At 43.3% G+C, this 60,948-nt stretch overlaps 1 protein-coding gene across 1 annotated transcript; it reads right to left on the minus strand.

Annotated features, from left to right (window-relative positions):
• Positions 1-9,253: 9,253 nt before the first annotated feature.
• acbd3 (acyl-Coenzyme A binding domain containing 3) lies at positions 9,254-58,937 on the minus strand. Its single transcript, XM_041188108.1, has 8 exons — positions 58,587-58,937; positions 41,815-41,956; positions 30,767-30,907; positions 25,751-25,909; positions 24,401-24,575; positions 21,714-21,873; positions 17,210-17,494; positions 9,254-12,274 (listed from the first exon to the last, which is right to left on the minus strand). The coding sequence occupies exons 1-8, from the start codon at positions 58,900-58,902 to the stop codon at positions 12,063-12,065; spliced, it is 1,590 nt and encodes a 529-aa protein (XP_041044042.1). The 5' UTR covers positions 58,903-58,937; the 3' UTR covers positions 9,254-12,062.
• Between the last annotated feature and the right edge of the window lie 2,011 nt (positions 58,938-60,948).

The following is a 60,948-nucleotide window of genomic DNA, read 5'->3' on the forward strand; positions in this document are numbered from 1 at the left end:
AGAGAGTGGTGAATCTATGGAATTCATTGCCACAGAAGGCTGTGGAGGCCAGGTCATTGAGTGTATTTAAGATGGAGATAGATAGGTTCTTGATTGGTAAGGGGATCAAAGGTTACGGGGAGAAGGCGGGAGAATGGGGTTGAGAAACTTATCAGCCATGATTGAATGGCAGAGCAGACTCGATGGGCCGAATGGCCTAATTTCTGCTCCTATGTCTGATGGTCTTATGGTCTAAGAGCAGGGAGGTTATGTTGGAGCTGTATAAAATGCTAGTTAGGCCACAGCTGGAGTACTGTGTGCAGTTCTGGTCGCCACACTATAGGAAGGATGTGATTGTACTGGAGAGGGTGCAGAGAAGATTCACCAGGATGTTGCCTGGGCTGGAGCGTTTCAGCTATGAAGAGAGACTGGATAGGCTAGGGTTGTTTACCATAGAGCAGAGAAAGTTGAGGGGGGACCTTATAGAGGTATACAAAATTATGAGGGGCATAGATAGGATAGATAAGGAGAAATTTTTCCTCTTAGCAGAGGTAGAAATAACCAGGGGGCATTGATTTAAGGTGAGGGGCAGGAGGTTTGGAGGGGATTTGAGGAAACATTTTTTCACCCAGAGGGTGTTTGGAATCTGGAACACGCTGCCTGAGGGGGTGGTAGAGGCGGAAACCCTCACAACATTTAAGAAATATTTAGATGAGCACTTGAAATGCTAGAGCATACAGGGCTATGGGCCAACTGCTGGAAAATGGGATTAGAATAGATAGGCACTTGATGCCAGCACGGACACGATGGGCCGAAGGGCCTGTTTCTGTGCTGTATAACTCCATGAGAAACTGAACTGGACTAGCTGCATAATATACTGTGGCTACAAGATCAAGTCAGAGTATGGGCATTCTGCAGAGTGTAAACTTAGCTCCTGACTTCCCATAACCTGTCCACCATCTACAATGCACAAAATATTCTCCTCTTGCCTGGATGAGTGCAGCTCCAACAACACCCAAGAAGCTTGACACCATCCAGAACAAAGCAGCCCGCTTCATTGGCACCCCATCCACAAACATTCACTCCCTCCACCACTGATGCACAGTAGCAGCAGTGTGTGTACCATCTACCAGATGCACTGCAGGAACTCACCAAGGATCCTTCAACAACATCTTCCAAACTCATGACCTCTACTACCTAGAAGGACAAGAGCAGCAGATAGATGGGAACACCACCCCTGCAAGTTCCCCTCCAAGTCACTCACTATCCTAACTTGGAAATATATCACCGTTTCTTCACTGTTGCTGGGTCCAAATCCTGAACTCCCCTCCCTAACAGCACTATAGGTGTACCCACACCACATGGACTGCAGCGGTTCAGGAAGACAGCTCACCACCAGCTTCTCAAGGGCAACTAGGGATGGACAATAAATGCTGGCCTAGTCAGCGAAGCTCACATCCCATAAATGAATTTTAAAAATCACTCCCAGGTATCCATTATTCTATATATAAACCATCTGAACCCCTCGATTAGATTCCAGTCTGTAATCACTCCCAGGTATCCATTATTATATATATAAACCATCTGAACCCCTCGATTAGATTCCAGTCTGTAATCACTCCCAGTTATCCATTATTGTATATATAAACCATCTGAACCCCTCGATTAGATTCCAGTCTGTAATCACTCCGAGGTATCCATTATTATATATATAAACCATCTGAACCCCTCGATTAGATTCCAGTCTGTAATCACTCCCAGTTATCCATTATTGTATATATAAACCATCTGAACCCCTCGATTAGATTCCAGTCTGTAATCACTCCCAGGTATCCAGTATTCTATATATAAACCATCTGAACCCCGCGATTAGACTCCAGTCTGTAATCACTCCCAGGTATCCATTATTCTATATATAAACCATCTGAACCCCTTATTAAAACCTTCTTAAAACACTAACCAATCTTTGGGTCACCTGACCTAATATCTTGTGATGTGACTGTTTTAATGTGGCTGAATCGCCTATTTGTGATAGAGTTGATCTGCAGACAACTTTCTAAGTGGAAACATTAGGTTTATTTACAATACAGCCAGCGGCAACTACACACGTACATTCAACTCCATCTCTATCTTTACACTGATTGTGGAGGGAGTCCGCGCTACTAACACACAGATCATGTGATCTTACATCACAGGACTATTCTTAAAAGTACAGTCCAACATTTAACAAAACCATAATTAGTGACATGATTTCATAAGGATTGCTTATGAAACAGAGTCACATATACATAAGGTGCTCCTGTGAAGTACCTTAGGATGTTTTATTATGCAAAAAAATGAAGCATAAGTAAGTTGTTGTTTCATCAAAATGCCATGGGATCTTTCACAGCCACCTGAGAGGACAGATGGATCGCAGTTTAAATTCTCAGCCAAAATACAGCACTACTGACAATGCAGTACTCCCTCAGGGTTAGCCTTTGCGTTCCTCAAGGGTAGATTACCTGCAGTATCAGGCAGCTGCCATGAGAGGGAGCTGTGAGACTGCAGTTGCACAGTACAGCATTGCAGGTACAACAGGAGCAGGAAGAAGCCACTGAGCCCTCAAGCATGCTCTGCCATTCAACTGTTCATGGCTAATCTGTGGCTTAACTCATCTACCTGCCTTTGTTCCATAGCTTATCCCATAACTATCATCTAGGTCTTGAAAATTCTAAGTAACCTCCCCAGCCTTTTCATAGCACAGAATCATACAGCACAGGAGACCTTTCAGCCCATCATGTCTGTACCAGCTATTCAAACAATCTATGCAATTTGTCCCTCTCCTTTCTTTCCCCAAAGCTCTGCAGGTTTCTCCTCATCAAGTATATTTTGCAGGAAGAGACTTCTAATACTTTGTGTGTGGAAAAAGTGCTTCCTGAAACCACTCCTGAATGGACTAACTCTAACGATTAAAATTCTGTCTCCTTATTCTTAATTCCCTCATCGGGGAAGTAATTGCTGCACACCTACCCTCTTGAATCCTTTGAACATTTTAAAAACCTATCGCACTCCAATCTTCTACACTCAAAGAAATAAAAACCAGGTTTATGCATCCAATTCCTTCGTCCTCCCCCCAAAAATTCTCTCATTCCAATTCTGCCCATCACAGAACAAAGCGATCCTTCTATCCCCACCTTGCCCTGTGCTAATTGACTGCCATGTTTTCCGCATAGCAACATTGGCTAACACCCAGTTTGGTGAAGCGGGTCAAGTCGAGGTTGTGGAAGGCTGTACAGAAATGCCTGATTTCTCTTGCATTTACTGCATTGGAGTGACAGCCTATATCTTGTGCTCATGTCTCTGGAGTGGAATTTTTTTACTTATTCTTTCATGGGATGTGGCGTTGCTGGTAAGGCCAGCATTTATTGCCTATACTCTAATTGCCCTTGAGCTGAGTGGCTTAGCAGGCCACCTCAGAGGGTCGACCGCATTGCTGTGGGTCTGGGGTCACATGTAGGCCAAGCCAGGTAAGGATGGCAGATTTCACTCCCAGAGGGGCACTTAGTGAGTTCTTACAACAACCCTTAATAATTTCACACTCACCATTACTGAGACTAGCTGTAAGTCCAGATTTATTAATTGAATGTAAATTCCACCAGCTGCTGTGGTGGGAATTGAACCCACGTCCCCAGAGCATCTGGTTACTAAGCCAGTGACATTACCGCTACACCACCATCTTTCCCTGTACTTGCACCCACAAGCTTCTGTCTCTGGGATGACAGCACTACTCGCTGACCACTACTGATGTGGTTGATAGGGTGGAAATACTCTCCCTGCACATTTGGAGTATTAATTCCTGACCCACGGTTTACACCATGTAGACATTGTAAAATGGAGTGTTTGGAAAAGTCATAGATGTTGTAAATTTATAAATGCACCAACACTGTTACGACAAAGCAAAAATAAAACAGACCTGCATTAGCTTTAGAGTTTTAGAAGTAACATTTAAGAGCCACAAGAGTCGGCTACCTGCAGTATCAGGAAGCTGCCATGAGAGGGAGCAGCAAGACTGCTCCTACACAGGACAGCTCTCCAGGTACCATTGGAGCAGGAGGAGGCTGTTAACACTCCTCGAACCTGCTCTGCCATTCAACCAGTTCTAAATTGATCTGTATCATTAACTCTATTCACCAGAGTTTGGAAGGGCAGAAACTTGGACCTGCATGGTTAGACGGGGGCAGGATATCGGGGTCTTTATCCACACCGTCTGCTTGGACAATAATTTCACAGCCCGATTCTAATTTCGGAATTTCTAGCACTGGTGGTTTTCTTTCACAGGTCAGAGCAGATTTGGGACCTCTGGTTCTCCCAACGTACATCGAATCTGTGCAAATCTAAGACAGCAAACACACTAGCTCTTATCGAGTTAGAAGCGCTGCAGCTGTACAAGGGCCTTGGTGAGACCCCATCTGGAATACTGCGCAGTTTTGGTCTCCTTATTCGAAAAAATACATAATTGTGTTAGCAGCAGTTCAGAGAAGGTTCGCTCAACTGAACCCTGGCATGAGGGGCTTATCCTATTAAGGAAGGCTGAACAGGTTGGGCCTATACCCACTGGAGTTTGGAAGAATGAGAAGCGATCTTACTAAAGCATATAAGATGCAGAGGGGATGGGATAGGGTAGATGCTGGGAAATGTTTCCCCTTCTGTTTAAAAATAAGAGGTCCCCCATTTAAGATGGAGATGAGGAGAAATTTCTTCTCAGAGTCTGTGGAATTTTCTTACCAGGGAACAGTGGGGAGGCTGGGTCATTGAATTTATCCAAGACTGAGTCCGACTGATTTTTGATAGACAAGGGAGGTCAAGGGTTACGGGGGGGGGGGGGTGGTGGGCGCAGCAGCAAATGTAGTTGGGACCACAACCAGATCAGCCTTGATTTTATTGAATGGTAGAACAGTGTCACAGGGCTGAATGGCCTACCAAGTCCTACGGTCCTGTGAGCTGCTGGATTTGACCCAAACTCTCACGTTGTTTGGGAATCAGCCCCGAACAGAGTTAACCCTGCCTGAAATAAACCTGTGCTTCAAATCGGTGTTAAAGCTTGTGTGTTTTTATCTGGCAGTAGCATGTATTTCCTTTCTTTTATCTCATTATGTATGATATTGTGAACCCAATAAACTTTATAGATTTATTGTGCATTTAATATGCAACAGCAAAAAAACTGGTTTCGTGTGTGTTATACAACAGAGGAGGAGAATAAAAATTGCCATTTATAAACCAGCATTCTGCCTCTGAAGTCAAGTACATCACGACAGAGGCATTGAAGAATTGGTGTTAGCTATTACTCAATGTCCTTCTCTCTGAGTCAGAAGGTTGAGTTCAAGCACCACTTAGAGAGACTGGAGCACAAAATCTAAGCTAACACTCCAGAGTGGCAGCAGGGAGGGAGTGACGTCACTCAGAGTTAGATATTAAACCAATGGCCTGTCTACCCCTCTCAGGTGGATGTAAAAGATCTCACTGCATTATTTGACAAACAGCAGGGGTGTTCTCCCTGCTGTCCTGGCTAATATTTGCCCTTAAACAACAAAAACAGATAATATGTTAATGCACCTCATTGCATTCTGTGCAACCCTGCAGTGCATGGATTGTTCACCACCATGTTTCCTGCAGTCAAGGATACTAAGTAAATGCAAGCTCTCCCTTATTATAGAACTAACATCTGGAACACTAGCACTTTCTAGCAAGATAGCTAGTGTAGGGATATGAGAGATTTGAGGGTAACCATCAGGGTGATGTAAAGGAGAACAGGCATTATCCCAGCATGAGTCAGCGCCCATGATAGTAAAATTGAAGCGATGGGGTTATCATTTAACTGAAATATGAAGGAATTCAGCTTTCCTCACATCGCAGCATTTGAGGCATGGATCTGAAACATTAACTTAGAAGCACTGAATCATTGAAACACTAAAGGAGCTATTCAGCCCTTCGTGCCTGTGCCAGCTTATTTTAGAACCACTTTCCTGCTCTATTCTCGTGGTCCTAAAAATCTTTCCCTTGCAATTGTTTAGCTTATTCCCTTCTGAATGTTACTGAATCCATTTTCCTCACTTTCAGACAGTGCATTCTGGATTGTAACTTGCTGTGTAAAATAAGTTCTCAATCCCCCTCCTCCTCGCCACCCCCCAGGGGGGAGGTTGACAAATGTTCCAGCAAAAAGGGGCCTCCTGCCCTCAGTGAATTGCATTATCTCCTACTTTTGCCCCTTTGACCCAAGCTCAGTTCATGTGCAGGTGGGTAATTTCACAGGGGATACATCTATTACCACCATCAGCTGTGGGAAATTGCTGGAGCGTCTTATTAGCCCCTCAACAAGGATCTTATACATCACTAGCAATGAGCAGAGGCAAGAGGTAACTTAGTTCCTTCCCCACCCTCTCTCGCTAGTTTTGAAATGACCTTAAATTCCTAGCCTATTTGAATCCGCTTGAGTTTGGTCCCCTTCTCTACTTCCCCTACCCTTTACTGAGACTGTCAGTCAAACTTAAGAATTACCTAATTTCTGAGAATGACCACGACGTATTATTTCTCCTCGGTGGCTCTGCAGTGCTGGATAACACCATTGTCTGATGTATCGTCCACCTCTATGCACCTGCCCTTATATAATTCAACTCTTGTCCAAATGTAGCCAAGTGCATGTTCAACAATAATTTCTCTTCCTGATCTCCACATTTTTTGGTCACTGCCTAATTGTTTCCTCCATGTCCATTCCCTCTGTTTCCCCCCACCCTCCTTCAGCCCCACCCTCACCCTCCTTCAGCTCCACCTCTCTCAAGCAGCTTTGCACATTTTCTATGTTGGATGAACCGTGGTGGTAGAAATTGGTTTAAGTAGGTATTGGGGAAAGTGTTCAAGCATGAGGGGACAGCCTAGCATGCGTGCACTCTAAAGGACTAATGGAGTGCTGTAAGGAGGCCCCTTTTGCTGCAACACTAATGGAGGTAAGGTGCTGCTGGTATGACTCGAGTTTGTGCCTCCTGCAAAAGCACAGGAGCTAATGGCAAACATCAACTGATAATATGAGCTTGTGAGGAAAAGGAGGGCATCAAGGCCAGAAGAGCCTATACAGGATATCATTCTTGGAGGGGTACAAGCTGCATTTGTACAAGAGTAAGTGTCAACTGCTGCAATGCCTAGCTTGAATAAAGTCGATCTGTGCAAGTGGCCTTAAGATGGTGAGGGCAGAGGCAGTCTCCAGAGATGAAGCCAGATGCGGGGCTGTATGTGAAACAATAAATGGTTATGTCCCTTGAGCTGGCAGCGAGATGCCATGTATGATGGGCTTGAGTGAGAGTTTAGTGATGAAATGGTTGCCTTACCTTGGCAGCACAGATGAGGTCATTTGTCCTCTATCTGCATTGGATGGCCAATCTCCTCTGCGCAGCACTGGCACTGATCATCACTGTCATCGCCTACCGAGCCTGAGTGTTAATGTTGCAGCCCTTGCTGCGGCCAGAACTGGGGTGGAGGATGTTGCAACAGGCCTCCATGGCGTCCAAAAGGCACTTGAGGGACACATCACTAAAGCTGGGGGCTGCAGTCTTTTTGCCTTTTGGGGCCATCCTGCTTTCTGTGCAGCAGTCCTGGGCTGGAAATAGAGGTGTGCGCTTGGCTGCACTTTAAACATGGCACCTGGCGTGCTGAAGCAGTGAGGTGATGGTGTGGCAGGCGAATGAATGCATAATTAAAGCAGATTCCACCCCATATATTGGAAATCCCGAAAGCTTTGAGATGCTTTAAAGTTCTGTAAATAAACCTTGTGGATTTAGAAGTAGAGTGGTCTCTACGCTGCTCTGAGATAAATCAGGTATCTAAGAAACACAGAAAACCGGTACATACAGAACATTAACTTATGATTCATGTACAAGGACACCCAGATCCCTCCGTACCACAGTATTCTGCAGTCTCTCTCCATTTAAGTAACGTACTGCATTTTAAAATTCTTCCTGCCAAAGTGGACAAGTTCACATTTCCCCACATTTCCCACCATCTGCCAAATTTGTTCCCACTCATTTGACCTATCTCCCCTTGTCAGCAAATCTGGCTACAATTTGGTCAGTCCATTCATCCAAGTCATTAGTGCAGATCGTAAATAGTTGATAATCCAGAGCCTTTGTCCCAAACTTTTAGCAGTGAGAACTAAGTGTGATTGACACTTGACCACCCTCAGTTTTGTCAAACTGCCAGGAGGAATGAGAATCTTTAAAGTGAGCCACCATCACCGTTTCACAAAGGGAACTAGGAATGGGTAATAAGTACCAGCCTTGCCAGCAACACAAATCCAGAACAGCTATAAAGCAAAGAACTTATCAAGCTGCACTACACTCATACAACAAGCACATGGTTCATGAAGATAGTTGGGTCAAATGGTCTTGTCTGTGCTTTATATTTTGCGTAATGCTCTTTAGGGAAGGAGGGGAGGAGGTGAGATGATGGCGAAGTGGTATTGTCACTGGACTAGTAATCCAGAGGCCCAGGTTAATGCTCTGGGGACCTGGGTTTGAATCCCACCACGGCAGATGGTGGAATATATTCAATAAATATCTGAAACCATGGCCGATTGTTGTAAAAACCCATCTGGTTCACTAATGCCCTTTAGGGAAGGAAATCTATTGTCCTTACCTGGTCTGGCCTACATGACTCCTGTTGGAGTTTTTTTAAAAAAAAAGCCCTCTGAGCAAGGCAAGGGCAATTAGAGACGGGCAATAAATCCTACAGCCCACGAGCAAATAAAAAACAGCTGTTCTTACCCGATTCGGCCCATATGTGGACTTTAGTTCCTCTCCAACGTGGTTAATTCTTACCTGCCCTCTAAAAGGTACCACTAACTGCAATGTAACTGCAGTGGCTCATGGTGGCAGTCCACTGGCAATAAATGTCAGCCTTGCCAGTGATGCCATGGCAGCCATAGTACAAGAGCAAAAATGAATGAGACCAGGTGCAGAAGAATCCACAGCTGGCGTTTTAAGTTTCACACGCTCAGCATCACACTTTATAGGGCCGATTCTGCTGTTCCTCCAGAGCAGAGTAGAAGGCAGATTTATTGACGTGCCCAATGAATCACCATTTTACACCTCTGAAGTTACGACAAACCCCACAAACAAAAAAAGTGTTTCATTTAATAAGAAAGGAAGGGAAAAGTGCAGATCAACATTTTAATTGAAGTTAAATAGATTATTCAAAGAAATGGTTTCTGAAAGTGCACTGGTCATTTAAAAAAAATAAGCCACGGCAATAAAATCTTTCCAAGTTTAATATTCTGGGAAAATTCTCTGCGAGAGTAACAGGTCAGAACATCAGAGCCACACTTCCAGTAACACGTCCCTGCCAAGTAAGTGTCCATTACATTTGTTTCTCTAAAAATTAGAATAATGCAAACCATATATAAAACAGCTGGTGGCATCTGTAATTAGGAATACAGCAGTAAATACAAAGCACAAAAAGAAAAGGGGGTGGGCCGAAGTTTTATGTACAAGTGTTAAAGAAACAAGTTATTTATATAGGGGAGAGAGAGAGAGAAAAAAACACAACAGCACTGCCCACAGAAACAACTGCTATCTCAGAACTGTACAGGTCGCAGCGAAACCAATGCAGGCACACCAGAATCACACTCCAGGAAATGAAAGAATGATTTCAAAAGGAAGTCTTAAAGTTATTCTTAACTAAGATGCTTTGGTGACGATATAACCACCTCCTGAACAAGCCACAACACTTGATCGGCTGGAAAAAGAACCCAGGAATACCGGCATGTGTTAAATTATATATAAGAAAGTCTACATCTAGCACGTGTCTATCCCACATTTGTTAACCGGTGCAAACCGTTTTTTTTTATATAAAAATTAAAAAGAAAAAGTGCAACAGGCTGGGGTTCTCATGACCTAGAGCCCAAAACTTACATTCATTTTGACCACCTCAGGAATTTAGAAGCAGCTACCATTCAACTCCCACCATCTGCCTGCCTGGGTCCCCACAGGAAGGAACTGAGCAGTGATTTTAAAAGGGGTGGACTACGGTCACAGTTATACTGCGGTTTGGACTAGCAAGTGAGCAATGCCAAGGATGATCCCTCTAGTATTTGAGCATTTGCCTCTTTTTCAATGACATCAGCAGTTGCATTAAACCTGTACATTAATTAAAAAAATAAGAACCGTGAAGGGTAGGAGCTTCAGTATGCATCTTTGAGAGTGGAGGCTAACAGGAGTTTTCCTGTTTCACAAAGAACGAAACCAAGACAATCTACACTACTACTCTCTTACTGGAGATGGGGTAATTCATTGGTACAAAGGGAGGGCTGCTCACTATTTCTGACCTCCCCAGTGCCTGTTCCTCCTCTCTTCAACATGTTGATTCATTGCCAGACTTCTTTATTCTTGAACGAACACAACTGCACATAACTGATGAAACTGGAACAATTTTGGACAAGGATTACACTGTTTTACCAACAATTGGCAGAGTGGGAAATTAAAGTGAAAGTCAACTCAAAATGCTTAAATTCCTGTGCAATTGCCTGCCCATGCTCCAAAAGACCTGAGCTGGATTTGGCCTCCACATCTCCGCAGAAGTCAGTGAGGTGAGACCAATGGGACACAGCATCGCTGTTCCTACAGAGTTTTAATCAGCTGCTTTACCTCTATTTTCACATGAAACCTGTGTGCTTTTCAATTCCTCACCTGTGAGCCCAGACAGAGTGACAGCGGTGTGGCCGACTCCAGAGGGCATCGCAAGCAAGCCTTCAACCTGATAAACAGCAGCTGGAATCATCGGACAGTGATCAGGACACCGAACCCTGTCGAGTTCAGCTAGAGATGCTGAGGGGAACGTTTGTTTCCCATTCAAATGCTGCAGCCAAGATCAAGTAACTCAGCATGGTAGAGAATGAAGCAGCTCAGTACTGTACTGGTTGGTATACTTACATATCAAGTCATGTGATGGGGATTTTTTTTGGAGGGAGGGGGCACAGGGTGAGGTATTAAGGAGGAATATACCTGAAACTTCAAAGTCAATCCTCAAAAACCAGCAAAATGTGGTTACATACAGCAACAGTATTCCACCACTGTGCTCAGCCCTATATCCAGTATCTCCTCTCCTCTAGAACGAGGCATTAGTTAAAGAGCTCAGGCAAGTGGCTCCAGTGTCTCGAGGCACTTTTGATGAGCCTTCTGAGGGCCACTTTACTCCAACAAGGACATCACTTTGTTAACACTGAGGAAAGGCTGTTGTGGAGAGTAGCCTGAGCTGGCCCCAGGCACCCCAAGGGATATATATGTTTCATGGACCAAGGGGGATAGACCGAGGAGGCAGTCAGGACAATTCTTTTAACCAAGGGGAGTTCAAATCCTGAGTACAAAGGTTTTCTTTTTAATTTAACAGGAAAAGCCATGGCACTCACTGAATGACTGGAGTTACAAGTCCCCATTGGTAGTCCCACTGCCATGTTGAACAGTGTGAAAAGCAACCCAGCAGCATCCAGATGACCAGCAAGATGCTTTGGGTGCGAGGACGATCACACACAAGATGTTAACTCACCTTTTCCCACCCTTGAACTCAAGATTCACAGCCCGTGCAACTTTCAGTTTAACCACGTCTCATGGAAACGTCTGCGACACCAGAGAGCTTGGCAGAACGGGCAAAGCTTTTAAACCTGCTGGAGCCCATATTCAGAGATAGCTGTGCTGAGGTATTTATTCAGGTGTGTTGACAAGGTGATTGTTATGCATCTGTTCAAGCATTTCTTTCTTAAACCACCCTCAGTTTTAAGTTGACAGCCCAGACTCTACAGACTAGAGGTTGCATTAGCCACTCCTCACAATGTAACATACAGTCATCATTGACAGCAATAACTCAGTATAATAATGACTCTGAAGAAGTCTAATGAAAGCAGTTCCTGGCAGTGATTCTCATTACTGCAATAGCAGATCCTTCACCCAATTTATTATATAGAATGATTTAGATAATTATTTCAATGCACAATGTGCAAATTAAAGTTTACAAAAGAAAACAAAAAAAATAGCAGATGCCAAGTGAGGGCAAACCAAAGCTTGGTTTTATCTGGTATAATATACTCTGTAATAAACGGATTTTGACCTCCACAGTGAGTAGGAATTGTCGAATTTCAGGAGATAGACCCCTCTGCCTGGGTACTGATGGGATCCAGCGTACACCTCCTCGTGGCAATCTCTTCTGTAGACCGGCACCACCTCGTCTACCTGAACTTTGCTGGCCTCCTTCTTGACTTTTTCTCCTTCACTGGGATTGTCTGCAGGAAACATGCAAGGAATCGTCAGGATTTACAAATGCACCTAAGGTTTCTTGCCTCTGTGGCCGAAGGCATTGATCCCAGCTACTGCACAGTTCCACCGAGTGCCTTTTGCTGCATGGGAGCCCGGTGGGATCTTCCTGCTCCCAGACAAGAGACAGAGTCAGCAATTCCCTATGCTAGCAGTGCTCAGCCATCTCAATACCCAGATGGACTTGAAGCAGAGAGCTGCTTGATCTCTTGGATGGTGGCTAAATAAGTCTCCCTCCCTTTTTTTGCTGGTGTCAGTCTTTAAAGACATGCTGGGCTCTACTGTACAATGTGAAGATCCACAGGAATGGCTCCTGCGACACCAGGTGTGGGGACCCATATTTCCACGTGTGGCTTTCGGTGGGAGAACTTTATCCACACTAAATGGTCTATTTGCCCCCATATTGACATCCCCAAATCATGGGTGAAAGGAGAAAAATGTCTACCCCCCCACACCTCCTGCAGCCAAAGAAACAACTTCCATTTCTCTCTTTTCCATTCGTTCACAGATTGGCTCGGCAAGCATTTATCGCCCATCTCTAATTGCAGTTAAGAGTTAACCACGTTGCTGTGGGTCTGGAATCACATGTGGGTCAGACCAGGTAAGGATGGCAGATTTCCTTCCCTAAAGGACATTATTTTTACTTTATAACAATTGACAATGGTTTCATGGTCATCATCCAGATTTTTTTTTTAAAAACTGAACTCAAATTTCACCATCTGTGGAGGTGGGATTCGAACCCGGGTCTCCGGAGCATTACTCTGGGTCTCTGGAATATCAGTCCAGTGACAATATCACAATGCCACCGCCTCCACCTCAGTATACTACCCAGAGTGTAGTAATAAAAACAGGAAATGCTGCAAATGCTCAGCAGGTTTGGCAGCATCGGTGGAGAGAGAAACAGAGTTAATGTTTCAAGTTGAATGACTCTTCTCCGGAACATACAAGAGTCATGTTCGACTTGAAACCTTAACTGTTTCTCTCTCCACAGATGCTGCCAGACCTGAGTTTTCCCAGCATTTTGTTTATATTTTAGATTTCCAGCAGCCACAGTATTATCTGTTTGTATATGCTAGTTGAGGGATAAACATTGGCTAGGACACCAGGGAGAATACCTCTGGTCTGCTTCAAAATAATGCAAGATCTTTTATTTTCATCTGAGGGGGCAGATAAGGCCTTGGTTTAATGTCTCACCTGAAAGACAGCCCCAGTGCTGCACTGGAGTGTCAGCCTACATTCTCATGGAGCCAAAAGAAAGTGGAGGTATTAAATGAGTGCTTTTTATCTGTCTTTACAAAGGAAGAAGATGCTACCCAGGGTGAGGTGCACTCATGGAATTTACAATTGAGAAGAAGGAGGTGTTAGAAAGGCTATCTTTACTTAAAACAGACAAGGCACCAGGACCAGATGAGATGTATCCAAGGGCACTGAGGGAAGTGAGTGTGGAAATTTCAGAGGCACTAGTGATAATCTTTCAGTCTTCCTTAGACACAGGGGAGGTGCCAGAGGACTGGAGGATTGTGAATGTTACACCCTTGTTCAAAAAGCGGTGCAAGGATAAAGCCGGCAACTTCAGACCAGTCAATTTGACCTCAGTGGCAGGGAACCTTCTAGAAACTATAGTTTGGGACAAAATCAAGAGTCACTTAGACAAGTGCAGGATAATTAAGGAGAGCCAGTGTGAATTCATTAAGGGAAAATCATGCTTAACTAACTTGCTGGAGTTTTTTGAGGTGCTAACAGGTGGGGTTGATAAGGGCAATGCTGTCGATGTGGTATGTATGGATTTTCAAAAGGCATTTGATGCAGTGCCACACAACAGACTCGTGTGCAAAATTCTAGGTCATGGGATAAAAGGGAAAGCAGGCACTTGGGTAAGGAACTGGCTGAATGACAGGAAATAGTGATAAAAGGTTGTTTTTCAGATTGGAGGAAGGTTTGTAGAGGAGTTCCTCAGGGGTCAGTGTTGGGACCCTTGCTCTTCCAGATATATATTAATGACCTAGACTGTGGTGTGCAGGGCACGTTTTCAAAATTTGCAGATGATACAAAGATTGGAAATATTGTCCACTGTGATGAGAATAGTCTTGAAGTTCTAAAGGACAGACATGTTGGTGGACTGGGCAGATAAGTGGCAAGTGAAGTTCAATGCACAGAAGTGTGAGGTGATCAATTCTGGCAGGAAGAATATGGAGAAACAGTATAAAATATAGGGTGAAATTCTAAAGGAGGTGCAGGAACAGAGGGACCTCGGTGTATATGTACATAGGTCATTGAAGATGGCATGGCATGTTGAGAGAGCAGTTAATAAAGCACATAGTACCTTAGGCTTTATTAATAGGGGCAATGAGTACAAGGGTAAAGAGGTTGAACTTGCATGAGACACCAATTAGGCCTCATTTGGAGTACTGGCCCAGTTCAGAGTGCCATACTTGTGGAAGGATGTGAAGAAGTACAGAAGTGATTCACAAGGACAATTCCAGGGATAAGAACTATAGTTATGAGGATAGATTGGAGAGGTTGGGTCTGTTTTCCTTGGAGAAAAGGCAGCTGAGAGGAAACTTGACAGAGGTATTCAAGATCCTGAGGGGTATAGAAAGATAAATAGTGAGAAACTGTTACCACTCAAGGGAGCATCAATAACTGGAGGGCACAGATTCAAAATAATTGGCAAAAGGAGTAAAAGTGATGTGAGGAAAACTTTTCACCCAGAGGACGGTTAGAGCCTGAAGTGAGCTCCCTGAGGTGGTGGTGGAGGCAGGTTCGATCAAGGTATTCAAAAAGGAATTGGATAGCTACCTGTGAAGAAAGAATGTGCAAGGTGATGAGGATTAGGCAGGGGAATGAGACGAAGTAGAATGCTGTTTCAGAGAGCCAGTGCAGACTCAATGGGCCGCATGGCGTCCTTCTGAACTGTAAAGATTCTGATTCATTATGTACTCAAATTTCTGGCATGTACCTTGAAGCCATGGTCATCTAATTTTGGGGTAACTAGACTAGTAAACCAGAGGTCTGGGCGAATGATCCTGAGCCATGAGTTCAAAACCCACCTCAGCAGCTACGAATTTGCATTCAGAATAAAAACCTGTCATCAGTAATGGTGATGGATGAAACCCCCATCATAAAAATTCACCTGGTTCATCTATGTCCTTTTTGGAAGGAAATCTGCTGTCCTTACCTGCTCCCACAGCAATGTGATCGACTCTTAACTGCCTGAAGTGGGGTACCAAGTCTCTCAAGTTGTGTGTAAGGTGGCAGCTTACCACTTCAAGGGTAATTAGGAATGGTCAATAAATGGTGGCCTTGCCAGTGACCTTCACATTGTGAAGGAACAAAGTAAAATCCAAGGGTGCTACCCTTGTTGATATGTAGCTAGGGACACCTAACTAACTCCCAGCCAGTAGGGAGAATGTATATGAATGTAGCCAGCGAGGAAATCTTCCTCGAACACTGTATTTCATTAGTGAGGGAGCAGCACAGCTTCAACAGAACGTAGCTTAGCTCTATTCACTGTCCTCACCTAAACTTACGGATGTGTTAAGATAAGTCGCCCTTTAGTACTATACCCTAAGGAAGGGCAAAACATGGATTGGGTGTGGGGAGAGAATCAGATCTTGTCTGAATTGGTCCTCACCTGACTTTGCCTGTGTTGTCTTAGCTTACTTTGCATTGGACAATATTTCACCCCTGATGTAGACCGAGGTGCAAAGTGCAAAGTCTAAGCTACGATTAAAATGCTGGTCGTCACTTTTGCCTCTAGGTCAGAAGGCTTTTGGTTCAGGGGCCATGCATAATTGCTGCTAACACTCCAGTGCAATATTGGGAGCATACTGCACTGGTGGAGGTGGCGCATCTCAGATGGAACATGAAACCACCTGCCTGTGGAAACAACCATGTAAGATCCCACCGCACCATTCAAATGGGAGCAGAGAGTTGCCTTTGTGTGCTAGCCAACATTCTTCCTTCAGCCCATAGCCAGAAAGGACCAATGCCTTTGTGGAATCAAGAAAGAGTCACACAACTACTGCACCCCCACCACCCCAGGTGGCCACATAGTAATCACTGCATTTCAAATGATTTCTCTGCCTACTTTTTTGATATTCCTGCAAGGCATGATATGGCGCCATCTATAAATGCATATCATTCTCAGTCCTTAACAGGCAGCTTCATAATGTAGGTTTTCCTGAGTTTGAGCTAGAGGACAAGATCCATTACAGAATGCTATCTCAATATGCTCTACGTCTCTTAACACAGCTGGGTTCAGCTATTTGGCAGGCTAAATATAGAACTGAACTGAACCATGCAAACAAGGCAAGTACATGAGTGATCCACATTTTGCACCATGACACATCACGCCATTCACCAGGCTGGATCAGATGAGCTGGTGACGCTGAATAGATAATCCACGGTCTCTCTTCCAACCACCCATCAAACTTGTAGCAGGTAAATGCACTGTCTGATGTGATGTTACAGCCCTGTGAGATGTAGAAAGTTCCCAGTGAGCTAGCCAGGGCACTATAATCAGTCTCAATGCCCCTGGGCTAGGAAGTAGGCAGGCAGAAAGGCAATAGAAAGCAGTGAGGCTTCCCACTCCTGACTGCTATCCCGTGACCCCAGTTATCCCTGTATCTCAGTCGAGCATCATGACTAGCCTTACCGTGTAGGCTCCTTTGGGAGTGAGACAGGAGGAGGAGACCGGCGTCTATGGAATCTGTGCTCCAGTCTGAGTCATTGCCTTTAGAAGAGGATAGTGTGGAGTGCCTGAAACGGGGAACACCAACACAGCCTGCCCGCTCGACGAGGTCATAGAAAGAAATAACTCATAGCTAAACATTTGCATGCGCTCCCCTTACACCAACTCCCACCCCCCACAAACACCTCAGCAGAGGTAGCAACCACAATACCTTCATCATCATCCTCATCGTCACTGGACTCACTGACGTGCACGCTCACTGTGGTATTCGGAGAATCCGTCCATTCAAAGCAGACGCCAAAGCCTATGTCATAACTGTCTGTAGCAAATTCCCAGAAGAGGTAAGACCCCTCCTCATGAGTAGGCACCCGTACGGTTACTACCTCCCCCCGGCCCACCGTGATGACTGAGTCTGCATCCTGCCGGATCTTCTCCTTGAAATCTTTGATTTGTGGCCGGGTCCACATGGAAGGGGCTGCTATGACTGGAGCTGCCTCTGTGGGAAGAAAATAACAGGGCTGAATTGCAATAGAGGTAATTTGCAAAAAAACAACTTCAATGGAAAACATCAGAAGAGGAACAGCAGGCTGACCAACAGAATCAGATCTTCGAGCTCCTCCAATTGTGACCTCGAGTATCACCAATTTTAATCGCTCCACACCTAGCAGCCATGCCTTTAGCTGCCAAGGCCCTAGAGCTCTGGAATTCCTTCAACATCTCCACCCCTCTCTCTCTCCTTTAAGACACTCCTTAACACCTACCACTTTGACCAAGCTCTTTGGTCACCTGTCCCAATATCTCCAAGTGGTTCAGTGCCAAATTTTGCTTGCATCCCTGTGAAGCATTGTGGGATGTCCCGTTAACAATGTCATATAAATACAAGCTATTTTGTTACCTTCTACTTGACGCGACCTGTACTCTAGTATAAACAAGTAAAAATGTGCCGCTTACCAGCATTGAACTAGCATACAGCCAGATCAAACCAACCTACCCTGTTCAGTCAGAAATATAGTCTCCTTCACGAAATGGGCCAAAGCAATATGAAATGGGAAAACAATGGGTTGAAAATAAAATTCGTGCCAGCTTTCATAAGGAGACAACTGTTGCCTTAGCAACCAGTACAGCGAGTTTGGTCGTGTTGAGGGTTGGTTAGACCATGCTTTGTCACAAGAGGTCACTACATATTTTAGGGAACCAATGAATAAATATATGAAGCAGAAAACAACACAGGGTTAGAGGAGAGAGGGAGGGAGGAGCAGTTAGTTTTGGATCGCCATCGCAAAGTGCCAACTCACGCATGATGGGCCATATATTCTCCTTCTGAACTGTAAAATTTTTATACTTCATTTATCTTAATCCTGTAGTGCAAGGTAAAGGCAGTCAGCAACAGAGCTATACAGGGTGGTGATCTTAGGTTCAATTTCTGGTCTGTGCTGAGTGAACTCACTTTAGCTGGATGATATCAAGGGCACAATTTACCTCAGCAAGGGGTGGGAGAGGCAAGTAACAAAACATCAGCCATAGCTAGGGCACAAGTCCCTAGGCCAGGGCAGCTGCACCGGCTCTGAAGTCCCTGGGCCGGGGCAGCTGCACCGGCTCTGAAGTGCCTACACTGGAATAGCTGGCTGACAGTTCATGTCCATGCTCAAACATCACCAATAGGCAGTCAATTGACATATAGGAGGGCATCCCTGGAACTGGACCTCCCCTCTCCAACCACGAGAGAAATTTGGAGAGTTGGGGAGAAAAACAGTTCTCAAAATCAATAGGTAAGGGATTTTAAAAGGTTTTCTTACTGGGATGATCAACTCAAACCTGGCTTCAGATGTAAAATAGAAATAATGGCAAGCTAATCTACGTCACATCTCCTAAGCACTATATCTGGCGGAATTAACTCAGTAATGCAAGTACGGGAAAATATTTCAGCTGACCTCATCAATAATTAGAGGGAAAACATATAGGATCAAAGAATGAGGGGGGACTTGAATGATTTTTTAAAAAATTTGTGTTGGTGTATGGAACTTCCTTCTTAAAGCTGCAGGTGGAAGGGCATTGGGTCAGTGGGCAGCTTTTTCAGTGAGTTGACACAGCAATGATGGGCTGAATGGCCTCTTTATATTGTAAAATTCTAGGATTATTAACACGTGTCACAAAAGTATAATAATTCTCAATATTGTGATTTATTGTAAAATTAAGTTAACAGTGAGGTTTGGATAGTTTGTGTGCGCGTGTGTGGGATTTAACTGAATTGGAGACAGGTGTGGAGGCTTTGACTCATCAAAAGAAGCTAGGTTTGAAATGCTGAATACGTAAACATGGCTGAAGTTTTAGAATGAGTGGTGGGGAGAATTTGCATTTTCAGATAAATCAGGGTAGCTTGAATTTCAAAGAGATGGTAGGATGTTACACCTAGCCAAAGAAGCTAGGCCAAGCAGTGTGTTTATTTTCCCAAAGCTTACTGATAATATGGGCACCATGAAAAGATTTGAGAAAGGTAAAATTCCAAAGACATTGGAAATAATGGAACTTACATTAAAAGGGAGAAACATGTATAAAGCACAATGAGGCTGTGGGTCAGGAAAGCCTTGTATGGTCTACCAGAAGTGTGAAAAGCCCCCAGTATTTGCGCACTAAGCTGCTGTCAACAGAAACTGAAGCTAGGAAAGGCCATTTTGAATTCTACTGTCTGGATCTATTTAAATCTATTAGGTTTTACCATTGCCTTAATGGGGGTGTAACAGGAAGCCAGATTAATTAGGGGTTTTAGGAATTATTATAGTGGTAATTTGTAGACTTATATATGAACTTCAAATCTTTTCCTTTGTTAATAAATGTTTAATTTAGTTTCGTAAAACATCGAGTCTTGGTGGACTTATTACTACTGAAGTCAGGGCACACATCGAAATAAAATACAAATTGCAAAATCGTTGTGACCATGTGATCAAGTTTCCCTTGTGGATTTGATTCGCCTGTCACACACCATCTGTCGTGTCATAACACACTAGATGTATTACTCTAACTCCACATGCATGCTTTGCCTCTAGTACTGGCTCATTCCCTGCACTCTACTTCAACTTCCCTAGCCTTTCAGAGGTCTTTCATCTGGAAACTTCTCTTCAAACATATTCTGTACTCCCTCCTTCCAACTGTGTTTTTTTAAAAAAATCATTTACAGGATGTGGATGTCACTGGCTAGGCCAGCATTTACTGCCCACCCCTAATTGAAGTGGTGGTGGTGGTGAGCTGCATGCCTGTATTGTAGATACACCCACAGTGCTGTTAGGATAGGAGTTCTACCCCTTTCCAATTTCTTTGTGCATTCTGTAAACTGCTCAAGCTGCTTCTTTAAGTGAAGAGGACTACATAAACGCAAGTTGCTGCAGCTATCAATTTAGATTAAGCCATAACCTGTATTTAAAGCCTTATTTTTAATAATCATATAACTGAGGAGAGTTGCTAATTGTAAAGGGTGAAGATGTAGATACTTCTGAGACATCCTATCTTGTCAGGATGATGCTGCTGCACGTTACTAAGGTGGTGTTTTGCTATGGGTTTTCCCCTTGAGCTGCTGAGGGTGACTATGCTCTCAAGACATTCAGATATACAATTCCAGATTTTATTCTGCCCAAAATTGGGCTGATCTGGAAATAGCACTTTGAGCTACACCACAGGGGTGGCACAAGATCATCTGATATATGCACTTCTGAGGTTAGGGGAAATTCCCTAGCTGCAGTGTTGCAAGTATTTAACAGCCATGACTTTTTCTATATTGACCCACATTCTTTACGACTAGAAGGAAATGAGCACATCATGGGAACGCCACCATCTGCAAGCTCCCCTCCAAGCCACACACCATTTCGACTTGGATCTATATCGCCATTCCTTCACTGTCGCTGGGTCAAAATCCTGGAACTCCCTCTCTAACCACCTTCAAGAGCAATTTGGAATGGGCAACAAATGCTGGTCTTGCCAGTAACGCTCACATCCCATGAAAGAATAAAAAAAGACTTAACAGTGTTTTATTACTATTGCTGTTCACCATTAAAAGAAAACATCTCTGGCCACAGTACTGGTTTCCACTGACCATCCGATAAGGGGATCTTTCAAAGTTAGAAAAGGAGGCAAGGAGGCCCCCAGGGGTGTGTCAATATGTATCTGGGTGAGAGGGAGAAGAGATCCCCAGAAAAGTTTGAAAGCCATTGCAGTGTGAGCAATTTCAGGCAGTCATTAAAGAAAAAATAGACTTGCATTTACATCACCCATGATTCTGGGTCTCAGAAATAACCCAAAGTGCTTCATATACAATCAATTACTCTTGAAATGCAACCACTGCCATTCCTATACAAATTGTGGCAGTTTATGCAAAGCAAGACCCCAGCGAAGGCCAATCATTCTGATTTTGGTGGGAAATGTTGGTTAGATTTCTAATTCTTCAGTGAATAGCACCACTGGATATATAACCATCACCTAAGCAGGCAAGCAGGGCCTCGTTTAACACCCCATAAAAAGAATGGTACCTTTGGTAATGTAATAATGTCTTGATATTGCACAGGAGTTCCAGCATGACTATGCAATCAAACAGTGGAGGCTTGAACCCAAAATCAGCTCCCAGGCTAAAGATCTCCAACAGGAAATATCTGGACTTCAGGGGAAGGGTGGATGAGGAGGTAGGTGTGGAACAGGACAGAAGCTGGTTAATAAACTCAAATTTCTACCTTTTGGTCCATTTTCCAACACTTCTTCCGAAGATTCTGGCTCAGGCTCTTTTTCCGAAGGGTCTGTGTGTGTAGTTGTCTGTCCGTTCACTGTCGGGACCTCTCCTACCCCAATGTGGGTTGTTGATACTATTGGCTCTTGCTGTTTCTGTAGTGTTGCCTGTATGGACCAGAGAAACCCAAAGACAACATAAGCCTGGTGTTCTTGCCTAGAGATGCCTTATAGGATCTTACAACACAACAGATCCATATTGGGATTTTTGACAGGAGTCTCTTCCATTGGACTAGGTTTGAGTAGCTTTTTCTTGTACCTATTATCCTGAGAGTTGAGTCCTTACTGAGGTGTGGCTGCACGGACACTGGTTACCCTTTGGTACCCTGCTCAAGTGGGAGCTTTCTTACATGAACTTTTATAGTCTGTTCAGCCAGAGGATTTGATGGCACAGCTCTGAATTATATACTGGAACAGAGGGACCAGGGGGGTTTATGTGCACAGATGGTGGCAAGATATATTGAGAGAGTAATTAGCAAAGCATATGGGATCTTGAGCTTCATAAATAGAGGCACTGAATACAAAATGAGGGGAGTTGTGCTGAACCTTTAATGGTTAGGCCATGAGACAACTGCATCCAGTTCTAGTTAGCGTACCTTATGAAGGATCTGTGAATTCTTGAATGTGCAGTGGTTTACCAGAATGGTTCCAGAGATGAGGGATTTTAGCGATAAACTCAGGTTGGAGAAGCTGGGATTGTTCTCCTTGCAGCAACGGAGATTGAGAGGTGATTTGATAGAGATGTTAAAGATTATGACAAGTTTAAATAAGATAGACAAAGAGAAGCTGTTCCCGTTAGCTGATGGTACAAGGACTAGAGGCCACAGATTTAAGATTTTGGGAAAAATACGGAGGGATGCAATAAAGAGCTTTTTTACGTAACAAGTGGTAATAACCTGGAACTCGCTGCCCACAAGGGCGGTAGAAGCAAAGATAAAGTGATTTCTAAAGGAAACTGAATTGGCATGAGAGAGAAATAAAACTTGCAGGGCTGGGGGATAGAATAAGAGAATGGGACTGATTGTCCTAAAGTGTAAGAAATGGTATCTTTAATATTTAGAATTACAGAATTAGCAGACAGTATGAAACCACCTGACAGAGGTTCTCTTTTTTCTCGCTCCCTTCCCTCTCACTTCAAAAAAAAACACTTGCTTCTCAATAAACTACTTAATACTTAACCTACTTTAAAATAATTTTTGAGATCGACCCCCTTTTTTTGGGAAATCTGAGATTCCGGAACCTTAATCTTGCAACAGAGTCTTTGCATGGACTCGATGCGCTGAATGGCATCCATGTCTTGCTTGATCTATGACTCTAGGAGGCATCACAGACAATACAATCCTCTCGACACCACACAGGCACATTGTCAATAGAGGCTTCTGGGGACTGTTCAGGAGCACGAATGCCAACTGGTTTTCTCCTTCCAATCAAGACTGATCCTAATTGTCATGCCCTGGTTGAGGCAAAAGGACCTGAAAGCAGACTAGATAGTGAATGCTAAGATGATTGTGGTCTATACTGTTCAACTGCTCAGCAGGGAGTCCTCATCAGCTGGAAGGCAGGGCTTCCTGGCCAATTGTTTTATTCAACTGACTGGGGTGGGCCAACAATCTGCACTCCCACCCCTGCAAACCCCTCTACCCAACCTAGCCGAGATAGGCGAAAATCACAAAAGACAACAAAATTTACACATGCTGCACAACGCCGTAAGAGCTGAGTCAGGATAAGAATGTTTGGGAAAGGATCACTATACTCAGAAAGACCTTATATTCCCAACTCGACTTATATGGAGTCCTATCGCAAATCCTCTCTCTAGGAACCCACGCAATTGACTATGGAAACCATTTACTTTCCTCCTTTTAGACATCCTTCCCTGGGAAAAACATTCCACAATTTTTGTTCAGCCTCCCCTTGTGCAGGATTTTTCCAGATTGGTGATCTTGTGTGGAAGTCTTTTAAAGAGGAGTGATTTGATAGCAGTGTCCAAGATCATGACGCATTTGGATAAGGTAGACAAAGAAAACAAAACTTCCCATTAGCTATAGGACTAGGGAACACAGAATTAAGGTTTTGTCAAGAGATGCAGGAGGAATATACAGCGACTGGTAATCACCTAGAATTCACAGCCTACCAGGGTGAGGAAGTGGAAATGATTAGTGATTTTAAAAGGAAATTGGATGGACACTCAAAAGGAAATAAGCTTGCAGGGCTACAGGGTTAGAGAGGAGGTACAGGACTGACTGGATTGCTCTACAGAGAGCCAGCATGGATTGGACTGGCTGAATGGCCTTCTGCATCATAATGTCTCTATGGCTCCATGTTAATTTTGGTCTTGTCTAAGCCAGGGATTTTAATTTAGGTCCCTCAAATTCAACTTGCCTAAAAAATTTTACCCAGTCAGTTGACAACAGCACGGCTACAAAGTGAGCCTGTGATGCTTGCAGTACATTCTACCCAATTATTAAAGCTCTACCAGTTCTAAAGCAGGAATTAATGTGGAAGGCAGTGTGGTACTGGCACAGGAAAGCTACTCAAACTTGTACCCACCCTGTAATTAAATTATAATTAAAGAGACTAATATCTCATTCACTGCACACTGATCCTTTTTACTGCTCACAGACATGCCCAGCCTTACCTGCTGCTGTGCTAGCTGCACCTGGTACAGCTGTTGCATGTACTGTTGATAGTGCTGCTCTTGAAGCTGACGAATCAGGAGTTGCTGTTGTTCAAAGTTACCAGGATACTGCTGGGCTGCATACTGCTGGAACTGCACGGCAGTTTGTGCATTTAAGGCAGCCATGATTTGTTGCCTAAAATTAAAGGTTCAAAGAGTAAAGCTCTGGGATAAAGTTTCTCACATTTACACAAAACGCTCGAACTTCAGAAGCTCTCCTTGCTCCTTTCAAATGTGGTACGAAACTGCACAGGTGAGGAAAATCTCAGCTTCAGGAATGGCCCAGGTCACAGCAAGGAACCTCCCTGATTTTAGCCAGGCAGCTATAAGGAGCCTCTGATATCAGTCTCAGCACCACCAGGCAAGGAAGAGGAGAAATCAGCCAGGGTTCCTGCACCCATCTTCTAGCCTACTGGAAGGTGCTGTTTGGAGTAGGCTGTACAGTGATGGACAGCCCAACATCAAGATTGACGACATGAAGAGTGGTCACTTTGGAGACATACAAGGAGACTGATGCTCAGAACTGGAATCCAGCACTTGTCAGCATAATCACAGTGTAATTTAATGTTAGATTTTATCCTGGTACTACTCACGGACACCACTGGGGAGGGCAGGGGATAAATGATCGAGTAAAACCACTCTTGGGACAACTGGCATCCGTTTACTGTATAGCACCAGCACAGGTCTGTTGATTATCTATTGGGAGCAGGAGGTAAGATAGATATTCACATCTATTAGTGCCTTAAAACTTGGCCAACCATCTCAGAATGCCACAATGAATTTGGCTTTGGGCTCCAGGGCAAACGCAGCAACCATTCTACAATGGAGATATTCCTCAAACAGTAATAAGTCGACCATTTGGGTTCTTTTTGCCACTGGTGGTAGTTAAGGATGGATGCTGGCCAAGTGATCAGGAGAGCTCCCAGCAATTATTCAGCAAACAGTTGAGTGGCCTGAGCATGCCTTGGTTTAATGCTCATTTTAAATGATAGCACCTCCAGTGATGCAGCACTCCTTCATAGCTGTACTGGAATATCAAGCTAGATCATAATATCAGCACGTAAGAATTAAGAGCATGAGTAGCCCATACAGCCCTCAAGTCTGCTCTGGCATTCAATAAGATCATGACCGGTTGTCTATCTGAACTGCACTTTCCTACACTATTGCCATTTCCCTTGATTCCTAGTGTCTAAAAGTATAACTTGCTGACCCAGACAAGAGAGCTATTAACACAGCCACGTTTAGACAATTAAGCAATGGTACTTTAATTGCAAAGCTTAAGACAACTTTCAACTGACGAACAGCTCTTACTTTTGTTGTTCCATTCGTAGCCGTTCTTCCTCCAGCCTCCTCCTCTCCTCCTCCTCCCGCCTCCTTTTTTCTTCCTCCTCTCGCTGCCTTCTCTCTTCCTCCTGCCGCAAACGTTCTCGCTCCTCCTCTTCCCTTTGACGCCTCTCCTCCTCTTCTCTCCTGCAGCCAGGAAACAAAATGGAACATTCTGTAAAATAAAGCAATTTATGTGCAGGTGACTTTGTATATTCAGACATGGATACCAACAACAGTGAGCAGGAGTGGGCACTTCATGACCAGATTTCAGATTAAAACTAAAATTAGTGCAGAGATTAGATTCCTTCATTTGAACAAAGGCTGGTAAATATAAGCGTCAGATCACCCGGGGAGACCGTGGAGGTACAACAGTGTCAGCGAAGTAACTGGACTGGATAAATGGAAGGGAAGAGTAAGGCTATGATTTTCCATTTGATTTCAAACCCGAAGCAACTGAGTCACGTGAAGATGCAATTTGGAATCCAAGAGGTTGGCCACACAGGGAACAGCTCAGGGTCATCATTCCTGCGTGAACTCCTTGTGAGAACAATCTCAAAGTGATCTCACTGCCATACTCTTACATAGTTCTGTTATCTTCCTCGACTTCAAACGTTTGTCCGATTTGCCCTTAAAAAGATCCAGCGATTTTTGCTGCGATTATAGAACGTGGGAACAGGAGGAGGCCTTTCAGCTCTTCAGCCTGTTCCGCCATTTAATTTGATCGTATATGATTTGCATCTTAACTCCATCTATCCCTTGATGCTGGATCCCTTAAGGCTCCTGCCTAACAAAAATCTCAATTTCAATCATGAAGTTTTCAACTGACCCCCAACCTCAGTCACCATTTTGGGGTGGGATGGAGAGGGGAAAGTTTTCCAGATTCATATCTGTGTGAAGAAATGCTTTGACAAAACCCCCGAATGGTCTAGCTCTAAATTTTAAGATTATGCCCCCCTTTCACCACCCCCCCCAGAGGAAATAATTTCTCTATCTACCCAATCAAATCCTATACTTGCTTTAAACATCTTAATTAACCAGTCTTTCTATACTCAATTGAATATAAGCTATGTAAATTAATCCTTTTAACTCCGATTTAATTCTGGTGAATCTTATGTGCACTCCTTCCAATATATTCCACCCAAGATGCAGGGCCCATAACGGAACACAGACTAACGAGAGTTCCCTTGACTGATACCTGGAATGAAGGAGTTATCTTATGAGGAATGGTTGGACAGGCAGGGGCTGTATCTGCTGCAGCTCAGAAGAATGAGAGGCGATCTTATGGAAACACAAGATCCTGAAGAGGGACTTGACAGGGTGGATGCTGAAAGGATGCTTCCCCTTGTGGGAAAGACTAGAACCAGGGGACACTTTATAAATAAGGGGGCTCCCATTTAAGGTGGAGATTTTTTTTGCTCAGGGGGTCAGTACTTTTGGAACTCTGTCCCAGAGAGCGGTGGAGGCAGGGTCATTGAATTTTTTAAGGCAGAGGTAGATGGATCTTGACTAACAAGGGAGTGAAAGGTTACCGGGGTAGGCGGGAATGTGGAGCTGAGGCCACAAACAGATCAGCCATGATCTTATTGAATGGCGGAGCAGGCTCGAGCAGCCAAATGGCCTACTCCTGCTCCTAATTCGTATGTTCGTATGCTCAGTAGTTACAGTACAACACTTGTGTCCCTTTTTATTTAAAATGCCTCGAGGTAATGACCAACATTTCCTTTAGCTTTTTGAATTATTTTTTGTAGCTGCCCACTAGCTTTAATGACTTCTGTACTTGAATGTTTAAATCTTTTGGCTCATCCACAATTCCTAGCTTGTTACCATTTGTTACCATTACTCCCCGTGGCCAACTATCACACATGCCAACAAGGCTCTCCTAACCTCACTCTTCATGCTCAGTGACAATTTTAAATTGATGACCTCACAACCCAGACTCCACAGGATGTTCCCAGCAAGAGAATCTTTTGGAGGGCTAGTGAGAAAAGCTAATCTTGAGTAGCCAGTCATGAGTAAATGAGCTGTGTCCAGTGGCAAGAGGGTCAGAAACCAGAGGACATATATTTAAGGGGATTGGCAAAAGAATCAGAGGCGACATAAGGAGACTTTCCTCTATACATCCAGCTGTTGTGATCTGGAAGGCGCTGTTTGAAAGGTTGGCGGAAGCAGATTCAATGATAACGTACTAAAGAGAACTGGATAAATTCTTGCAAGAAAATAACTTTGTAGGGCTATGGGGAAGCAGGGAAGTGCGATTAATTAGATAGCTCTTACTAAAGAGTTGACACAGGCACAATGGGCCAAAAGGTGCTGTTTAAATCATCCCATTAGCAGCAAAAAATTCAATCAAATTTTCTATGCTGCACTGGAAATAGATCCAGCCTCAAGTCTTTTTTTCTTCCATTCTCTGGATGTGGGCATTGATGGCAGGGCTGACAATTATTTGTCCATCCCTGGTTGTCCTGGATACAATGGGGTGGCTTGCTAGGCTACATTAGCAGATTCTGTCAACAGTGTTGCTATGGGAACTGGAGTCATGCACTGTTTTAAGTACAGCAGCTTTTTCTTCTATAAGTGATATTAGTGAACCAGCTGGCTTTTTATGATTACCCATGGTCACTTATGACTAACATCAACTCTCTTTCCCTTTATAGATTTCTCCCCCACTGTCAAACTGCATTTAAATTCTGAAACTGTCATGGGGTGGTGGTGGTTGGGGGGGGGGGGGGGGGGGTGGAATCACAACTAATTCTGAAGAATATTTGTCCAAGCCTCTGGATTGTCAATTTATTTAACATAACCACTATGCTACCATACCTGTGCAAGTCTCTTCATAACTAAGAGTTGTCCCATCTTTGGCATCATCCTGTGGAAATGCCTTCTACAGCTTTAACGTCCCATGAATAATGGAGCACACAGACTGAACACATTACCGTTAACCATAATCATACACCTCACATGTAGTCTACACATCCACAGAACCACTATAACTTTACAGAATCAAGCAGCACTCATTTTTTTTCATATTCTCACTGCTGACCCATCAACCAGTTGGTTAATTTGTTCCCATCTCACTGGACTTTGGTCTTTCCTTCATTGTCGCTGGGTCAAAATCCTGGAACTTCCTTTCTAACAGCACTGTGGGCGTGCCTACACCACATGGACTGCAGCGGCTCAAGGTGGTGGCTCACCACCGCCTTCTCAAGGGCAATTAGGGATGGGCAACAAATGCTGGCCGAGCCAGTGACACTCATATCCCATGAATGAATTAAAAACCCTCTTGCATTATTATCCTTTCCTGATTGCTTGCTGGATGCAATTATGATCTAAACGTTATTTTACAATGGTTCTTCAGTCGTCATCAGTTAATTGTCCCATTTAATTTCCCAGATATAAAACAATCGTTGCATCTAAAACAGTGATTGGGGAAGATGTTTTGGATGACTGACAGATGAGCCTATTTTGTAACGGTTAGAAACATTCATTACCATATTGTTCTTGCATATCCGAGTCTGCACATCTTAACATTTCTTTTGTATGCTGCTAATGGCAATGCTCTAAAATGGCTGGAATTACAGGTCTTGTCTAATAAGCTAAATAATAATGAGTCTGCAGAGCTCCTCTTCGATTTGGTTTCCATTGTTTGGTGGTCACTGATGCTGAAACTTGTCTTTCTATTCCTCAACTCAATCCACAGGGATTCATGTCAATAAAATCCCCAGGGCATCATACGAAAAGGCAAGATAGCGTGAAGGCTGGAAATCTGAAATATTTACAAGGACATTATGTCCTTAACACTGTCACGCCTCATCGCTTTTCTCTTCTGTGTCACTTCTCAAAGTGCTACAACCAACAATATTAAGTTTCCCAGTCTTGTGCAAACTTAAAACATGTTCATTACAACTATTCCATCATGGCCCTCCATAGTTATCAATTAAAAAATTTTGGCAATACAGGCTTACTGGCAAGGCCTGTATTTATTGCCCATCCGTACTTGCCTTGATTGGGTGGTGGTGAACTGCCATTTTGAACTGCAGTCCTTGAGATGAAGGTGCACCCACAGTGCTGTTAAGGAGTTCCAGGGATTTAACCCAGTGACAATAAAGGAATGACAATTTGCATTCTTAATTCTCCTTATTCACTGATTTCTATTGAATTCAACACATGCCAGTGAAGAAAGCAACCCCTTAAGTGCTCCCTCCAATGTAGTTAGGCGGCTGCCAATAAGTGAAAAACTGCCACTTCAAAACAGTTTTAAAATGTTATAATTGAGAAAGTTGACTTGTGGCAAGAAGGTAGCTGGCTCAACCACTGAGATGTAGGCTGTGCATTATCACTTGCACTTCAAACTAAAGGTACAAGGAATAAAACCTGCATCTGGCAGATTTAAGAGCTTATTGCACCATCCATTTTAATAGGAAATATGAAAACTGATAAAGGAACTTGCATTTCTATAGTGCCTTTCATGTCCCTAGAATGACCCACAGCACTTAACAGCCCATTGAAGTATTTTCAAAGCACAGTCACTGTTATAATGTAAGTATGGCAATGTTAATATGGCAGCCACTTTGCATACAGCAAAGTCACCAAACAGTAATGCAATATAACCTGTTTTTGGTAATGCCAGTTGAAGAGTAAATATTGACCAAGACATTGAACTGTTCTGCATATTTTCATAATAGTGCTATGGGATTGTTTACATCCATTCGAAATGGCAGATAGAACCTCTGTTTAACATGAAAGATGCCAATTCTGACAATGCAGTACTGCACTGGGAGTTTCAGCCTAGATATTTGTGTTCAAATTTTTGAAGCAGCACTTGAATCCAAAACCTTCTGACGTAGGTGGGAGTACTACCCACTGAGCCACGACTGGCACCATGTGATAGAATGGTTCCGAGAACTACCTGGCCTGGACTGCTTCACTAAAACTGTCCTTTATAAACACTGTAGGCTCCTTATTAAATCACTATCCTATAAAGACAGGTAACAGTTCTCTTACCTCTTCCTTTCCTGCTCCTCCTTCTCTATTTTATGGGATGTGACATATGGTTCAAACAGACTGCAGCATTTGTTCAGCAACTGGACAAATTCCACCATGGCATATTCTTTCTTCATGTTCCCCAGGCCAGTCCATTCTCTCCTGATGAGAAACATTAGCACGGTGAAAAATGATAGATATGCACTTAGTGCATTACCAAATCTTAAACATTCCAAAGCGCTTCGAATATGGTGGCTTATTTTGAACTGCAATCACGTAAGCAGGCAAGCTATTGGGTACACTGCAAGGTTCCACAACCAACATGATGGATGACCAGCTAATGTCTTTTGCACAGTTGATTAAGGAGGAATGCTACCCAAATGCAGCTTGATCCAATCTGCTTTAGCATTTTAACTGAATTTTAAGTGAACTGGCTTGAAAGGGGAATTTAAGCTGCTTCTTGTTCCTTAAAATAGTGCCACTTGATCAAGATCCACATTATCTACAGAACAGGCATTCAGTTGAACATCTCATCTAAAGGACGCACTTCTTGCAATGCAGCAATCACGCCCTAGATTATTTGCCCAACCTGTAGGATGGAGCACACAGCAAGAAATAATGGAGGCTTATGAGAAAGGTATGGTGATAATCATGGGTGATTTTAATCTACATGTAGATGGATGACTCAGGGTGGCAAAGGTAGCCTGGAAGTTGAGTTCATAAGAGTGTTTTTGGCACAATTTCTTAGAGCAGCACGTTCCAGCACCAACCAGTGAGCAGGCTATTCTAGATCAGTGAATGTGCAACAAGACAGGATTAATTAATGACCTCATAGTAAAGGGAGCCCGAGTAGCAGTGATCATAACATGAAAGAATTTTGCATTCAGTTCGCAGGAGGGGGAAGTGGGCCGAAGAGTAGCGTTTTGAACTTAAATAAGGCAATTATGAGGGTGTGAAGACAGCTGGGCTAAAGTGAACTGGGAAATAAGGTTCAGGGATAAATCAGTAGAGATGCAGACATTTGAGGAGATATTTCATAACGCTCAGCAAAGGTACATTCCAATAAGGAAAGACTCTAACAGAAGGGCGTACAGTACCATAAGATGTAGGAGCAGAAGTAGGCCATTCAGCCCATTGCGTCTACTCTGCCATTCAATGAGATCATGGTTGATCTGATAATCCTCAACTCCACTTTCCTGCCTTTTCCCTATAACCCTTGATTCTCCTACTGATTAAAAATCTGTCCAGCTTGAATATACTTAACAACACAGCTTCTACAGCCCTTTGCTGTAAAGAATTCCACAGATTACCTACCCTCAGAGAAGGATTTCCTCATCTGTTTTAAATGGGCGACCCCTTACTCTGAGATTATGCCCTCTGGTCCTAGGCCTTCCCATAAGGAGAAATAACCTCAGCATCTACCCTGTCAAGCTAAGAATCGTTTATGCTTCAATAAAGTTGCCTCTCATTGTTCTAAATTCCAATGAGTACAGGCCCAACCTACTCCACATCTCCTCATAAGAAAATCCCTTCATATCCGAGATGAACCTAGTGAACCACCTCTGACTGCCTCCAATGTCAGTGTATCTTTCCTTAGATAAGGGACCAAAACCGTTCACAGTATTCTAGGTGTGGTCTAACTAGTGCCTTGTATGGTTTTAACAAGACTTCCCTATTTTTGTACTCCATTCCCTTTGAAATAAAGGCCAGCATTCCATTTGCCTTCCCTACTACCTGTTGAACTTATATGTTAGCTTTTTGGGATTCACGCACAAGGACTCCCGGATCCCTCTATGCTGCAGCTTTCTCCAATTAAATAATATTCAGCTCCTCTATTCTTCCTGCCAAAGTGCATAACCTCACACTTTCCCACATTATATTCCATCTGTCACCTTTTTGCCCATTCCTTTGTAGACTCCTTGTGTCATACTCACCACTTGCCTTCCCACCTATTTTTGTATCATCCGCAAATCTGGCAATAGTACATTCACTTCCCTCATCTAAGTCATTAATATATATTGTAAATAACTGAGGCCCCAGCAATGGTCCTGAGGCACTCCATTAGTTACAGGTTGCCATCCCGAAAATGCCCCCCCTTATCCCAACTGTCTCCTATTAGTTAGCCAATCCTCTATCCATGCTAATATACTACCCCCAACAACATGGGTTCATGTCTTATTAAGCAGCCTTACATGAGGTACCTTATCGAATGCCTTTTGGAAATCCAAATATGTTACATCTACTGGTTCCCCTTTATCTATCCTGCTAGAATTCTAATAAATTTGTCAGGCATGATTTTCCTTTCACGAAGCCATGCTGACTCTGCTTGATTAGATTATGTAATTCTAAATGCTCTGCTATTACATCCTTTATAATAGACTCTAACATTTTCCCAATGACAGATGTTAAGCTAACTGGCCTATGGTTATCTGTTTTTTGCCTCCGACCCTTTCTGAATAAGGGTGTTACATTGGCAGTTTTTCAATCCTCTGGGGCTTTTCCAGAATGTAAGGATTCTTGGAAGATTACTATCAGTGCATCCACTATCTCTGTAGCTACTTCCTTCAATATCCTAGGATGCAACCCATCGGATCCAGGGAACTTATCGGCCTTTAGCCCCATTAGTTTCCCTAGAACTTTTTCTCTAGTGATAGCTATTGTATTTATTTCCTCCTCCTCTTTTGCCCCTTGATTATTTAGTGTTGGAATATTATTTGTGTCGGAATATTATTAGTGTCTTCTATCATAAAGACGGAAGCAAAGTATTTTTCAACTCCTCTGCCATTTCTTGGTTCCTCATTATTAATCCTCCAGCCTCATTCTGAATGGGGCCTATGTTCACTTTGGTCTCTCTCTTCCTTTTTATATATTTAAAGCTCTTGCTGTCCATTTTTATATTACTTGCTAGTTTATCCTCAAAGTTTATTTCCTTCCTCTATTATTTTTTTGGTCATCTTTTGTTGGTTTTTAAGACTTTCCAAATCCTCTGACTTACCACTAAGCTTTGCCACATTATATATCTTTTATTTTAATTTTATACTATCCTTAACTTACTTGGTTAACCATGGTTGCCATCTGTGATTTAACTAAGGAAGTTAGAGATAGTATCAACTTGAAAGAAAAAGTATACAGTTCTGGAAAGATTAGTGGCAGGTTAGTTAGACGATTGGGCAGAATATTAAAAAACAGCAAAGAATGGCTAAAAAATGAAGGTGAAATTAAAGTACAAGTGAAAGCGAACTAGAAATATAAAAACAGATAAGAGTTTCTGTGGGTATTTAAAAAGGAATAAAGTAAGTAAAGTAACATGTCCCTCTAGATTGAGTGCCTAGAGAATTAATAATGGAAAAGAAGGAAATGGTGGATGAATGGAACAGATATTTTGCATCTGTCTTCACCGTAGAGGATACAAATAACATACCGGAAATAAATGTCCATCAAGAGGTTAGAGAGGGAGAAACTTTTTACAATCACCAAGGAAAGAATACTGAGAAAATTACAACAATTAAAGGCTGACAAGTCCTCAGGTCCTGATGGCCTACATCCGAGTGTATAGGAAGTAGCAGCTGCCAAGGTAGTAGATGCATTTGTTTTAATTTTCTAAAATTCCCTAGATCCTGGAAAGGTCCCATCAGGTTGGAAAATAGCAAATGTAACTCCTTTATTCAAGAAAGGGGGAGACAGGAAACTATAGGCCAGTTGGCTTAACATCTGTCACAGGGAAAATGCTGGAATCTATTGAGGGGGTTATAGCAGGGCACTTAAAATATCAATACAACCAGGCAAGAATCAAGGTAGTTTTGTGAAAGGGAAATAATGTTTGACCAATTTATTGGAATTCTTTGAGGAAGTAACAAGCAACGTGGATAAAAGGGGAACTTAGATGTACTTAGATCTTCAGAAGGCATTTGACAAAGTGTACAGCAAAGGTTACCATGCAAAAATAAGAGCTCATGGTATAGGGAGTAACATATTAGCATGGATAGAGGATTGGTTAGCTAACAGCAACAGAGTAGGCATAAATGGTTCATTTTCAAGTTAGCAAAATGCAACCGGAGTGACTCACAGGTTAAGGTGGGGGGGCTCAACTATTTGCAACCTATATTAATGACTTGAATGACAGGATTAAGTGTATGGATGCTAAGTTTGCTGAAGACACAAAGATAGGTAGGAAAGTAAGTTGTGAAAAGGACATAAGGAGTCTGCAAAGGATATAGATAGGTTAAGTGAGTGGGTAAAAATTTGGCAGATGGGAGTATAAAATACGGGAAAATGTGAACTTGTCCATTTTGGAAAAGCGGCATATTACTTAAATGCGGAGAAATTGTAGAGTTCTGAGTTACAGGGGATCTAGTGTCCTGGTACATGAATCACAAAATGTTAGAATACAGTACAGCAAGTGATTAGGAAAGCAAATGGAATGTTCTCAATTACTGCAAGGGGAATGTAATATAAAAGTTGGGATGTTTTGCTACAGTTGCAAAGGGTATTGGTGAGAGCACATCGAGAGTAGTGAAGAGTTTTTTCCTTCTATTTAAGGGCATAATTGCATTAGAAGCAGTCAGAGCAGTCACTAGACTGATTCTGAGGGAGCATGACAGGGTGGATGCTGAGGGGATGTTGCTTCTCATGGGGGAATCCAGAATTAGGGGACAGTTTCAAAATAAGGGTCTCCCATTTACGATGGAGATGAGGAAAAATTTCTTCTCTCAAAATCATTTGTCATTGGAATTCTTTTCTCCAGAGAACAGTCGAGGCTGGTTAAAGCTGAGCTAGACATATTTTTGATCTATTAGGGAGTCAAGAGTTATGGGGACAGGCAAAAAAGTGGAGTTAAGGCCACAATCAGATCAGCCATGATCTTACTGAATGGCAGAGCAGGTTCATTGAATGGTCTACTCTGGCTCCTATTTCTAATGAGCTCTAAATTAGTTTTTTTTTTAAGAAGAGTTAGTGTGAAACGACAGAAATAATTTGATTGTGGATTATCCTATACAGCAAACGGTAAGAGATACAGGACAGTTCATGTATTTGTGATGTGGAGAATAGTGTGTGTAATGTGGAGAATACCCAGTCTCAAACAAAGAAATCTAGGCCTTGCCATTCTGGTGTTTGTTCAAGCTTAAGAAATGGGTGGTTATTTTAAAAAAAGTCCTTTCATGCAATGTGTGTCACTAGCCAGTCCAGCATTTGTTGCCCATTACTATTTGCTTTTGAGAAGGGGTTGGTGAGCCATCTTCTTCAACCTCTGCAGTCATGAGGTGTAGGTACAATCAATCAGCGGAGGGAGTTCCAGGATTTTGACCCAGTGGCAGTGACAAAATGATGATATAGTTCCAAGTCAGGATGGTGAGAGGCTTGGAGGGAAACTTGCAGGTGGTGATGTTCCCATGTATCTGGAGCCCTTGTTCCTCTAGATGGTACAGGTCAAGGGTTTGGAAGGTGCTGTCAAAGGCTTGGCGAGTTGCTGCAGTGCATCTTGTAGAAAGTACATACTGCAGGCATTGTGCAGTGGTGAAGTGAATGTTTAAGTTGCTGGATGGTGTGCCAGTCTAGCAGGCAGCCATGTCTTGGATGGTGTCGAGCTTCTTGAGAGCCAGTTCAGTTCTGTTCAGAGGTCCGAGCTCAGCTGGTTCGAAGGGTTAAATTAAATGCAGCAGCAGTAGCACACCACTCTCGACCCCAATCCAGAAATGTTAAATGCAGTCTTTACAAATGTTGTCTAATCCAACGTGCTTATCTCCAATCCGCAGCTATCGAGTTCAGTACCTTGCCCAACTGCCATTCCTGACAGCCAACTGCCAGCAGGCAATTGAGATTTTTCCTCTGACTGCTGCTGCAAGTGCAAGTTTAATTAAGACTTTGAGAAGAGGTTTCACCATTCCAATTTGATTCTGGCCAAGATGGAGAATTAAGGAAGCGAAAAAGAAAATGAAAAGATGTTTCCCAAATAGAAGTCAGTTGGGTCTGCAGATGATTGCAAATACAACCTCCTATTCTTAAATACAAATCATGTATCGTACCCAAGGTCATATCCATTCAAACTGGGCTCTGTGAGCTACAACAGGCTGGCAACGCTAAACTTCTACCTGTTTGAAATGAACATTCCCCACACCACAAGAGAAGGTGGTGGTGAACCGTTGCGGTCCACGTGGTGTAGGTACACCCAGAGTGCTGTTAGGAAGGGAGTTCCAGAATTTTGACCCAGCGACACTGAAGGAAAGGAGAAAAATTTCCAAGTCAGGATGGTGAGTGATTTGAAGGGGAGTTTCAAGGTGGTGATGTTCCCATGTGCCTGCTGCCCTTGTCCTTCTAGATGGTGGTGGTCATGGGTTTGGGAGGTGCTAAGGAGTCTTGGTGAATTCCAGCAGTGCATCTTGTAGATGGTACACACTGCTACTACTGTGTGCCGGTGGTGAAGAGAATGAATGTTTGTGGATGTGGTGCCAATCAAGCAGGCTATGCCCTGGATAGTGTCAAGCTTCTTCAGTGTTATGGGAGCTGCACTCATCCAGACAAGTGGGGAGTATTCCATCACACTCTTTGACTTGTGCCTTGTAGATGGTGGACAGGCTTTGGGGTGTCAGGAGTAAGTTACTCGTTGCACAGTTCCTAGCCTCTGACCAGCTCTTGTAGCCACAGTATTTATATGGCTAGTCCAGTTCAGTTTCTGATCGATGGTAACACCCAGGATGTTGATAGTGGGGGATTCAGTGATGGCAATGCCATTGAACGTCAAGGGGCAATAGTTAGATTCTCTCTTGTCAAAGTGTTATTCTCTGGCACTTGTGTGGCACAAATGTTACTTGCCATTTGCCCAAGCCTGGGTATTCTCCAGGTCTTGCTGCATTTCGACATGGACTGTTTCAGTACCTGAGTCGCTGTGACTGGTGCTGAACATTGTGCAAACGTCCCCACTTCTGGCCTTATGATGGAAGGAAGGTCACTGATGAAGCAGCTGAAGATGGTTGGGCCTAGGACACTACCCTGAGGAACTCCTGCAATCATATCCTGGAGCTGAGATGACTGACCTCCAACAACCACAACCATCTTCCTTTGTGCTAGGTATAACTCCAACTAGTGGAGAGTTTTCCCCCAATTCCCATTGACTCCAGTTATGCTAGGGCTCCTTGATGCCACAGTCAAATGCGGCCTTGATGTCAAGGGCAGTCACTCTCATCTCACTTCGGGAGTTCAGCTCTTTTGTGCATGTTTGAACCAAGGTTGTAATGAGGTCAGGAGCTGAGCGGACCTGGCAGAGCCCAAACTGGGCGCCAGAGTGCAGGTTATTGCAAAGTGCCGCTTGATAGCACTGTTGATGACTCCTTCCATTACTTTACTGACAATCAAGAGCAGACTGATGGGGCAGTAATTGACCAGGTTGGATTTGTCCTGCTTTTTGTGTACAGGATATAACTGGGTAATTTTCCACATAGCCATGTAGATGCCAGTGTTGTAGCTGTACTGGAACAGCTTGACTAGATGTGCGGCAAGTTCTGGAGCACAAGTCTTCAGTACTATTACCGGAATATCGTCAGGCCCCATAGCCTTTATCCGTTTCTTGATATAACATGGAGTGAATCGAATCGGCTGAAGACTGGCAACTGTGATGCTGGGGACCTCCAGAGGAGGCAGAGATGGATCATCCACTTGGCACTTCTGGCTGTAGATTATAGCAAATGCTTCACCTTTATCTTTTGCACTGATGTACTGGGCTCCCCCAACACTGAGGATGGAGATATTTGTGGAGTCGCCTCCACCAGGTGAGTTGTTTAATTGTCCACCACCATTCACGACTGAATATGGCTGGACCGAGACATTAACTCTACTTCCCTCTCCAGAAAAATATATTGTTCTAGGATAGAAATTACTTAGGAATATGGCACTGAAACCAGCCAGTCTCCGCACGAGCTTTCTCCCACACTACCTCATCTCATTTTAGCAGCATAGCCTTCTATTCCTTTTTCCCTCATGTTTAGCTAGATTTCCCTTAACCGTTCTTTAGGGTAAAGATGATTCTCCTGAACATCCTGTTTGCTTCTATTAGTGAAAATCTTATATTTAATGTCTAGTTTTGGACTCCCCCACAAGTGGAAATATTTTCCCCATGTCCAGCTTAATAACTCCCTTCATAATTTTGAAGACCTCTCTATCAGGTCACCAATATAAAAGCAAAATACTGTGGATGCTGGAAATCTCAAATAAAAACAGAAGTGCTGAAAATACTCAGGTCAGGCAGCGTCTGTGGAGAGGGAAACAGAGTAATGGTTCAGGTCAAGACGATCTTTCACCCTGATCAGTCCTGATGAAAGGTCATCGCGAACCGAAGCATTAACACTGTTTCTCTGTCCACAGATGCTGCCTGCCCTAAGTATTTCCAGCGCTTTTTGTTTTTATTTCTATCAGGTCATCTCAGCCTTAGTAGTGTTTTTAATGGTTATAACCTCCCATATCTGGCATCATTCCTGCAAATCTGTTTTGCACAGTTTTTATTTCAGATTTCCAGCATTAATTATGTTTGATTTTCGTCCTACAATGCAGCACTCCCTCGGCACTGCCCTTGTGTCCATGCATCGAGTCGGATTTTGACCCATAACATTCTGAAAGAAAACTGAACAAAGCAAACATTTCAACTGCTGTTCAGTCATAATTATACCATCAATATACCTAGCTGTGAATGCCGGGATTAGAACATATAAAGACACCTTTTCAATTCGTAAAAAATACATCTTTTTATTTTACAAGATGCCTTTAGAAATGCTGAGACATTCACTTTTGTTCTATGTTTGGCCATTTCTATTAGTAATTAGTTTTGTTTTTGATTAGCTTCTTGTTGTTTTACTAGGCATAAGCAAACTTCAATTGATTCAAACTAGGAAGTTCCCCCAAGCACTGAGTCTTAGCTATTACTTAAGAGCCAGTCAGGCTGCTACAGTCTCTTAATCATGAGGGAACTTGAATGAATCAAGATAATGGAGGTGATTTTTTTTCCCTCTACAGTAATGGGGGCTATTGTCCCTGATGCATTGAATACAAGCAGTGTTCTAAAAGGGTTACATGGCAGCTGAAAGAGCATATTGTACTCTGTTGATATTTTGGGCCAATGAAAATTCCCAGCAGCAAAACGTCCTTTCAATACATTGGAACATTCTAATATCCACGTATCTCCTTTCCTGCCCCCTCCTTTCCCCATGGATTAGTTGGCAAATTCACAGCTACAGCCAAATTGTCAAAAGCTCACTGTCAAGTTGATGACAGAGGCCATTTTATGATGCATACAAAATAGAAATGAAAAAGGAGAGCCAAAAAGAATTACTCCAAATTAAACTGAGAGGCCTAAGGCATGGAAACGCAGGCTCAAACTAAATAAAGACAAACACGACAGTCAAGAGGTTCTTCACAAGTGATCAACATGGAATGAACCTCTGAACAAAGCGGAGACCAAAAAGGTCCTAGAAACATTCAAGGGAAATAAATGGATACACTGGTGGCAGGATATGGTGGTGGGGATAAGGGAACTAGAGAGTCTATCTAGATAGATAAACTAATTTAGTCAAAAGTCTTTATCTGTATTTATCTTGATTCTGAAGGACAGAGGCAACACTTATTACAGTAGGAAGAGTTGGGTTCAAAGGTTATGAACTTCTGGAATGCACTATGCAGTAATAAGGTGCACAGGGCTGTGTACAATACTAGAGTAAGTATGGTGAGAAGACTGCTATAGAAAAAGCTTGTGCATGGCACAGAAGATCAATACTCTTGCAGGTCAATAGAATGGTTCCCATCTAGGACAGGACCAAGTGGAAACCCTGCTCTTCTTCAAACATTGCCATGGAATTTTATGTCCGCTTGAATGGGCAAATAAGGCTTTTGATTGAACATCTTACTTCTAACAATGAACCACTGCCTCATCACTGTACTGAAGTGTCAGACTATATTATGTGCTCAAGGCCTAGAGCTGGTCTTGAAACACAACAACCTTCTGACTTTGAGGCAAGTGTGGTGCCATGGAGACAAATTGGCTGAGGCTAAGGAATAGGTATGAGACTGTACAGAAAGTCACAAAAGGTTTAAAATATCTTTTTAGAAGTGCAAAGGTTTTACATTAAATAACAGAAAATGCAGTAACAGTCAGCAGGACAGCCTGCATCTGTGACGAGAACACCAGGTGAAAGGTAATCAAACAAATATTAACTTGTTTCTCTCTCCACAGATGTATGTTTCCAGTATTTTTTGTATTAAGGAATGCCAGCACCTGCGCTATTTTGTTTTTTTTTTAAAAAAAAGGATTTGATCCTTCATAGCAGAGGAAAACAAAGTAGAAAAGTTGGTAAGTGGGCCCTTCATCAAGTGCTGGCGAGAGCTCAGCTTGTACATGCCTGCCTGTCTGAAGGAAGTATGACTGAACCATCCCTGCAAGTCAACTATTCAGCAAGAGGTCAAGCAATTCAACAACCACTTGCATTTACATAGTGCCTTTAACGTGGCACAGCACCTTTAACATGGTAAAATACCCAACTTCACAGGAGTACAATCAAACAAAAACTGATTGAGCCACAAAAGGAAATATTGGGACAAATGATGAAAAGCTTGCCCAAAGAGGCAGGTTTTAAGAAGCTTCTGAAGAGACAGACAGGGCGGCTGTGGAGGGAATTCCAGAGCTTAGGGCTGAGGCAACTGAAGCATGACCACTAATGATGGAGTGACGAAAATTACAACTGTGCAAGAGACCAGAATTGGGGGAATTCAGAACAGTAAATACATAGCACCTAAAAGAGACACAAAATGGTTATCCTTCTGGGTCATAGTTCTCAGGAGGGGTTCTATCTTAAATATTACGCTGCCTCAACCCCAAGGTTCATTATCTTCGCATTTTCTGCTTCCCTCCATCAGATTCCCAGAGTTTACTTTGCTTCTGTTAGTTCAATATGGTCGATTTGAAATCCAGTTAGATCTGTATGCCCACCAAGTTAAAAGGAGCCAAAAAAGAGCTTGGTTTTAAGAAGTCTGATGAACAGTACAGATGGGAGCATACAAGTCTGAAATAACCAGAATTGGATCACAATTACCTCCTATCATTGCCAAGAACGTCAAAGAAGCCAACTTCCGGACACGAGTCAGGGCTGTATGGACCAACTGTGATTTGTTTATGCAGAGCGACAAACTTCAGTTTCTCTTCATATGTTGGGTGGAAAGCTTTCCCATCTTTTTCTGTATTGGAAAGGTAAAGGTTAACATTTTTCTTTTATTATGCTCTTAATCTTACTCATAAATCAATGGACCTGCCCACCGTTTTATTTATACCCTGGTTACTGAAGTTCACAATAGTGGAAGTAACACTTTTGCTGGAAGCTCAGTGTTGAGTATTGTTTTGTACCTGAGCCAGGGGTGGTAATGGTACTAGAGTCTTTGTCCTGGTTCTACAAATAACAAATGGTTCCCATTGTGCTGCCATCAGCATTTACCAAATAGAAGCTAGACACGTCCTCACCAAGAGGAAATGGGGGCACTTCCACTGCAGATGCCAGCCAAGATAAGCACGGTCTTCAACTGCTCACTTTGGACCGAGAAAAAGAGTGGGAAAAGCAATGCATCCAAGCTCAGTTAGTGGCACGCAGGCAGGTGGATGCAAGTGACTGGTCCCCAAGCACAATGTTTTCCCACATTCTGTCAGAGAGACCTTGTTGATGATGATAATCACCCCAAAAATCACATTCCGAAACAGAAAACATACAAGAACGGTCGGTGTAGGGAATGTACTAGTACATGGAGTGTGAGTTTAAAGTCTAAATTCACCTGAACAATGTTTTCTATTGTGTATGCTCCAAAACGAGCACCTGATGAAGTCTCTGGATAATAGCTGTGTGGTGTTTTTTGTTTTAATACTACTTTCTACTTCCACATCACTGCAGCGCTCTCCTTCAGTGGGTTTAAGGGGAACAGAGAAGATTGGGAGAAACATTTTCCACTATTTGAGAGGTCTACGAAGAGGCAGAGTCTCAAAATTACAGCCAGCCCTTTCAGGAGTGAAATTAGGAAACACTTCTGCATGCACAGGGTAGTAGTAAGTTGAGACTGCACTTGCCCAGCAACCTCCCCAACATGAATCAGCGTCAGTAACGCAAAACTGAACCATTGTGCTAACCTGGAACATTACCATGTTGTTACTGTGTATTTGAACATTAGTACAAATACAGTATCTAACAAGATTATTTTTTGATATGTTGAATAATTTCCAATCTAGGTACTGAGATTTAATACAATGCCTAGAAGTAACATTCTTTAAATACATATCCTTGATACGTGGACCTTCCTGTTAAGGCAAAGCTGGCGTTTCCTGCCCATCGTTGGGTGATAGAAAAGTTTCATACAGCTAACGGGCTTGCTAGGACAGTTCTTAATTTTTTTCATGGGATGTGGGCATCACTGGCAAGGCCAGCATTTGTTGCCCATCCCTAATTGCCCTTGAATGGGGTGGCTGGCTCAGCCATTTTCAGAGGGCAATTAAGAATCAACCAGGTGGCTGTGGGTCTGAAGTCACATGTCAGCCAGACCAGGCAAGGACAGCAGATTTCCTTCCTTAAAGGACATTAGTGAACCAGATGGGAATTGACAACAATTGGTGATAGTCTGTGATGGCGATCATGAAACTAACTTTCAATTCCAGATTTATTAATTTAATTTAAATTCCACCAGCTGGGATTTGAATCCGTGTCCCCACAGCATTGGCCTGGATCTCTGAATTACTAGTCCAGTGACATTACCACTATGCCAACATCTTCCCCCAATCATACAGGAGTCATTCTAAAGCTAGACCTGGTAAGGACATCCGTAAACCAGTTGAGTTTTTAAACAACAATTCAACAGCTTTATGGCCACTTTTACAGATCACAGTTTTAAGCCAAATTCAAATTCTAAAACTGACATGGTGGGACTTGAACACTCATTCTCTAGATTAAGTGCTAGTCGTGCCTTGGTGAAAGCACTCTCATCTCTCAGTCAGGTGGTTATGGATTCAAGTCTCACGCTAGAGACTTGAGCACAAAATCTATGCTGACACACCTGTATTGCACTGAGGAAGTGCTGCAATGTTGGGAGTACTCTCTTTCAGATGAGATGTTAAACTGAGTACCTGTCTCCCCCACATTCAGGCAGATGTAAGGGAACCCATAGCACTATTCAAAAAACAGGAGACTTCTCCCTGGTCCCCTGGCCAATAATTATCCTGCAATCATCATTATTGATGCATATCGAGTCACTATCATTCTGCTGTTTGTGGGAACTTCCTGTATGCAAATTGGCTACCAAGTTGCCTACAACAGTGGCTACACTTCAGAAGTACTTCATTGCTGTAAAGCGGCTTATGCCCTGAAGTTCTGATCGGTGCTACATAAATGCAAGGTTATTATTTCTTACTGGTCCACTAACAAAACCACTACACTACCAATCCTGAGTGTCCATTAACAGGTCACCTATTACAGTAATGTAACATGATACATTGCTGCTGTTCAATGTTCTCAGGACTATCAGTGTCCAGGAAACAAAATCAGAGCTAATCATCTGAACCCCAGGTCTAATTCAACTGTCCAATTCATCAAGAGACCTAAAGCATAAAGTTTCACGATGCAATTCCGCTTTCTAAAATTCACTTATGAATAACTTTCGCTAATCCTTAAAAAAAAGTATGAGATTAAAAACAGAATCGTGAAAGAGCGCTGAGCTGAATATCTGTAAAAGTTAAATGTAGAATTGAGCCATTGACCTGTCACGCACAATGTTCCATTGACAGTTGTACTTTGAATATACAAATTCATCTGTGGGAGGAAGGAAAAGGAAAATGATGATGTTAAATTATACCAATCTCTGGCATTTTAGAGAAGATCAAGAGAAAATGCATTCTTCAAACGGAGTAAGGGTCAAGGATAATTGGGTAAAAGTGGGGAGACATCATCCAGTCTCCAATTTAAATTGATACACTCTGTCCTTAGTTTTATAATAATTTTGAATTTATATTATTTATCCCCTTAGGCAATCCCTCAGGATCCAGGATGAATTGCTTCCATTCTAGTTTAATGGGTTCTGAAATGGCTGGTAAGTCCAATGTACGATCTGCAGGCTCTGCTACATACAGGGCAGGTGGTACTCAAAGGGGCAGGTAGATAAGTTTATTTAGAGTGTTGTACATGCAACTTTTTCTGTTCATGTTCCTGACAAATCTCTCCCAGTGTTTGGTGCTTTCCTAAGTGAACCACCTGTCAGTCATAAGTCGGGTTTTGGGGATTGGTGGTGGGATGTTTGATCTCTTCAGGGATGCTTTAAGGGTATCGCTAAAGCGTTTGTGCCGTCTTCCAGGGAGTCTCCAGGGCCAAATTCAGAGTACAGCAATGCTTTGGGAGCCTGGTGTCAGGCATATGAACAACATGTTCTGTCCAGCGGAGCTGGTTTTGAGTGATTAGTGCCTTGATGCTGAGCATGTTGGCTTGGGAGTGGATGCTACTGTTGGACCGCCTTTCCTGTCACTGGATTTGGAGGACCTTGTGATCTCACTGCCATTCTATGGGAGCTGGTTGAAGGAGGTCCTTAGTTTTGGAGGTTGTTACAGATACGAGGGGGTTTAATTTAAACAGCCCTGATTTCTCCCCTCGCCCGTAAACAGAAAGGCACTTTTCATTTGCTTACCCTTTACGAGCGGTGGCATATCTCCCAAACCCTTGGTTTTGGTGTGATTCAATTTCTATTAATAACCCCACAGCAAACTCATGATAGGATGAACTCGAGATTCAAGCTTAGCTTATTTGCACACACAAATGCGGGAGGAGGGTAGCAACATTGTCTCCTTTTCACTCATACAATAAAAGAGGGGGATGGAGAAAGATAGATGACCACAGAGAAAAGAATTGTTTCATGTGAGTCCAGAATCAAAGTCCAATGGTGCATTCCTTCAGAGGTCAGCAGGCTTAAAACTGATGCTGGATAATTCACTTTTCCAGTAGAGATGACTTCCACAATGAGATAGGCACGCAGAGATGAATTAGTCTTGTAAGTGATGGCACAGAAATTCAGAAGCTCCAGTAGAAACAATGCAAATGTGGCCAGGCATTCAAACTTGGGCAGAGCCTCTTTCCTGTGCTGCTGCTAGGTAGATGGAGAGGTGGCAGACTGAGCTTTGCAATTCGGCAAGACAGTATAACTGGTTCTCTCAGCTAGAGGTTCATGTCACATGACTCCTATCTCTCCACACCACCTTTGACAAAAGACGTGTATTCCTTGTCTGGGAATCTGCAATTGTTAAATGTCCCAGCTATTTAAGAACTTAAAGGAAGGTTGCAGGGATCTTTGTCCTAGCAGACTAGTAGACTCTGGTTTGCCAGCCTGGGTTCTGAAATGCAGATGGCCTTGGTATAGTTCCCTTTGAATTTGCTCTCTGAAGCCCACAGGGGGCCATAGGGGTCTCTGCAGAGATAACAAGGTACAAATTTCTTCGATATTGCCAAATAGCTCTTATTGTTCGAGGGTCTCAGACAGACGTAGCTTTAGCCATTTTAAAAGTCATCCACTTTTAAAATTTTAGAAATTAGCCATGAGGGTGTGTGGATAAAAATATAAAGTGTGAGGTCTTAGTCGCATTACAGGGTGTTTAGTGAAAGGCCCGTTTTCTTGTATGCTTCAGAGAAGGAGTTGCCAAAGACCTCGAGCTTAGTTTCTGAGTGGCCATTCACAAGCGTCATGTGCATACTGCAGTGATTTTGGTTTTGGATCATAAGTGCTGTAGGTTGAACAGTTTCCTGTCTGTTCCATAACCTCCAGCTATGGGTTGTTTGCTAGATGTAAAATGCAGTATTGCAGGGAGGAAAAATGGAGAAGAGGGTTGGTGCGAAGACAAAGCCTTGTTTGGCTCCAGTCATCACTGAGATAGGGTCTGTGGTGGCTCTGCTGGTGAAGATCACAGCTGCCACATCAACTTGGAGGAGGAGGAGGGTGGCGTCAGATTTCTGGGGGCAGCCAAATTTGAGGCGTATACTCCATGAACCTTCACTGTTGAGAGTCAAAGGCTTTTGAGGTCAAAAGAAATCATGTAGTCGTTGCTGCTGTTCCTTGTATTTTTCTTGGATTTGCTGTACAGTGAAGATCATGTCTGTGGTGCCTCTCGATTGCTGAAATCACACTGACTCCGAAAGGAGACCTTTGGACACTGGGAGGAAGCGACTGAAGAGGATCCTTGCAAATAACTTTAAATTTACATTATTTATAGCCGACTGTTGGAATTACAGCAATTTGGGAAGCTGAGCTGGTTGGAATATGAGAATTTTCTTACACAGGCAAGACAGATGGAATAGCCTCCTTGCGTGCTATAAAGTTTTATGAATCTACTCAAGGCTGGGGTTTAGAGAGTTGGGAGACAAATGAGCTATTAAGTGTCACCACTAATGAACTAAGTATAGTTTACATGTGTAATCTCCATTCTAAGATCACAATCAGGAGGTGCCCACCTGATCTATCATTCCTGTATTGTTCAATTAGTCCCAATCCCCTGCACTTTTCCTAGAGGTGGACATAGGGATGGTAAAATGAGGGCTTGGAAGAGTAGGGCAGGGAGAGGGGGGAGACCAACACAAAGGAAATTAAGCCATCAAAATCAGAGCTATGAACCACACTGACTAAGATGCAGAGACTGCGATGGGTGCAGGACCAAAGAAAAGGATATTAGGAATTGGAAATGTTTCTAATAAAGGAAATAGGGAGCTGGTATTTCCTGGAGCAGAGGATGAAAACACCAGGGTTGAAGACAAGGAGGGAGATGTGGGCGGTGAAGGAAACAAGGTTACCACAGATTTTCCAGTCAACATACTGAAATCTTGTGGATGGTGAGGCCTTGGGTGCGATGAATAAAATGGGATGGGAGAACTGATGGACAGGTTAAGTGAAGAGCTTAGAGGTGGTGGACGTGGAACTTAGAGACAATGAGAAGTTCAGAGAAAAGCAATGAGCATAATTCTGACACCCTGGTTTGAAACAATGAAGACAAACATCTTGTAAATGAAAATGCGAAAAGAATGGCGCCCAAAAGCCATCGATGCAGTGAGGTCAAACTTGCCTTGTGAGGCTCTCCTGAACTTGTGGCAATGATGTTCAGTGGCCGACAGACATGCAACCACTACTTTTCTCTTTGTGAGGCTGAAAAACCGAACCCCCTACACCACCCTTCCTGCATACCCTTTTTATGCAAGTTGCTGTTTCTTCCACCCATATGTCGAGGCAATGGGTTTTAGCTCTATTTTGGGTGCAGTTTGGTTGAAATGGAATCAGAGGGTCATTAAACTCAGTCATCGTCACCCATCATGCTGTATGTCAGCAGGAACGACTGAATAACAGTCAGAAGTATAAATTGCAGTCAATCTGTCACCTTCTTAACCTATGGACCATGGGGATAGGAGAAGGGGGCTGTGGTTTAAATTAGTAAAAAGATAAAATTTAACGCCAATAGAATAATGTTCCGATGCACACCAATATTCAAAGTGGATTCCCAGTGAGTGTACTGGTAGTAGTTAAAATCCTGAGATCCACTGAATGCAGCAATTGGGGGTAGGTTGGAAAGTGTAGGGTTAATTGGGTAGAGAAATTAAGATGGGTCAAACTGCATCCTTGGTGAACAAAAACAAAAATACCTAGAAAAACTCAGGTCTGACAGAATTTGTGGAGAGGGTCATCCAGACTCGAAACGTCAACTGTGTCCCTCTCCACAGATCCTGTCAGACCTGCTGAGATTTTCCAGGTATTTTTGTTTTTGTTCTAGATTTTCAGCATCCGCAGTATTTTGCTTTTATCTTAGTGCTTCCTTGGTGAAACTGTTTATAGTACCTTCTACTACAGTTAGGTCGGCAGAGATGAAATTTTGAATCTTGGATTTTGCTGGTTTACACAGATGGTACACTCACCACTGAGCTGACTGGTGCTGTAGGGAGAGTTGCTCCAAGAGAAACAGCAAAGAGGGCTGATTAGCATTTTACCCTGGATATGACAGAAATTTATGGTGAAGGTGACAATATGCTTCAAGAACTACTAAAGATATTATATCAAAACTAAAAAGTTCTGCACAAAAGACCACTGAGCCAGATTATAGTGTTTTGGCAATGAATTAAATTTCCAGAGCTTTCCAATTTAATTTGCCTTTCAAATTGGGAAATAGAGCCAGCATGCCAGAACAACGAAACCTGTGAAGTAGGACAAGTGATTTGGAGCTGATGTAAGAGGGTCATGGCACATCCTGTGCATTTTACAGACCCAGCAGGATATGGTGTCTGAGTTTTTCACTTTAAAAAGGTCACATAGAGGCAGTGAAAGTGAGGGGTTCTGAGCAAGGCCAATAAGTACATGCATCTCCAGTTCAGAGAGGTGGTTATTAGGGAGTGGAGGGCAAGCAGGTGCAAAAGGCACCATTGCTTTTTTGGGATGAGGAGAGAAGAGACAAGAGTGTTCCAGGTGAGACTGTAAACCCCCCCAGATTGAGAAGCTGCTACTACCCCTGTATGTCAGCTAATGTCGCAACAGTTATTTGGAAATGGCAACTGTCACAACATAGAATTATTACAGCACAGAAGGCCATTCAGTCCATCATATTCCAAGGAGCAATTCACATTATGCCACTCCCCTACATTCTCCTTTTCAGATATTTAGAAAATTTAGAAAAAATGAGGGCACAGAAGGCGGCCACCCTGTTCATGGTGTCTGCGCTGGCTGAAAAATGAGCGACCCAGCCTAATCCCATTTTCCAGCACTTTAACATACCAAAGCAAATCAGGCTGAAGTCGCCGCAAATACCCAGGACACAACACACCCATATTCTTTCAGGAATCTTTGAGATGCTAAAGTAATAAATGGCTGCAACTTTCTTACTCTGTCTCTTTGAACTGTGATAATGCCCAGCAAAGCAATTAACTTTGCACTTCCAAACTTGACCCATGTGTGGAGACATCACTTTGAACTACAACTTACATTTATATCGTGCCTATACCAGAATAAAACATACTATGGCCCTCCACAGCAGCTTTATCAAAAATGCGGCTGAAGTGCCAGATTTGTCAGTCGTGGTGCTAGCAGGAATTAGAAAGAATGGAGAGAATTCACTTAATTGTGACTGTTCTTTAGCAGAGATGAATACGCCAAATAAATAGACTGACTCAACCAGCAGCACTGTCAGCTCCAAGTCAACAGGCTGTGATAGGGCTGGGGGGAAAGAGAGGCAGCACCGCAGAGAGGAGGTCAGGTGGAAGGAGCCAATAGGGGAAACTGGGTGGAGGGTGGGGAAGGGGAAAGAGGAAGGTGGAGTTGGGGTGGGGGAAGAACGGAGAGAAGCAAACTCCCACAGAACCTCCAATGGATACATCAGCTGATGGGAAACAGCACCATCATGGCAGAAAATGTTCCTTTTTAATCAGTAAAGCAGCTATAAAATAATGTGTGGTCAAGTGAATAACTCATGTTGACAATGAAATTGGACATCTTTGCTCTTAAACTTTCTCTTCACAACCCTGAACCTGCACCCTCTCACCTTTCTGATCTGGTCCATTTGAAAGCTTCTTTTAAAATTTCCCCAACTCCTAAATACCTTACTGTACATATATATTTCTCATTGGAAAAGGACCTTAAAGTTTTGAAACATTCGCAAATGCTAGATTTTAGAAAATGGCAAACCAAATATCGCAGCAAAACTAGAGGCCATTCAGACTGAGCTGTCCAGTTAGTTCCATTCCCTGTTCCTTCCCCATTGTCCTGCAAATACTTGCCTTTCAAATATACATACAATTTCCTTCAGAAATTTACTACTGAATCTGCTCCCACCCTTTCAGACAGTGGATGCCAGATCGCCATAACTGTGTAAAAAATTCCTTCTCTCACCTCTGGCTCATCTTAAATCTGTGCACTCTGGTTACCAGCCTTCCTGTCATGGAAACAGTTTTGCCTTATCTATTCTATTGATAGTCCTTTGTGTAAAGGCTTTAATAGTGATCTTAAATTCATACTTCCATAGCAATTATTCACTGATCAATTTGATGTTCAGAAGTATGAACACTTCTATTGAAATCTCCCTTTACCCTTCTCTCCTCCAAAAAGAGCAGTCACAGCTTCTCCAGTGCCTCCCTTCTCTAAAGGCTGCTCCAACTCATCCCAGACCTTTAGAAACAAATAGAGACTATGAATCCAATCCACTAGGTTAACTGTATGAAAATGCTTGCATAAATAAAGAGTGGACACGTATTGCATTTGGTCAGTGAATCAGGTAACAAGGAAGCATCAATTTAGGATCTTATCATATCCACGGACAGTCTATACATGGCCCAGCCAGAATTTAGGATAATGGCTTATATCTTTACCATAGGGGTTTATTGGAGACATGTTAAATAAGTTCAGAAAGACTATCGCAAGAATAAGGAAAGAGCATAAAAATAAAATTAGAACAGATTATTCTGATTTGCAGCTAGCCTCTAGTGCTGATTCTCTAAGTGCATTCAATAATAATTTCCAAAGAGAATCTCCAAAGAGAGTGTTTGAATTGAAGCCAGGCAGAGAGTGGGGTGTGCGTTTATATTACAGCAGGGACACTTTGAAAAATACATAATTGGCTGTAAAGCTCAAGTGTCCGGAGGTCCTGAAAGATGCTATAAAAATGCAGGTTCTCTCTTTACAGAACCAAAACAGGCTATTTGGCCTATAATTCAAACTCAATCTACCTTTCACGCCTCATTCCTTTTATTCAAGAAACTACCTAATTCTATTTTAAACACATGGATTAACACTGAGGTGGTTTCAGTCCAATCCATATCCAACAACCTGCTCTGAAAACTCTGCTCACATTTTGACAGCTTTGATGCATTCCACCTCAGCAGCTGAGACAATTGACAGCATTCTAAAACAATCAACAACATTCCAAATAAAACAACCTACAACAACTCAACAACTGTTTGAGCCAGAAAATATTGCTTTGAAATTTCCCTTTTTAATTACATTTGCCACTCACTGAAGGTGGGAGTAATATTTCCATCCATTAGTCCATAAACAATATATCTAAAAAACTAATGGACAGGTTTCAACAAAACTTGGTACAAAGATATGGTATGGTCCCAAGGAAGAACTGATTAGTTTTGTCGAAGATGCTAATCCAGATCCTGGAATTTTTATTTCTTTTTTTAAAAAAGGATCTGTTAACATAGGGCAAATTGACTTTGTTTTTTTAAAGAATGTTGTAGGTTGTTTTATTTGGAATTTTGTTGATTGTTTTAGAATGCTGTCAATTGTCTCAGCTGCTGAGGTGGAATGCATCAAAGCTGTCAAAACGTGAGCAGAGTTTTCAGATCAGGTTGCTGGATATGGATTGGACTGAAACCACCTCTGAGATGGAAGCACTGAATAAAAACATTGCTTTTTCAGATTTGTAGTTGCAGAGGATAAACCAGGCAGGAAAAAGCCTCGAGGAGGAACTTCGTAACTGTAATGTTGGGTTAACAGCATGGTGGAGGTATGCACTCTACTGAACGTCCCCTTCATTTGTTCCCCTTGTGAACATCTGCAATTTGTGCCATCGCCTCACTATCACGCTGATCAGTGGAAATAATCTCTCATTATTTATATTGTAACCTTTCATAATCTCCTCGGGTCATCCTTCAACCACCTCAACTCTGGAGTAAGAAGCCCCAACTTCTTAAGTCTCTGACAAGAGAAATTTGTCCATTAATTTGAGTTTTTAAAATTCATTTACGGGATGTCGGTGTCGTTGGCTGGGCCAGCATTTATTGGCCATCCCAAATTGCCCTCGAGAATGTGGCGGTGAGCTGCCTTCTTGACATGCTGCAGTCCCTGTCGTGTAGGTACACCCACAGTGCTGTCAGGGAGATAGTTCCAGGATTTTGACCTAGCAACAGTGAAGAAACGGCGATATATTTTCAAGTCAGGATGGTGAGTGGCTTGGAGGGGAGCTTCCAGGTGGTGGTGTTCCCATTAATCTGCTACCCTTGTCTTTCTAGATGGTCGTGGGTTTGGAAGGTGCTGCCCTTGGTGAGCTCCTGCAATGCATCTTGTAGATAGTACACACTGCTGCCACTGTGCGCGGTGGTGGTGGAGGGAGTGAATGTTTGTGGAAGGGGTGCCAATCAAGCGGGATGCTTTGTCCTGGATGGCGTCGAGCTTCTTGAGTGTTCTGGGAGTTGCACTCATCCAGGCAAGTGGAGAGTATTCCATCACACTCCTGACTTGTGCCTTGTGGACAGACTTTAGGGGGTCAGGTGGTGATTTCTCATTGCAGCATTCTTAGCTTCTGCCCTGCTCTTGTAGCCACAGTATTTATATGGACTAGTCCAGTTCAGTTTCAGATCAATGGTAACCCCCAGGATGTTGATAGCGGGGGAATTCAGTGATGGTAATGCAATTGAACATCAAGGGGCGATGGTTAGATTGTCTTTTGTTGGAGATAGTCATTGCCTGGCACTTGTGTGGGGAGAATGTTATTTGCCACTTGTCAGCCCAAGCCTGGATATTGTCTAGGTCTTGCTTTATTTGGACATGGACTGCTTCAGTATCTGAGGAGTTGCGAATGGTAAACATTGTGCAATAATCAGCGAACTTCCCCACTTCTGACCTTATGATGGAAGGAAGGTCACTGATGAAGCAGCTGAACATGGTTGGGGTGAGGACACTACCCTGAGGAATTCCTGCAGTGATATCCTGGAGCTGAGATGACTGACCTCCAACAACCACAACCATCTTTCTTTTGTGCTAGGTATGATTCCAACAGAGTTTTCCCAGATTCCCATTGACTCCAGTTTTTCTAGGGCTCCTTGATGCTACACTCAGTCAAATGTTGCCTTGATGTTAGGAGCAGTCACACACTCCTCAGCTCTGGAGTTCAGCTCTTTTGTCCATGTTTGAATCAAGGTGCAATGAGGTCAGAAGCTGAGCAGCCCTGGCGGAACCCAAACTGAGTGTCAGTGAGCAGGTTATTGCAAAGCAAGCGTTGCTTGATAGCACTATTGATGACCCCTTCCATCGCTTGACTTTGTTTCCTAACAGACTAACAAACAGGGTCGAAAAAAATTACCTCCACTCACCCTCAGTTGCGCTGGTAATTAATTCATCTACTGTGCAGTGCAAATGAAATCTGACCATAAAAACTTTGCTGTGGTCTTCACTGATGGCTCATTTGCCAAATGCACCCCATTCCTACTTCTGGAATTGAAGTGTGCAGATCAGGAAAACTTCAGCTTTCATCTTTAGTCTACACTGATCTTAAGTGATCTGAAAACAGATCAAGTTGGATTTCTAGTGCTTTGCATAACTCAGAACATCCCAGGCGTTTGATCGCCAATTATGTACTTTGAAGTATAGTTACTGCTGTAATATAACAAACATCGAAGCCAAGTTTCACACAGCAAGCTCCCACAAACAAAGCAGAACAATGAGCAGATCATCTGTCTTAGTAATGCTGGCTGCAAAGAGATATTGCCGGGAATGCGGCAGATGGAACATAATCTGGAGTGGTGGGAAGTTCTTCACAATGGAAGAAAAAATAAAAAAGCAAAATATTTTCAAAAATGGTGAGAGACAGGGAAATGTGGATGTTAGAGTGCCCTATGTGTCCTTGTGCAGTTAACATGCAGGGGCAGCAAGCAATTAGGAAAACAAATGGTATGGTAGACCGTATTACAAAACTAAGAGGCCAAGAGTGAAGACGTTTTATTGATATTACATAGACCCTTGGTAAGACCATGCCCACACTTGCCTAGGAGGGAGCATGATGAAGGTTCACTAGACAGGTTCCTGGGATGAGGGAATTGTCCTACGAGGAGACACTGAGTAGGCTAGACCTATGTTTCCTAGAGTTTAGTTGAGTGAGAGGAGCACTTCTAAGGAGCTTGACAATGCTGGGAGGATTTTTACCCCTGGTTGGGGAATCTAGAATGAGGAGTCACAATCTCTGAATAAAGGGTTGGCCATTGAGACCTGTGGATGCTCACTCATTGGGGAAATCTACAATAGAGATTAATAAGATTTTTGGTTCAATGGGAATTAAGAATTATGCGGTTAATGCAGGAAGGTGAAATTGGGGTAGATCAACCTTGATCTTACTGAATGGCAGAGCAGACTCAGAGCTGAATGGCCTACTCCTATTTATGGTTTTACAGTTGAGAGATAAATATTAACCACGAAATGTCACTATCAGTCTTAGTGCCTTTTATGTGGGTGCTGCTGCAAACAGAAGTCATTCACACTCGATCACTGCCTTGCACTGGACAGCACACCTGTATGGGTGTCAGGTGATGAAGCCCACTCTCACACAAGAGGTGGCATTTGGATAGTGTAGAGGCAGTTCTGGTGAAGGGGACCAAGGGAATACTGAAACTCACTAATCCAACATTGACAATATTCACATTTAAATCGCTGATCCTGACAATTTGTCTTCGAGCCTTGACTGAGACAATCAGTAACCTTCCCATCAAATCCATTCAGGATGTTCAAGACTACTCCTGCTTCACATCAGCCTCAATCCAGCAGACCCTCAAATGCTCTTTTTTCCATTTAAAACAACCTTGCACCAACAGACAAACAGAATTATCCTGGTCATCAACTGCAACAACAAAAAGCCTTGTATTTATGTAACACCTTTACTGTAATCTAGGAGGCTAAGAATCCTGCAATGAGTAACCCACCTCCTGATTCCCCAAAGCCTGTCTACCATCTACAAGGCATAAGTCAGGAGTGTGATGGAATACTCTCCACTTGCCTGGATGAGTGCAACTCCCACTGTCCAGGATAAAACAGCCCACTTGATTGGCACCCCACCCACAAATATTCACTCCTTCCACCATCGATGCACAATAGCAGCAGTGTGTACCATCTACAAGATGCACTGCAGGAATTCACCAAGGCTCCTTCGACAGCACCTTCCAAACTCACGACCACTACCAGCTAAAGGACAAGGGTAGCAGATAGATGGGAACACCACCACCTGCAAGTTCCCCTGTAAGCCACTCAACATCCTGACTTGGAAATATATCGCTGTCCCTTCATTGTTGCTGATTCAAAATCCCAGAACTCCTTTCCTAACAGCACTGAGAGCGTACCTGCACCATATGGACTGTAGCACTTTAAGACGACAGCTCACCACCGCCTTCTCTAGGGCAATTAGGGATGGGCAATAAACGCTGGCCTAGCCAGTGGAGCCCACATCCCGTGAATGAATAAAAAAAATCAAACCCTCTGAGACAATACACAGGAAGTACACCTTGACACAACCACTTAAGGCGATATTAGGTTTAGTGGCCTAACGCCTGGTCAAAGAGGTAGGTTTAGGAAGGGAATTGCAGAATTTAGGTTCTTGGCAGCTGAAGACATGCCACCAATGATGGGGCGATGAAAACTGGGGCTGCTCAAGAGGCAGAATTGAACCTGCACAGATATCGGAGGGTTGTGGAAATACAAGAGATTACAGCAAAAGGGAGGGTAGAGACCTTGAAGGGATTCCAAAAATAAAAGTTGTGAATAGAGATCATTAGAAACAAGACAGCTCAGAGACCCACTGGTATAATGTGTACCACATCCAGTGACAAAATGCAAGCTTGTGCTGTAACTGTGCAGCTAGCCAAAGAAAGTGTTTATGAACAGATACCAACAGCTCTTAACACTTAAAAACAGCTATTAATTTACTTTAAGGTAGCAGGAAGTTGCTGTGTTTAAATGCAACAGTGACATTTCACCAATAACAATAGAATAGACAAGTACTGCTCACTCCATTGCGCCACTGCACTGCTGAAGGTGCTGACTCACATTGGGAGTAGGTGTCCCACAGGACTGAACCTTCACAGACCAGGTTTTTGGTGGAGGTGAACTAGGTGGGAGGTAGAGGTAAGCTGGCCAAGTCTGACCTTGCCCTCTCACCCAGTTGGTGTATGGACCAGTGGATAGCAACCAGAAAAGCAACCATATGATTTTATCAGAGATATGACTTTTTAAAACGCCATACACATGAACCTTCCTCAAAATAACAGCACTAGATACAGTTAGACATTTGTTTGAACAGCTTACAGAACATCTTCTTGCTTTACAACAGTGACTATACTTCCTAAAAGTGCAGCACTGGCTGTTAAAACCCTTTGAGATGTCCTAAGTTGTTTTCTTTTACTCCTATAACATCCAAGTCTCCCGATCTATCTGGATGGTCCTGGGTCACCGAAGCAGATTTCCAATGCACAATTCTATTGGCCTGTTTAAAACAACAGGATTCAGAGCTTCGGTTGCTTAAAGTGGTGGGGGAACACTAGCCAGATTGCATACTTACTACATGATACAAGGAGCAATAGCGGAAAGTATCACGTGAATGAGGATATGTTTGGCCTTATCTCATTGCTCACACAAGCCTTGTACTAACTGTCTGGGCTCAAACACAAAGAATGGCCACTTGTTAACCTCTCTGCTCTGGGACTTATTAAGGATCTGGGCATTCAAGTGGGGTGGAAGAGAAAACTATACAAACAAAACAATCTGTCCACTTTGATTAAGTTATAGAAATCTGGAGCAATCTAGCCAAACTCATTCTCGCCAAGGTGAATGGCATCCAGATAAATGGTCCTTATTTTTACACAATAACTTTAACATTGAATTTACAACATGGAAATAGGCCATTCACTTCATTTGCCCAGCTGGAGTTTCCTCCAGATGAACATGAGCCCTAATCCCCTGTGGCTGCCCCTTTCCTAGACTCCTGAAGAGGCCAGAATTGGTGGAGCACAGAGGTCTCAGATTGTTGCGGGAGGTTACAGAGATAGAAAGGGATGAAGCCTGAGGATTAAACAAGGATGAGAAGTTTAGAAAAGGGGTTGTTTAAAATCTTTTAAATTACATTGCACTTTAAATATACACAATTTTTTTGCATACAAAATGAAAGTTAAAATCTTACACTTCCTGCTAACTTTTCCCCAATATATCTACATTTACTATTGAAACTAAACGCCACATCAACCCACAAGTACACCAAGGAGATGCCTCTTTCACCATTCGCACAACTGGAACATCACAAACTTACATGTCCAATTACCATTATAAATAGGAACATCATTCTTAAATAAGAAAACAAATGAAACAGGGGCTGAACTGTTGTGTAATTGTGGTCCAATTACATTCTACCCGTCTAACCCTACTTTCCAAAGTCGATAACTGATTTTAACTCCGTGTTACACCATAAGAAATCAGGTGCTAATGATAAAGCACTTTAGAAATATGTAGTACTTTTAATGTTTTAAAATGCACATATTTGTGCAAACTATAGTGTACACTGCTGAGACACAAACTGGAATTGCTCCCTTAAAAGCAACATTGATTTAAGGAGAAACTTAACAGAGATGCTTAAAACAAGGCATTTGGATAGTGCAAATAAGGAGAAACTGCCTCCACTGGGTTGGTAAAGAGGGAGCAGAGATTTATGATAATTGGCAAAAGGACCATAAATGATACACAAAGAAGTTTTTCAAAACACAGCTTGTTGTTACGATCTGAAATGCACTGCCTGAAAGGAAGGTGGAAGCACCCTATATTCAGTCAGATAACATTCAGAAGGGAATTGGAAAACAGCTGAAGGGACAATTGGCAAGGCTTTGGGGGGAAAAAGTAGGGGGGGGGGGGAAGAGAGTGGAACCAACTGGATACCGAGTGGGGGTGGGGGGGTGGTATAAGGCTATATTGTTCCATCCCGGAATTAAATATTTCCACATATAATAGGACAGGCTATCTAATAACCTGATACCTAATAATGGTTATTAAATGAGAATGTTAAGAGTGGGGGCGGGGAAGCTGTTACCTTTAAAGAATTTGAGGGCCAGGCAGTAGAGTTCATTCAGGTGGAAGCCCCAGTGTTCCTCCATCTCCTCAGCCCGTGTCTGTCCCTCCTGCAGCTTCTCTGCCCCGGCCCCAGCCTCGGCTCCCGGCTCCGACTCAGGCACTGGGGCCGCTGCTCTGGGATGGGTGTCGTTAAGTGAGGCCTCCCGCGGCTTGCTGCTCTCCTGCTCTCCCTCGTCCGGGCTCAACGTTAGGCCGTCGATGGAGACTTCCAGCCGGGCGGAACCGCCGGCCGAGACCGAGCTGCTATCGGCCGCTGCCGCCATCATCTCCAGCATGGCCGCCGCCGCCGCCACCACCGCCGCGGCTACCCCTCCCCCCCCACCACCGGCCAGCGGCCACGTCACCAGGCACACGCGTCACTTCCGGCCCCCAGTCACCTCTCGCCACGGAAACAGAAACCCCAACACTCAGCCCCACCCCATCCAGCTCATACCGGAAACAGGGCCCGACACTTCGCCCAGCCCAACCCCCACCCAGCTCATACCGGAAAGAGAATCCCACACTTACCCCTGACCTCTCCCAACTTATAACGGAAACAAAACCGCACACTCAGCCCCGCCCCCAGCTCCTACCGGAAATAGCGCCCCTGTTCTTGGCCCCCGTCCCCTCACACCGGAAACAGAACACAGCCCCGCCCCTCTACCCAGGGGTTGTTGCTAGGAGACGGACCAGTTGGGCGGCCTGACAATCCGCACCCGCCTGTCAAATCAATTAACGGGTCCCACTTGAACGTAGTTTTTGTTTAAACAATTTGTAAATACGTGGCTCCTTTCACCCACCTCAGGACTTCGGAGCGGGTTTTACAGCCAATTAAAAACATTTTGAAATGTAGGAGACGCGGCAGCCAATTTGTGCACAGCAAGACTCCACAGTTCGCAATGACCCAATAATCTGCTTTCTCAGGCGATGTTCTAGTTTATATATATATATATACACACATGTATATATATAGACCAGGACACGCTAAAATAAAAGCAGAGTAGTGTGGACACTGGAAACCTGAAGTAAAAACAGACGGAATGTTAACGACTAAAGAAGGTGCTGATACTGACCATAGAGTCATCAAGATCTACAGCACAGAAAAAGGCCCTTCAGCCCATCGAGTCTGCACTGGTCAAACAAGTACCTAACTATTCTAATCCCATTTTCCAGCGCTAGGCCCATAGCCTTGTATGCCATGGCGTTGCAAGTGCACATCCAAATACTTCTTAAATGTTACAAGGGTTTCTGCCTCTACCACCCTTTCAGGCAGTGAGTTCCAGATTCCCACCACCCTCTGGGTGAAAACATCCTTCCTCACATCCCCTCTAAACCTCCTGCCCCTTACCTTAAATCTATGCCCCCTGGTTATTGATCCCTCAACCAAGGGGAAAAGTTCCTTCCTGTCCACCCTATCTATGCCCTTCATAATTTTATACATCTCAATCATTTCCTCCCTGAATCTCCTCTGCTCCAGGGAAAATAACCCCAGTCTATCCCATCTCTCCTCATAACTAAAACTCTCCAGCCCAGGCAACATCCTGGTAAATCTCCTCTGCACTCTCTCTAGTGCAATCACATACTTTCTACAATGTGGATTCCAGAACGGCACTCAGTACAGGCTGTGGCCTAACCAGCGTTTTATACAGGATGACACAAAAATTGGTGGGGTGGTAAATAGTGAGGAGGATGGCATTAGATGACAGGAGGATATAGATGGGCTGGTCAGATGGGTTGATCAGTTGCAAATGGAATTTAATCCGGATAAGTGTGAGGTGATGCGCTTGGGCAGGACAAACAAGGCACGGGAATACACGATGAATGGTAGGACCCTGAGAAGTACTGAGAATCAGAGGGATCTTGGTGTACATGTCAGCCGATCCCTTAATGTAGTGGGACAGGTAGATAAGGTGATTAAGAAGGCATATTGGATACTTGCCTTTATTAGCCGAGGCATAGAATATAAGAACAGGGAGGTTATGCTGGAACTATAAAACACTGGTTAGACCACAGTTAGAGTATTGTGTGCATTTTTGGAATCCGCATTATAGGAAGGATGTGATTGCACTTGAGAGAGGGCAGAGGAGGTTTACCAGGATGTTGCCTGGGTTAGAGAGTTTTTGTTATGAGGAGACATTGGATAGACTGAGGTTAGTTTCCCTGGAGCAGAGGAGATTGAGGGAGGATATGATTGAGGTGTATAAAATTGTGGGGGGCATAGATAGGGTAGACAGGAAGGAACATTTCCCCTTGGAGGACCGGTCAATAACCAGGGGGCATAGATTTAAGGTAAGGGGCAGGAGGTTTAGAGGGGATCTGAGGAAGAATTTTTTCACCCAGAG

The sequence above is a fragment of the Carcharodon carcharias genome, chromosome 5 (assembly GCF_017639515.1).
Source record: "Carcharodon carcharias isolate sCarCar2 chromosome 5, sCarCar2.pri, whole genome shotgun sequence".
Taxonomy (NCBI): domain Eukaryota; kingdom Metazoa; phylum Chordata; class Chondrichthyes; order Lamniformes; family Lamnidae; genus Carcharodon; species Carcharodon carcharias.

Bases quoted from the DNA above. Each gene is read 5' to 3' on its own strand.
- acbd3 (XM_041188108.1), bottom strand. From the start codon at position 58,902: ATGCTGGAGATGATGGCGGCAGCGGCCGATAGCAGCTCGGTCTCGGCC. The intron at 30,908-41,814 runs GTAATTGTGATC...GTTTCTCATCAG, and splicing joins GTTCTTGGCAATGATAGGAG to GAGAGAATGGACTGGCCTGG. The intron at 24,576-25,750 runs GTAAGAGCTGTT...CTTTAATTTTAG, and splicing joins CTACGAATGGAACAACAAAA to GCAACAAATCATGGCTGCCT.